At 33.0% G+C, this 72,089-nt stretch overlaps 1 protein-coding gene across 1 annotated transcript; it reads left to right on the top strand.

Moving 5' to 3' along the window:
- The first annotated feature begins 32,083 nt into the window (after positions 1–32,083).
- LOC141504845 (lipase member H-A-like) lies at positions 32,084–66,032 on the top strand. Its single transcript, XM_074210185.1, has 8 exons — positions 32,084–32,460; positions 38,990–39,098; positions 50,593–50,694; positions 52,067–52,156; positions 55,923–56,093; positions 56,848–56,943; positions 59,593–59,704; positions 65,972–66,032. Exons 1-8 carry the CDS (start codon positions 32,164–32,166, stop codon positions 66,030–66,032), a joined length of 1,038 nt encoding a protein of 345 aa, XP_074066286.1. The 5' UTR covers positions 32,084–32,163.
- The last annotated feature ends 6,057 nt before the right edge of the window (positions 66,033–72,089 follow it).

The following is a 72,089-nucleotide window of genomic DNA, read 5'->3' as shown; positions in this document are numbered from 1 at the left end:
AATTGGATTTGAGTTGACGGGGTGCTATGCTAAGTAACCAGCCTGACTTTCTCTTCCAGAGCCATCTGGATCCAGTGGTCAGAAATGAATCCATATGACTAGAGATGAACTTGGATGTGAGGCAATAAGGGTTAAATGACTTATCCAAGATCACACAGCACACAGCTAGTGAGTATCAGGCGTCTGAGTCTGGGATTCAAACTCCCATCCTCCTGACTCTAAGATCAGAGCTCTATCCACTGTGCCATCTAGTTGTTCTAGAGTCTACAGTAACTTTTATTAAAATATAGCTTACTTGATTATCTCTTTTAATTAGATCTATTTTTTTTTGCTTTGTCTGAGATCAGATTGCTACTCTTGCCATTTTACTTCAGCTGATGCAATAGTTTCTGCTTCATCTCCTTATTTTATCTATCTGTGTGTCCTTTTCTTTCAAGTGTGTCCCTAGTAAGCAATATATTGTTAGGTTCTAGTATCTACTCCATTCTTCTACCCAATTCCCTTTTATAGGTGAGTTCATGTCATTCACATTCATAGTTATGATTACTAACCAAGGGAATTTCCTTTCATCCTATTTTCTCCTGTCTACTTTTCTCTGTCTCTTTTTCTATTATATCCTTCCTTAAAAGTTGACTCACTTCTGACCACTGCCTCATTTTATCTACTCTCCCTCATCAATTACCGTCCCCTTTCTGTTATCCCCTTCCCCTCCTTTTAACCTATTAGGCAAGATAGATTTTAATAACTAACTGAAAATATATCTATGCAATACTTAAAGGCACATATACATAAATATTCATATCTACACATATGTATATATATATATATATATATTTGTATATACACACATATATGTGTTTGTGTGTGTGTATACAACTGCATAGAATAGTGAATAGAACTTCAGCCCCGGAATCAGAAGGGCCAGAACTAAAATATGTCCTCACACAATTACCAGCTGGGTGATCCTGAGAAAGTCACTCAGCCCTCTTTGCCTCATTGGTTCTAATTCACCTGAGTAGTTTTAGTTGATATTTTCTTAAAATAAGATGTCTCAGTTCTTTCTTAGATCATAGTTTACAGGCAGCCCAATAATTCTTATCATCTCACCTCAATATATTATCCAGGATACTTATTTTTCTAATGAGATATGTCATATTTTCTTTATTTTTGTATTCTGTTGATTTTGTTTTTATTGTTTATATCTCATGGAGTCTTTAACTTCTACTTATCCAAAAAATTATTTTCTTCAGTGAAATTTTATACTTCATTTTCAATTCAACTTCTGCTGCCTTTTAAGGAGTTGCTTTTTTACCCAAGTAAATCTGAATGCCTATTTTGCCAAGCTATTAGATCTCTTTTTATAACTCTCTTGTATCTCTTTTGTTTTATCCCCCCTCCCACTTTTTCCTCTACTATTCTTACATCTTTCTTTATATTTTCCAGGAATTTTGGCTGGGTTGTGACCAACTGACATTTTTTCTTTTAGGCTTTGATTGTAACTGTTTTCTTGTTATTGTCTTCTGAGTTTGTGTTTTGATATTTCTAGTCACTATAATAATACTTTATTATGATCAAATTATTTTTTGTTGCTGTTTATTCATTTTTTTCAGTCTATTTCTTATCTTTAAACTTCATGTTAAAATTGGACTCTAATTCCTTGAAGGTGGGAAGGTACTATACCAAACTTCAAGTTTTATCATGCTACTATTTTCAGAGTCAATTCTGGTGGGAGTATGCTTATTTTCACTTTTTTTTATATATTCTCTATCTTAAAATAGTGTCCAGCATATAGCAAGGAATAATAAATCTATAAGAATTGATTTCTTAATTATTAAACTTTGAACTAGAGATACTAATTGTTGATTGTGTTCTTAATAAAGGTAGTTGCTCCATAAATGGAGTTTTCTAAAACTGAGGTATTATTGTAATATTAGTTTCTTTTTCCCTATCCAAACCCAATAATATGACAAAGAGTACAACTTTGAGTTAAATCAGTGACTTAAAAGAAATAAAATTTTACTGAAGCAAAAAAAAAAAAAAAAAAGCCTTGAGGGAATAGAAGTTGCCTCACCTTTGTAAGAAAAAAAGGAGGAGCACTAGAGAACAAAAGGTCAAGGAGTTTTATTCTATCTTTATGTGCCTTCTCTCTACCAGTCAGAGAAGTGTGACTATTCTACAAAACAAAACAATAATCCATTAAGGGATTTTTTCTTTGTGAATTTGAATGTTTAAATTCCAAATGCAGAGATTATACATTTTCCTCTCCTTGATATTCTGGACAAGATCTGGTAAGACTCCTATTAATTATTTAGTCTATGCTTGTAAAAAGTATTCAATCTCTATTCAAATGTTCAACATGAGTTTGGATCTAAGGACAGTTTTTCTAATGGTATGAATGCGTTATATTTATGAGTGTTAAAATACTGAGCATAAGATTAGCTGATATTAAATATAATTCTTGTTGATATGAAAAAGAAATTAAAATATAATTCTGTATTGTATTTATTTTTGAACAGTTAATGGTGCATTTAGGGTAAATTAAAATAATTCACACTTTTCTCTGACTGAATTTATTGTTTCTTTCTTCACAATAAATTCATTTGCTTATTTAAGCCAAGTAAAATAGAAAACCCTATATTGATGGGATAATATCTTTTAGCTGACCCTGTGACTAAATATATTTTAATGAAAGAATATTAAATATTTATCTGATGGGAAAGATTTAAAAAAATTACTAAATCAATGTTATCCTGAAACTTTTAAGTAAGCATTTACTATAGTAGATCTCTATATCAGAAACAGAGAAGTTATATTTAAAGCATTCTTATTTTATGTCTTCCTGATGATATGGCCTATATAAATATTTAAATGCTTAAATTAAAATAAAAGTTTTCTTAAAATTTGGTGGACTTAATATGTATGAAATATTGGAAATTCTAGATACATTATACCTTATGCTTTAATTTAGATAGTTTTTGATAAGTAAATATTTATAGGGCCTATATAAGGTCTGTGGCATTTCAAAGGGGAAAAATTGGAATAATTTGATTTTCTTCATTACTTGTGATATAAAAGTAAAATCTTAGATTATGATTAATATAGAGTTTCCTGAGATTATTGGTATGAATCTATTTGTGCATTTCTTCACAAATTCTTTTTGCCATGTGTACACTAGAACATAGAAGAGACTTCAAAATGTAATCAATAAATTTCCATTTCAAGCAAGCCTATATAATAAATATTGCACATTGTGCTCAAGTTTGTCCTTCTTTGCTTTCCTTGTAGGTTTTCTTTTGCTCTCTGCTGTATATTTTTACTTTATTCTCTTCCCTTCCAAGAAGCTAAAAATTAAGCATATTAAATTCTATTATTTATCTTTGTGTCTCTCTCATTTTTATCACATTTTTTGAAAGCAGCAATTCCTCCTTATTTCAATGCTTTACCTCTCCCTTCTTGACCTATTCTTTAACACCTTTATCCTTACACCCCTTACCCTAGTACTTTACCCAGTAACTCAGTACCCACCCTATCCTTTTAGCTCCTTTTTCTTTCTGAATTTAGGCCTTTATATCCTTTGCATATGTATACACACACACACACACACACACACACACATATATATATATATATATATATATATATGTACATGTATATATATATATGTATGTATATATATAGTTCCCTCTTTAACTCATTTCTGATATGAGGTTTCCAAAACTACCAGACTTCCTTCCTCATATAATCCCTCTTTATCAGTTCTTCTTATACCTCATTTCTATACCATTTTATTTTTTAGAGACATCCTACTCAGCTCCACCCCAAATTTTCCTTCAAAGTACCTAATTACTAATAACAATCTTGGACATATAGTTTAAATTTCCAAATATAAATAGTAAATAATTTGTCATTATCGAGTCCCATAAATTCTTACTGACCTATTTTGTGACTGATAAAGCTCTTGCAGCTCCTATGTGAAACACAGATTACCCTCCTCCACCAGGAAGAAATTGTAGGAAGGATGTTTATGTTATCCAGCAGGTAGGCATAACCTAGAGCCCCTAAAATTCTGGGAATAAAAGTTCTGGAAGGACTTCTGTAATCAAGAATTGGACAAAAACAGAAAACAAAAGAAAATTATAGTTAAATAGAAGGTTGGCTCATATATTCTACTTGGAAAGGCAAATAAATTAATAAGGATATTTTATCATATAACCAAAATCAAATGAAACATCATGTCATTGCAAATTTAGTCATTTTGCATTTTGGTGCTGATTATAAACATTTTCAAAAAATCTTTCAGCCAAACAATTGTTAGGAATAATTTACATAAGATGGTGGCATGAAGGCAGGAATTCCTGGAAACTCATTCCCCCGCAAATTCCAAAATTCATCAAATTAGAACTCTAGCCAAAATTTAGAGGGGGAAAAAGTCACAGAAAGACTGTGATACAATTTCCCAGTCCAAGACAACTTAGAAGTCCTGCAGGAATGGTCTATTCCACTGGGACCGGGCCAGGCTCCTGGGTCAGTGGCAGAGGGGAGGTTTTCCAGACCTCTTGGCCCAGGGATCATCAGGGATAGCTGAAAGGGGTGATGAGAGAACTCTGCCACACCAGAGTGAGTGCAGAGCAGAACCAGCCTCAGAGCAGCCCTATGGTGAGAACCTGCAGTGGGAGTTGGCAGAGTCACCCAGCAAGTCCAGAGCTCCAAGCTCTGGTGAGGGGGTCAGGGGAAACTGCTTAGGTCTCTCTGCTCTCCCTGGGGCAAGACTCAAATGATATTTTAGTAGAAAAAAACTACTGATTGCTGACATGGGATTCATTCATGATTCAGACATCTGTATATATTGAAATTACTGTCTTATTAGAACAGAGATTAAAAATTATACTTAGAAGAAAGAATAAAAATGACTATGCATGCATGAAATTAAGGTTTCTTTAATTTGCTCCTTTTAAACATGCGATAAATGACAAAGAGAAGCAGCAATTTAAAGCAGATAAAATTCTAAAATTGGAATCAAGAATATAAGAGTTTAAATATATAGCCTTTTCTCAATCTTCATTGTCCTTGATTTCTCTGCAGTCTTTGACTCCTTGTTACTCTCTTCTCTCTAGGTTTTTGATGGGAGTCCTACCTGGATAGCGAATACATAAATATGAGAGAGAGAGAGAGAGAGAGAGAGAGAGAGAGAGAGAGAGAGAGGGCATCCCTTAACTGTTTCCTGTTTGTTTATTCCACAGTGACAGAAATCCTTTAATTAATACCTGTGCCAGAAATGAAAAAAAAAAAAAACTCATTTCTATGTGACTTTTTAGTGAAGAGTATTAAGGACTGCTTTTCTCCAAGAGTGGTATCAGCACTGGTTGCTTTTGTCATAGAGTTAATATTTCTTCTTTTTTGATTTTGTCTTTTCTTTCCTTTTCTTTTCTGAATGAGCCTTGTAAATAGGATAGATGAAGATAAGAACTTTTGAGTTTAGAAAGGTAGAAGCACCATAATTGTTTCAGTAATTGAAGTCCATAGGGTCTTCTAGTACACACAGCTGCCAAGTCATTTGAGGAGCTATCTTTCATGTATTACCTGCTTGACCTAGCCCACCAGTAAATTGACCAGTTAGCAAAATCAAAAGCTAGGGAATGATTTGTTCATCATCTAAGCTACATAGAATAGTAGAGTTGGTTAGCGTAATTTTTAGTAGCAAACATTTTAGGTTTGATTCCACTCTCCCTAAAGACCAATGTTGAGGGGAGGGGAAGTAGGTTTCATGTTTGGAGATTGTTATACTTTGTATCTTGTTATATGTTTTGAGTAATTATTTCCTTATGGAAGTTAATTCTTTTAGTTGAAAATATATTAAGATGTCACTGGGTTAATTTGTACTGGAGACACAGTAATAAGTGACTACTATTCGGGGAAGATACACAGAATGAGCCTCATGGCTTCACAGGTTAGGTATTGAACTTCTTTCAAAAGAACTTCAATAATGGTGAGAGACTTCAAAGTGGAGCTAAGATAGGGGCATAAAATTAGAATTCTCCTGGAGTTTTCCATATACAGTATTACATGAAGCCTCTACAATAGATATTAAAACTACAGATCCCACCAAAAAAAAAAACATTCAAAACAAGTTTTCTACCATAGCTATCTTAGAGAACATTTAGAGAAGGTTTGTCCTTTTGGGAAGAAAGGAAAACTAAAGCCCAGAGGGTGGGAGAGTGGGAAAGTCAGTTGGATGCTTCTAGACAGAGTGGAGCTCAGGTCCCAGCAGCTAGATAGCAGATGAGCAGGAAAGTTCATACCCAGACAAAAATCTGAACCCTGAGAACACTAGGGCAACAGATAGGACTGGATTGGACCCAAACCATTGCATAGCCAGATCCTGGACATAAAAGAGGAAATAAACCTCTGCATAGGCAACTTCTTGGCAAGTGATAAGCCAGGGATCAGACCCCAGCCCCAGCATAAAAGACTTGGGTTTCTACTCCCTATATACCTGGAGCAACTTATCTAAAAGTCAAATCAACCAACTGGAAAGGGAATGCAATTCCACAAAAATTAAAATTAATCAAATAGAAAAGGAAAACAATTCATTGAAAATATTCTTCACCTGAGAAATATCTGGACAAATTGTAGTATATTTATGTGATAGGACACAGTTGTTCTATTAGAAATCAGGAGGAATGAGATTTCAGGAAAACCTTCAAAGATTTGCATGAATTGATGCTGAGTGATATGAGCAGAACCAGAAGAACATTATATATCTTAATGATAACATGTTATGATGATCAACCTTGATGGACAGGGTCACTCCAACAGTACAATGATCAGGGACAATTTTAGGGGATCCATCTGTATTCAGAGAAGGAACTATGGAGTTTAAACAAAGACCAAAGAATATTATCTTCAATTTTTAAAAAGTTATTTTATGTATTATATAATTTTGCTATCTCAAATATTTTCTTCCTTCCTTGTGGATATGTTTTTCTCTCAACACATTCAATTTTGATCCATGCATATCATGGAAACAAATGCTAAAACTATATCAGATTGCCTTCTGTTGGGGGGAGGGGGCGGGATGAAAATTGTAAAGTTCAGAACTTTGCAAAAAAAAGATTGGTAGAAACTACTATTGTATGTAATGGGAAAATGAATTAAATATTTATATAATTTTTTAAAAAACAGAATAGGAGGGCCTGGAATATGATATTTCAGAGGGCAGAGGACTTTGGATTACATCCAAGAATTTGCTACCCTGCAAAATTCAATATATTCTGTCAGGGGGAAAAGATGGATTTTCAATGAAATAGAGGACTTCCATTATTTTTTTTTGGTCTTTTTGCAAGGCAGATGGGGGTTAAGTGGCTTGCCCAAGACCACACAGCTAGGTAATTATTAAGTGTCTGAGACCGGATTTGAACCCAGGTACTCCTGACTCTAGGGCCGGGGCTTTATCCACTACGCCACCTAGCCATCCCCCATTATTTTCTGATAAAAAGATCCAAATTAAACAGAAAATTCCATCTTCAAATAAAAGACTCAAGGGATACATGAAAAGGTAGAGGGAAAGGGGAAAAAAAACCAAAATGCTAGTTAAGAACATTAGACGGTATACATCCCTACAAGGAAAGATAATTTTTACCTTTTGAGAATTGTATTTCTCTTAGGATAGTTAAAAATTTGAATACATTTGAAGGTTTGTATTTAGAGGATATGAGTATGGTTGGTTCTTGTCCTTTGTTATAGAAGGAAACCAAAATGACATAACCATGTTTGAGACAAATTACAGTGTGTTCAACTATGACAGATCTGACCAATCAATACAAACTCTACCACAGACTGGGTACAAATTTTCCAGGTGAACACCTGGAGTGTTAACTCTAAATTTATGTGTCTCACATTTCCTTTGAGCTGCTTTAATTCTGCCTTGCTCATAGAGCTTAGCACTCTCTCTGATGAAGGCAGTTCTGTTCTGGTGTCTTCCATTCTTTATAATCAATTCTAAAGTTCTTAAGAGAGACCTTCAAGGTATCCCTATACTAAATCAGAGGTTCTATACATAAAATACAAGTGACTTTACCTTACTAGAAACCTTAATTAAGGATAGTTGTAATACTATAGGGGCAGAGGGAAGGAGCCTACTTAAAAGAGTTAGACATAGAGAGATTACAAAGGGACCTTGACTAAATTCATACTTCAGTTAATGAAGGCTTTAGTGCTAAAAGGGACAAAGGTGGAGAATGTACATGACACTTATAGGGCTTTAGAGTACATTTGGATTACTATACGGAAGTAGGAAAGGAGGATACTTCTGGATATGAAAACATTATGAAGAGATTTTGCTTTGCTTCACACTTTTGCTACAATTGGAGGGAGGGGGTTTGGGTGGGATATAAATGATTACTGAAATGATCTGGCTTTGACTCATGAGGATTTTGTGTGTGTCCATGGAGGGGACTTGAAAAGAGGGTAAGGTGTACAGTGATTTTAATTTAATATGATTTATGACTCTTCAGTAGTGTATTTCTAATGAAACAGAAGAGGGAAAGACACTTAGTCTCTTTGAGGCAGTGCTCCTTATCTGTCAATCAGTCAATCAATCAATCAACCTTTGAGAGTAGTACTTCTATCAGGACAGATAAAAGGGGTATGTTTTGAGAAAGGTTGGAAATACAAAAGAGGGTTAAAACAAAAATATAAAAAGGACTATAAAGGAGAGGGCTAGGTATTAGTAGATAAATAAGACCAAGTGAAGAGGCACTAAGACCTATTCTAGTAGAGGGAAAGAAGGTAGGGTGTGAACACTGAGGAAATCTACTCAACAGATTTACAGATTTGGCTTATAGAGAGAATAATACATACATATATATATATATATATATATATATATATATATATATATATACACATATTTCCATTTGAGTTTAGAAATCCATCCTATTCTACAGGGAATGGGGAAGGAAAAAAAGGGGAAGAAGGGATTAATAAATGGAAAGCAAAGGTAAAACTGAAAGTAAAGTCAAATTTTAAAGGAAAAGTTAAAAGGGGAAGAGAGCAAAACATTGGTGAGGAGGGAAAAGAGGAAAGGAAAGAGAAAAGTTATAAACATGGAAAGACAGCAGTGAGGGAAATATAGAATTAGTAATGTAAACATGAATGGGATCAACCCTCCTATAAAATGGAAGCAGAGAGCAGAACAGATTGAAAACTATAAACCTAGATTTTACAAGAAATACATTTGAAGTAGGGTAAAGGTAAAAAGGCTAGAGCAAAATATAATATGCTTCAGCAGAGTTAAAGAAATCGGGGGTAGCAAACCTGATCTTGGAAAAAATAAAAGCCAAAAAATAGATCTCATTAAATGGTATAAGGAAGGAAATTTCAGCTTCTTAAAAGGTAATTTAGACAATAAAGTTATATCATTATTAAGTGGTAAATCATCCAAATTCTTACAGGAGAAGCTGAATGAATTACCAGGTGACTTGACAGAAAAATTTTAATTATGGGGGACCTCAACCTCCCTCTCAGAATTAGATCAATCTAACAACAAAAATAAATAATAAGAAAATTAAGGTGATAAAATCTTAGAAAACTTAGATATAATAGACCTATGGAGAAAACTGAATGGATACAGAAAAGAATACACCTTATTCTCTGTAGGATTTGGCACCTATGCCAAAACTGGTCATGTACTAGAGCATTAAAAACCTTACAATCAAATGCAAATAGGCAGAACTAATGCATGTTTTTCAATCATGATACAATAAAAATTACCTGTAATCATAAACCAAAAACTGATAGGGAACAACTTAATTTAAAGAATGAATGGATACAACAATAAATCATAAAAATAATCGACCATTTCATCCAAGAAAATGATTACAATGAGACATCATACCAAAATTTATGGGATGCAGTCAAAGCAGTTTTTAAGGAAAATTCTTTTTATCTCTAAATGCTTATTTCAATAAAATAGAGAAAGAGGAGATTAATGACTGAGGTATGCAAATAAAAACATCTGGAAAAAGAACAAATAAAGATCCCCAATTAAATAACAAATTCAAAATTCTGAAAATCAAAGGAGAGATTAATAAAATTAAAAGCAAGAAAACCATTGATTAAATAAATAAAACCAAGAGTAGTTTTATGGAATAAACCCAACAAAAAAAGATAAAACTTTGGTTAATCTGATTTAAACAAATAAAGAAGAATACAAAATTATCAGTATCAAAAATGAAAAGAATGAACTCACTAACCATTAGGAGGAAATTAAAGTGATAATTCAGAGGTATTTTGTCTAACTGCATGCCAATAAATTTGACAACCTCAGTGAAATGGATGCATATTTACAAAAATATAAACTACCCAGATTAATTTAAGAGGAAATGAAATACTTAAATAATCCCATTTCAGGAAAAAAGAAATTGAATAATCCATCAAAAATTCCATTAGAAAAAGTTTCCGGGTCCAGATGGATTTAAAAGTGAATTCTCCCAAGCATTTACAGAAAAATTAATTCTAATTCTACATAAACTATTTTTAAAAATAGGAGGAGTTGTGCCAAATTCATGACACCAATATTATCCTGATACATAAACCAGTAAGAGTCAAAACAGACAAAGAAATGTATAAACCAATCTCCCTAATGAACATTGATGCACAAATTTTTAATAAAATTTTAGCAAAAGGATTACAAGAATAATAAACCATGATCAGATGGGATATATACCACATAGGCAGTGATGGTGCAATATTAGGAAAATACTCATTATAATTAAACATATCAAAAAATAAAACCAATAGATATTATCTCAATAGTTGCTGAAAAAGCCTTTGGTAATATTCTTATTAAAAACACTAGAGAGTATAAAAATAAATGGGGTTTTCCTTAAAAAAAATAAAACCATCAAAAATATTATATGTGATGGGGATAAACTAGGAGTATTTCCAATAATATCAGGGGTATCTAATATCTGATATCTATACTATTCTATGTAGTATTTGAAATGTTAATTTTACCAATAAGAAAGGAAAAAGGAATTTAAGGAATTATAATTAGTAATGAGAAAGCAAACCTTTTACTTTTTGCAGATGATATAATGATATACCTAGAGAACCCAAGAAAATCATCCAAAAATATTTGAAACAAATAACAATTTCAGCAAAGTAGCAAGATAAAAATAAACTCAAGGGCAAGAGATAGAAAGAGAAATTCCATTTAAAATAACTGCAGGCAACATAAAATACCTGGGAATCTACCTTCCAAGACAATTCCAGAAATTATATGAAAATAATTACAAAACACTTCACACAAACAAAATAAGATCTAAATAATTGGGAAATGTCAATTGCTCATGCTTAAGCTGAGTTAATATAAAAATGGCAATACTACCCAAATATAATAACTTATTCAGTGCCATACCAATCAAAACATGAAATAACTATTTTACTGAGCTAGAAAAAATGTAAGAAAATTCATCTGGAGCAACAAAAGTTTAAGAAAATCAAGGGAACTGTTGAAAAAAATAAAGGAAGGTGTTCTAACTGTACTGATCTAAAACTATACTATAAATCAGCAGTCATCAAAACTGCCTGGTACTGATTAAAAAATAAATTAATGGGGGCAGCTAGGTTGTGCAGTGGATAGAGCACCAACCCTGGAGTCAGGAGTACCTGACTTCAAATTTGGCCTCAGACACTTAATAATTACCTAGCTGTGTGGCCTTGGGCAAGCCGCTTAACCCTGTTTGCCTTGCAAAAACCTAAAAAAAAAAAAAAGAAAGTAATTTATCAGTGGATTAGGGTTGAAACAAATGAAAGAGTACTATTGTCTATTGTAATCTATTATTTGACAAAGCCAAGTACATTAACTTCTGGGATAAGAACTCACTATTCAACAAAAACTTCTTGGAAAACTAGAAAATCATATAGTAAAAAACTTGGCATAAACCTACATCTCACAACCTATACCAAAATAAGGTCAAAATCTGTACAGGATTTATACATAAAGGGTAATACCATGGACCAATTAAGAAATCAAAAAATACTCTGTCTATCTGATTTATGGGAATGGGAGAAGTTTATGAGCAAACAAGCAATAGAGTTCATTATAAAATGCAAAATGGGTGATTTTGGCTAAATTGAATTAAAAAGTTTGTGCACTAATAAAACCAGTGCTGTCAATGTTAGAAGGAAAACAGAACACTGGGAAACAATTTTCAAAGCTAGGAGTTCTGATAAAGGTCTCATTTTTAAAATATATAGAGAATTGAATCAAATTTCTAAGATTACAAATCATTACCCAATTGATAAATGGTTAAAAGATATGACCAGTTAGTTTACAAATGAAAAAATTAAAGCTATATATAATCATATGAAAAATGCTCAAATAGTTATATTTTTTTTTGCAAGGCAAATGCGGTTAAGTGGCTTGCCCAAGGCCACACAGCTAGGTAATTATTAAGTGTCTGAGACCCGATTTGAACCCAGGTGCTCCTGACTCCAGAGCCTGTGCTTTATCCACTGCACCACCTAGCCACCCCTCAAATAGTTATTAATAAGAGAAATGCAAATTAAAACAACTAGAAGATACCACCTCACTCCTAACAGATTGACTAAGGTTAACAAAAAAGGGAAAACCATCAATGCTGGAGAGATTGTGGGAGGATTGGGTCATTAATGTACTGTTGGTGGAATTGTGAACTAATCCAACCATTTTGGAGAACAGTTTGAAACTATGCACAAAGAGTAATAAAACTGATCATACCCTTTGATCCAGCAATATGTATACCAGGCCTATATGTAGAAAAAATCATAAAAAATGAGAAAATTATTAGATGCTCCAAAATATTTGTGGCAGCCTTTTTTTTGCAGTGGCAAAGAATTGGAAATTGAGGGGAAATCCATCAATTGGGAAAAGGCTGAACAAATTATGCTCTATGAATGGTTTTTAAAGTACTTTTGTTCTATAAGAAACAATGGATAGTCAGTCTTTTTGAAAGCATGTACATAATTACATGAACTGATGCTGAGAGAAGGGAGCAGAACCAAAATAACATTGAACATATTAAGAACAACATTATGAGTTAACTATAATGGATACAGTTCCTCTCAGGAGTTCAGAGATCTAGGATAATCTTGGGAAAATATTATGGACAATGCAATCCACATCCCCAGTAAAAACAAAAACAAAACCCTCCCCCCAAAAACCCCAAAGAATCTGAATGAACATTTTGTTCACTTTTTAAAATTTCTCTCATATTTTTCTTTCCTATAACATGGTTTTCTTTCCTCTTCCTTAGTCCTAATTCCTCATATTCAAAATGAATAATATCTTAAACACATGTTAAGTACAAATGTACATGTACAATGTTTACTAGATTATTCACCATTGAAGGGAGGGATAGGGAAGGGAAGGTGGAAGAAAATTGTGTAACATAAATATGAATGTGGTTGATTGTTGAAAAACTTTTACAACATGTAATTAGAAAAATAAATAAAATATCAATCAAAAAAGAATAAAAATACAAAAGAAATTTAATTTTTCACAGTTGTTATATTATGACAACTTGATATTTCATCAAATGTATTCAAACTAGAGCAGCTAGGTGGCACAATGGATAGAGCACCAGCCCTGGAGTCAGGAGTACTTGAGTTCAAATGTGGCCTCAGACACTTAATCATTACCTAGCTGTGTGGCCTTGGGCAAGCCACTTAACCCCATTGTCTTGAAAAAAACCTAATATATGTATGTATGTATGTTTGTATGTATACACACACACACACACACACACACACACATATATATATATCCTATAAATGTATTCAAACTACTCAAATATATAAAGCCTCTTAAGTGATATATATATATACATATGTTCATATTATTTCCCCTTTATAATGTAAGTTCATTTAAGATAGGTGTTTCATTGTTCTCTTTGTGTTCACAACATGCAGCTCAGAGATTCACACCTAATAGGTGATCATCAGATTATTGACTTAATCTTCCTGGTATGTTTCTTCCTTGGCAAACGGAAGATGTTTGGGGCAGGGAGTCACCTAGATGAATTCTGAGTTTGACTTTCCAGTTTTTGTCTATGATCCTATGTTCTTGCAATAAATAGAGATCTAGCAGTTAAGAACAGTACCAGTTTAGAATATAAATTTGTTTGTAAATCTTAAAGACAGTTGGTGAAAGATAATGAGCAGTATCACATGAAAAAACACAAATGAATATCATATTAGTTCAGCTTCGATGGATGGAAAAGCTAGTATTTTATCAGAATCATCTCTGGAATATTTATGGATGAATCTAAATAGAAGAGGATAAAAAATTTTTTCAAACTATTTTAAGATTTTTATACAAAAACTTTCACCAGCAAAGTTCGAGGAATCATTATTTTGAGGCTTTGACATCATGGTCTTAGCTATAAGTTGGAATAGATGGATAGAGGAAAAAAGGTCAAAAAAAGTTGGACAATGTTAATTCATCACTGGGATAATCCAATCCTGATGTGATGATGTGAGGTAGATATCAAAGACATCTTGTATGTTTTCATTATCCTACCCCCCAAAAGTGAGAAAATATTGTTAACTATCTGTAAGATTTTTAAAGAGATTAATTTACATATTCATATAATACACCAACAAAAAGTTTTGAGATGGGAAGAGAGATTGCAAGTGATGGTCTACAGTCAATCTCATCTTGTTAGACTCAATTAATACTGATTATGATTTGTTAACTATTAAATATATGTGATTAGATAGCACAATTTCTTCATATGTCTAATTCTAAATAATTAAGCCAAATGAAGGAAATAGGGAAAAATTACTTTAACTTAGCATGATGTTATAATTGAAATAAGAAAAATTTTTAGAGAGTAAATGCTTCCTCAAAATACTAGTAACAGGCATGGATTAAGATGTAATTCTTTGTGAGAGATGAATTCTGACAACCATAGAAGGTTGCATAGGTACCTAGTACTAGAAATAGTGTAGAATGGGATAAAGAGTAGGCACAAACCAAAGAAAAAAGAAAGTGTTGACAATTAGAAGCAGGAAGCTATGGTTTTTCCCATTTCAATGAACTCTACAATGAAAATTAATAATTATGATTGGTGTCAGTTAAGAAAGATCAAGACTGATATGATTCTTCTATTACATATTTTAAAAATACTGGATGAGAATTAAGATTGCCTAATCTAGGTGAAGAACAAATGCAAACAGAAGGAGTTTTTTTTTCTTTGAAAATAATACATATCAGGGGCTGCTAGGTGGTGCAGTGGATAGAGCACCAGCCCTGGAGTCAGGAGTACCTGAATTCAAATCCGGCCTCAGACACTTAATAATTACCTACTGTGTGGCCTTGGGTAAGCCACTTAACCCCATTTGCCTTGCAAAAACCTAAAAAAAATAATATAGATCCAGCAAGGAGCTGATTCATATTCTAAAGAAGGTATTTGAAGCTCAAGATAATAAAATGAACAATTAATAAAGTCTAGGAAGAATCAAAGGAGAAACAATCCTAAGGGAAGATTGAATTTCAAAATAAAAAACTTGAAAAAGAAAAAATAAAAACATCTTTTCAGTCACCAGAGAGGAATTACTATTTCCAAGAAATTGTTGAACTAAATAGATGTAATTTATGAGCATAGGAGTTCATAAAGTCTTTCCATTTCACCCTAGAGGATGTATATAAACTGAAATATAAAGGTACACTTCTTTCAAAGACAGTTACTTTACTTACTTCCTTTTTGTATGTAATTTTTGTCCCTCACTTTAAATGGAAAAAAAATTTCTTGCTAATTAAAATGCTATGTTTTATTTTTTTTAATTCTGGAATCATTCTTAGGTACCAAAATATCTTCCTGATGGTAGGTGAGAAATACATACAAAGCTCAGTGCAACAACCAGAGATAATTTTGGGCTATCTGCAATGGAGAATACCAGAGAAAGAATTGTGGAGTTTGAACAAAGTGTTAGGGACTGTTGTGTGTGTGTGAATACTGTAAATTATCATCACCTGGTGCCTTTGAGCATCAGAACCTTATTTTACTAAATGCCATGGGAGTGGGAGTGGATTAGAGTCTGGAAAAGATATTTAAGCACTTGTATTCTGATTAATAAAGGGAGCACTTGGAGATTTTGATGGAGTACTTGTCTCCTTTGTCATCCTTGTCTCCTGCCCCTCCATTGCTTGCCTGGAGAAGATTGAGGGAGTCCAAAAGTGGGACTCAACACATTGGTGACCAAACAGGGACAATAAAGGTAGAGTTACCTGAGTAAAATCTGGTATAAGGACATAGCAGATACAAGCAAGAGAACCAGGTGATATCCCAGAGCAGAGGATTTTGGAGAAGGGAACAAGTTTACCATGGGGCTAATGTTAAGGAAGTTGGAATAAGGAGGTGTGGAGGAAAGGGAAGATAAAGTGAAAGTGCATTTGTCTCCATGGCCTGAGGCAGATGAAATAAAGAAGTATTATCAAGAAAAACCTAAGATCAGCCCTACAGCACCTAGGGAAGAGTTTTCAGCAGTGCAAAAGGCCATGAAAAAAACGAGAGATCAGGGAGACAGTTTGATGGATCTAGGAACTGAGTTTCAGTCATATCCTGTTATTGAGGAGCCAGGAAACCTTTTAATCCAGGAAACGTTAGGTGAAGACATAAACCACTAGAGATAAAAACAGTCAGAGATTTAAAGAAGACAGTGGGGCAAGATCAACTTTTGTCTGGCTACAATTGGATCCTCTTGTATATTCCATATTAACACCTAATGATTGGAAGCAGGTAGTTAGAGCATGTTTGTCACCCCAACAATCTGTTTTTTAGATGATGGAGTTTATAGAACAGTGTAGACAGATGGCTTTGAGGCATGCACAAGGTCCCAATGCCACCACATATTATGAACAATTAAGTGACACAGGTCAATTTTTCAACAATGCAGACCAACTATATTATGGGTTAGAGACATATGAAAGAATTACTACCTGTGTAAAGAATGTTTGGGGATGTATTCCAATTAAAAATGATAAGAAAGAACCATTTGCACTTATTAGACATAGAAATGATGAGGCTTTTGTAGATTTCTTTGCCCAGTTACAGGAGGCAGTTGGAAGAACTTTAGGAGATGTAGCAGGAATAGATGTATTAATAAAACAATGAGCATGGGCTAATGCAAATGCTGATTGTCAGAAAGCAATGACTGGCTTAAGAAAGGATGCCATCATTGAGGAAATGATTCAAAGATGTGACAGAGTAGGGTCTCGGGTGTATCATACAGAATTAATGACAGAGGCATTTGCTAATACACACATTGAAAATAAAGAGAAACGGACTTGCTTTGTTTGTGGAAAAACTGGACATTTAAAGAAAGATTGTTGGAGTGCCCAAGGAGTTAAATCCAGAAACATTCAGGGCACATCATCCTAAGAATCTGTGCCAAAAGTTTTAAAAGGCAGGACACTGGGCATCAGAATGTAGACAAGGAAATTTAAACAGAGAAAGGAGCCCTCTCCCAGGGGCCCATCAAAAACAATCATGTGGCACAACAGTTCAGGACCAGCAGAAGATGGAATGGAAAAACCGGTATGCAGCTTTGGCAGCAAGTTGACCCATATCAAACTATTGACAGTCAAAAATGCTGGGAATTTTGGGTGCCTCCATATGCTTCTACTGAAGTATCTATTCACCCTTTAAAAGTAATGGATGAGGAGTTTGCATTCATTTTGGTTCCACCGAATCCAGAATATACTCCCACCATACCTTCAATAAAGCACATGAGTGGGGAAATTTTCTCTATTGCAATAATGAATGCTAATGATGATAATAGCTACATAAATGAGTACCAATATATAGCTCACTTACATGTTTTTTTTAAGATCTGGTATAAATAGGAAGGAAAGTGAGTTTAAAAAGGGGTAAAAACAGAGAAACCACAATGAAATTGTGTTTACAACTATGATTTCTTCAGAAAAGCCTCCTTGTGTTATCCAAGTAGAAGAAATTGCTTTCTTGGGCTTGATTGACACTGGGGCAGATGGGACTGTGTTCCCCACACAAAACTGGCCACAGGCTTGGCCTAAGCAGATTGCTTATATTAATCTAGTAGGCATTGGGGGTAGACAGGAAACAGAAATTTCTTGTCAACCCTTGAAATGGAGCCAAGAAGATAAAGCAAGGACTGTCACTCCTTTCATAGCTGAAGGACTCCCTACAATATTATGGGGAAGAGATATATATTATATCAATTAGGGGTTATAATTAGCACAGATGCTCTGATTGGGGCTACTGTTGAGTTGGGCAGTAGTCTCTGAGGCAGCGCTGCAGGGGATGAAGCTTCTTGCTCAGCAGGAGTCTGTACCAGTGCCATGAGCGGGATGTGGAGGTTCTGCTTGCTGCTCCTTTTAACCCCAGCTGCCAGCCTGATTGCACTAAGCACGATCCAAACCCCTAAACCTATGGACAACTTTAGAGACTTCTTGTTGCTGAAGACCCTGAGGTAGAACCTGACTTTGGCTCAGCCTTTGACTCAGACCCTGACTCCTAAGACGAATGCAGCTAGTTTCACTTTCTCAACCTACAGCTGGGGGCATCGAGATCTTTGCTCAGGCAGCAGAGGGCTGTGAATTGTGGGCTTCCTGTGTTGAGAGCGAAAGTGTCACATGTTGTTGGACAGTTTGTTATGGTGATGGCTACTGTTCACAAGGTACGGCAACTCCAGGTTATACTGGTGTTAATTGCTTAGCTGATTTCAAATGCTCTCTCTCATTCTCTGATGTTCCCAACCTCTGCAGAGGGAGGGCAGAGGGAGAAGGGAAATCTTTCTTTTTGGAACTTTGAAACTCAAGCTTATGTTTCAGATGGAATGTACACTTTGCTACAAGGACAAGACCCCTCCAAAAACTTATTTTAGAAAGCAAAGGATCCCTCTGCATTCTTCCTGGTTCCGGGAGGAAGGGGGTATTGGGCAATGATTATGTTTTTCAATAAGTTATTGATTGGGAAGTTTCATGGTTAATTGGTTAAGAAATAAGGGAAAGATTATTTTTCTGGGAATTGGGAATTTTGGATTTTGTCTTTCAAATGAAGTCTGTGCCTATGGCTTATATTTCTGCTGACCATTCTTGACTGGTTATGTGTATGTGTGTGTATTTGAACATCTATAGGGCATTTTATATCTTTCTACTGGCCTGGAGAGGTGGGAAAATATTTCTATATTCTGAGATCTGGTACTAGCCAGGGTATTAGTCTCAGCTTGGTAAATGTGATACAAGAGAATTGTTTTTGTGTTCATGTTAGTGCCTAAACTCCTCTGTGTGTGTGTGTGTGTGTGTGTGTGTGTGTGTATGTGTGTGTGTGTGTGCGTGTGTGTGTGTGTGTGTGTGTGTGTGTGTGTGTGTGTGTAATTCAGATCTGAAATAGTTAAATGTTACCTGAATTGATAGTTACTCCTTTTAGCTTTGGGTTTTGAATTTGATTGCTTTGAAAGGATTTTTGCTGGCAAAAGAAAAACTTTTAATCTTTGTCTGTAAGTTGGGGATAAAATGTGTTTCAAGGAATTTGGGAATATTGGTTTTGTTAAATTGACATTTGTGTATACTATTTTTGAACTTATGTGGCATTCATTATATAATAATTTTCTTTCAAAAACAAGGAGGGAACCCTTTGACCCAGCAATACCACTACTGGGTCTATACCCTGAAGAGATGAGGAAACAGGGTAAAAACATTACTTGTATAAAAATATTTATAGCAGCCCTGTTTGTGGTGACAAAGAATTGGAAATCCAGTAAATGTCCTTCAATTGGGGAATGGTTTAGCAAACTGTGGTATATGTATGTCATGGAACACTATTGTTCTATTAGAAACCAGGAGGGACGGGATTTCAGGGAAACCTGGAGGGATTTGCATGAACTGATGCTGAGTGAGATGAGCAGAACCAGAAAAACACTGTACACCCTAACAGAAACATGGGAGTGATGTTCAACCTTGAAGGACTTGCTCATTCTATCAGCGCAACAATTGCGAACAATTTTTGGCTGTCTGCAAAGGAGAGTACCATCTGTATCCAGATAAGGAGCTGTGGAGTTTGAACAAAGTACAAGGACTATTCCCTTTAATTCAGAAAAAAACAGATATCTTATTGTTTGATATGATTTCTCTCTCATCACACCCAATTTGGATCAAGGTACAACATGGAAACAAAGTAAAGACTGACAGAGTGCTATCTGTGGGGTGGGGGGGAAGCAAGATTGGGGGAAAATTGTAAAACTCAAATAATATCTTTAATAAAAATTAAAAAAATAAAAATAAAAAAAATAAAAAACTAAAAAAAAAACCCGGACAGACAAAAACAAGGAGGGAGATATGTTAAGGACTGTTGTGTGTGGGAATACTGTAAATTATCATCATCTGGTGCCTTTGAGCATCAGAACCTTGTTTGCTAAGTGCCATGAAAGTGGGAGTGGATTAGGTCTGGGAAGGATATTTAAGCACTTGAATTCTGGTGAATAAAGGGAGCACTTGGAGATCTTGATGGAGTACTTGTCTCCTTTGTGATCCTTGTCTCCTGCCCCTCCAATGCTTGCCTGGAGAAGATTGAGGGAGTCCAGAAGTGGAACTCAACAACAAAGACCAAAGACTATTACCTTCAATTTATGAAAAAACTCGTTATCTTATTATGTAATTTTGCTATTTCTTATACTTTATTTTTCTTCCTTAAGGATATGATTTCTCTCTTATCACATTCAACTGAGATCAATGTATACCATGGAAACAATGTAAAGACTAACAGAATGCCTTCTGTTGGGGGTGGGGGGGAAGGAAACAAGAATGGGGAAAAATTGTAAAACTCAAAATAAATGATTAAAATCTTTCTAAAAAAAGAAATACATACAAAGTCTACCCAGCTATAGCTTAGAATTATGACTTCATTATAATAAAATTGTTTATCATCACATCAGTGACAGTGAAAAATTGATATAAAGTGAGAAAGTTTCATGATAAAAATCTGTAATGAAGAGAAAAAGAGGCACAAAAATCTGAGCATGATCTATTTATTGACAAGGCCAGACATGTACAGTAATAGAAATCAATCATCCCTCAGTGATCAGAAATGTGATTTACGATTAGAACAGCTATTTATACAAATTGTTGGTAACATAAGTTCTAGCAATGCAAAATAAAGACTTCAATTGGTCGATAATCATGCTGACTTGAAGAAGGCCTGTCTTCGGAATATGTAAGAAAAAAGAAAACATAGTGTTTTCCTCTGGACAGTCCCGAACTAGATCCCACTCTTCTTTCCTTCTCCACGAAAGACACAGTTCTGGGAAAAATATTACCTCAAAAGATTGAATCATCCTCTATCCATTTTCTTTATTTCCCTCAAAAGGTAGGACTATTGTATGCAGTACATTGTATGGAGTAGGTTAAAAAAACAAGCTTCATGTTCTCTCATCTTCCCCAAACATAGGACAATGTGAATGTAGAGCAGCAGAAATAAACAAAAGCAGATGTACTTCTAAGAAAACTTACTAGGACTTCAGGAAATACTTGCTCTCCTGGGCAAAAGATTTGTCCTGAGTGAAGTGCAAATGCCTCCAGACCAAGTCCACTGAATTAAAAAACAATGAACCCTAAGGGCAGCTATATAGAGGGTCTCAACCTCAGTAACTTTCACTTCATAAACAGTATAGCGATCTGATAGCTGAGTAGAGGAAAAGCAAAATATTCTCCAGTCTTGAAACTTCAGGTCCAGCTGTGTCCTGGGTTGCTACTGAAGATGAATGGGAGCGAGCACACATATCATATGAGTACAGAAACAGGCAACCACAGACCTTGTTGGATGTGGGCAATTAAAGGAAAGTTGATGCCTTCTTTTTTTAGTGCCATGGCAGAGAGGAACATTGAAGTTTGCAGCCACCAGAAGGACAGCAGGAACCAAGAACATTTGTGAGCTATGGCTTAGTGATGAAGAAGAGTACCCAACAGGAAGAACTCAGAAAATAAAGGACCTGAGACCTGGGACATCATTACCCCATGCTGGGACTAGAACCTAATTATAACAATAAACTGATCAAAAATAAAAATGGGCATACAAATTAGAAAGAACCCAACCTTAGAAAGGTACTATGGGGATAGAGAAGATCTGGGTTCATATTTGGAGAAAGATAGTGGAGCTACAAAAAAAAAGAATTTCTTTTTCAAAAATTTTAAAGCCCAAAAAGAGTTCTTGCAAGAACTTCAAAAGGACTTCAAAGTCAAATAAGAGAGATCAAGGAAAATTTATGAGAAAATGAGCAATCCAAGAAAATTATGAAAAGAAAAATCAGACAACGTGAAAAAGAGATTGAAAGCCTTAATGAAGAAAATAACTCTTTAAAAAGTAGAAATGAGCAGGGGGAGTAAATGGTGCACCTAGACACCTAGAAATAATAAAAAGAAAATCGATAGAATAAAAATATAGAAGAGAATGTGAAACCTGTTATTAGAAAAACAATTGCTCTGGAGAACAGATCAAAAAGAAACAATGTAAGAATTGCTTTACTACTTGAAAGCTTCAATCAAAGAAAGATTCTTGATACAATATTACAAGGAATTATTAAGAAAAATTGTCCTGAAGTTCTAGAACAAGAAGATAAAGCAGAAATAGAAAAAAAATCCAACAATTGCCATCTGAAAGAGATCCCAATCAGTAAACTTACAGGAATATCATACTCAAGTTCCAAAGTTCCCAGGTTAGGAAAATTGTTTGCAAGCAACAAAAGTAAAAAAAATAAATAAATACTGAGGAACTAGAACCAGGATTACACAAGACTTATCAATTTCTATATTAAAGGACAGTAGGTCTTGGAACATTGTATTTAGAAGCACAAAAGAATTAGGGTTGTGTCCAAGGATAACACCAACAAAGTTAAATTTAATCCTAAATGAAAAAAAGTGGATAGTTAAATGAACTGAAAGACTTTTGGGTATTTGTGACAAAGATAGCAGAATTTAGTGTGAAATTCAACATAAAAGATTCAGTAAAAATATAAGGTAAAATATTAAAGACCAATTAGAAGAGACTCAAAAAGGTCAAGCTGCTTATTTCTTATATGTGAAAATGGGCATTAAAACTTTTTTGACTATCATCATTACTTGGCTGTTTGTAAGAAAGACATGTGCTGAGTTCTGTAAGATGGGGTTATTTTAAAGGAATAAAACTTGGTAGGGAGAGATTAAAAAGGGGGATGATTATCTCATAGTTTGACTTCAGCCTCCAGGGAAGAACTGATGCCAGTAATATCACAAGGACTATTTATGGGGTTCTGAGGAAAAATCAAAATCTTCCTTTGGTCTTCAAAATTTCTTAAGGTCTTCCTTTAGCTAAGGGAAATGGAAGGGAAAACCAAGATCTAGGACAAGATTCTGGCCAGAACCATGGCTTTTCTCTTCCTTGTCCTCCCATCTTTGAAAATAAGTCTTTCTCAAGAACTTGGCTGGAAGAGACTTACCTTAAGCTACTAACTTCTTACATCACTGTATCCTAAACTATTTTAGTATTTTATAATGACTAAAGGGTTCCTAAACTAACCAAAACACAAGTCTAGAGCAATAGTATTTAATTTGCTTTCTTTTACCATACCTCCTCTCCTTTTCAAAAGTCAAGGCTTTATTGTTTTTTACATTTTAAAATATTTGAATTTGTATGTCTTTTAAAAATTTGAGTTCCAAATTCTCTCCCTGCCTCTCATGCCCTCCCACACCCACTGAGAAGGCAAGCAATATAATATCAATTATGCATATGAAATTATACAAAATGTTTCAATATTAGCTATATTTTAAAAAGCAATATAAGTAAAACAAGAAAATTATATTTCAATTTCGTCTCAAAGTTAGTTCTATCTCTGGAGGTAAATGGCATGTTTTCATCATGAGTCCTTTGGAATTCTCTTGGATCATTTTATTGATCAGAGTAACCAAGTCTTTCTTGATGATATTCATTACAGCATTGCTGTTACTGTTCACAATGATATTCCACTTCTTCACTTTATCTCAGTTCACATAGGTCTTACCATGCTTTTCTAAACTAGTCGCCCCATCATTTTATAGTACAATAATATTTTTATCAAATCATATGCCACAACTTGTTCAGCCATTCCCCAAATGAGGAGCATCCCCTCAATTTCCAGTTCTTTGTCACCACAGAAAGAATTGTTATAAATATTTTTTATAAATATAGGTCTTTTCATTTTTCTTTGAGCTTTTTGAGTTACTGAATTCATAGTGAATTCATAGTAGTAGGTCAAAGGATGGGCACACTGTTTTAGTCCTTTGGGTATAGTTCCAAATTGTTCTTCAGAATAGTTGAACCAGTTCATTACCCCACTAGTACCTTTCAGAATGTCATTTCTGATAGACATGAGATGGTAACCCAGAACACATTTCTCTAATCAATTAAGATAGCTGTGATTTTTTTTTCTTTTGAAAACTGCCTGTTCATTTCCTTTGTTATTATTCATTTGTTTCTGATTCTTTGTTACCTTGTGGAGAACAGCATTGTTGTCCATGAGATTTTTATTGCAAAGATAATGAAATAGTTTGCCATTTCCTTCTTTAGTTGAATTAGGAAAAATGGAAGTTAATTGACTTCCCAGGGTCACACAACTAACAAATGTATAAGATATATTTGAATGCAAATGTTCCTGACTCTATGTCTAGCTCTTTATCCACTAAGCCACCTGACTGCCTCTTCTTATCCTATGACAATTTTTAAACTTGGAGAATGGTTTTTTAAAAATAAATTTTGACTCAGTTCTAAAATTAGTATATATACATATATATATATATATATATATATATATATATATATTAGAAATGAAACCCTTTATCAGAGAAACTTGCTGTGAATTTCTTTTTGATATTACTTCATTCCTGATGGTACCTTGTAGCACCTGATTATCTTTTTTTATTTTTGCTTTGGTTCTCTCTGAGATCATAACCTCTGCCCTTTTTTACTTTGGTTGAAGTATGTTAGATTCTGCTCCAACACTGTATTTTAACTCTATATGTGTCCTTTTGTTTCAAGTGTGTCTCTCAAAAACATTAAATTCTAGTTTTTGATCTTTGTTCTATCTTCCATTTTATGGGTAAGCTCAGCCTATATACATTTGTAGTTATGATTACTAACTGTATTTTTCTCCATTTTGTTTTCTTCTCTCTCCCTCCCTCCCTCCCTCCCTCTCTCATTTTAACTAGTACCTTCCCCAAAAGTTTATTTTGCTTCTAACCATTGCCTCCCTTAATCTGCCCTCCCCTTTATCATGCCTCCACTTTCTCTTATCCACTTCTCCTTCTATTTCCCTATTAGGTGAGTAGGTCTAATGAAGTACAATATTAATATTTGTGTAACCCCTGTGTAAAGGGGGTCCTTGACACTTTTCTGGGTCCTGGGAACTCCTCATAAATACAGTTTGGCTGGTGTTTTGGGGTCTGGGAACATCCTGAAAGGACTCAAACAGTTGACCCTGGGGGTCATGAGACACACCAAATGTTCTTGTTAACCTAATCCTTTTGCTGTATCTGCAAAATCTCTGCTTCCTCCCAAAACTGCCACCCCCCTTCCCAGATGCAGCTGGAAATATGAGATAGTAAACTTCTCTAGACCTAAACCCCCAGGTATGTGGCTACCCTATACCACAGGAAAAATCTTAGGCATAAGGCAGACCCTGACCTCCTATCTGTACTATGCCAAATGTGTGAAATAATCTGAGAAGTAAATATATCTAGCCACTATCTCTGCTTTTGTACCCTGCTTGCTCATGATACCCCCCCCAAAATACTGTAAAAACCTTATTCTCTGGACACTCTGGGTTGTTGAGATTTGAGCTTTAGTCCCTTAACATCTCCCAGGATAATAAATTCCACTTCTAAATTTTGTTTGGTCTCCATTTCGCTTTTTGGGGTACAACACTATTCACAACTGAATGCGTATGTATTCTTCCCTATTTGAGCCAATTAGGCTTCAAGCATTGCTTGAAACCTCCTTTATTGCTAAATCTGTTGTGGTCCTGACTGTGTTCCGTGATATTTGAAGTTATTTCTTGGCAGCTTGAAATATATTTTTCTTTTACTTGGCAGCTCTGGGATTTAGCTATAACATTCTTGGAGTTTTCATTGTGGGGTCTCTTTCTGGAGGTGTTAAGCAGATTTTTTTCAATTTCTATTTTACCCTCTGAAGCTAAGATATCATGGAGCTTTCCTTGATAATTTCTTGAAATATTCTGTCTAGGCGCTTTTTTTGGTCATAGGTTTCAGGTAGTCCAAAACTTTTGAAATGATCTCTTCTTGACTGTTTTCCAGGTCAATTGTTTTCTGTTGATATATTTAAAAACTTTTTCCTTCATTCTTTTGGCTTCATTTCATTGTTTGCCTAATGTCTCATAGAGTCATTAGCTTCCTACTTGCACAATTCTAATTTTTAATGTATTATTTTCTTCAATGAGAATTTGTACTTTTTTCCTATTTGGCCAATTTTTCTTTTTAAGGAACTGTCTTCAGTTGGTTCTTGTGTCTCTTTTACCATTTGGCTAATTCTGGGTTTTTAGATATTTTTTCAGTATTTTTGTATCTCCTTTACCAAGGTATTAATTCTCTTTTCAATTATTTTCCTAAATTTTCTTCTACTATTCATCTCTTTCTTTCAGAAACTGTTATCAGTTTTGGTTCCAATTAGTATTTTTATTTGAGGTTTTTTTTAGTAGCTGTTATTACATTATTGTTTTCTTCTGAATTCATCTCTTGGTCTTTTCTGACACTGCAGTGGGTTTTTTTATGCTCAAATTCTTTCCAGACTTTTTCTTGACTTTGAACTTTATGGTAAAGTTGGAGGCATTGTATCCAGCTTTAGGGAATTTTTTGATGCTGTTCTTTTTATAGCTAGTGCTGGAGCTATGCAAGTTTTCCTTGCTTCCAAAGTGTTATGATCCTGGGAAAATTATATGGTCACTGTTCTTTTGGTCTGCAATTTGGTCTTTACCAGAAAGGGCTTTTGATCCCCTGCATATGCAATGTTACCATTCCTCTCTGCTTTGGAATTCTTACCAGAGTCTCTGTTCCTTTGAGACTGACTCCCATAGCTCTTCTCTGCCCTACAACTCCAACCCAAAACTATGTATGGGTTATAGAATTGCCATTAACCTCTATCTGAACAGTGTCTGTGAAAAGTTTCTCTCTAATCTTTTTCTGATCAGTTGTCCAATTACTTTACCATTTCTGAGCTGAAACTCCTAAAGCTACTGTTCTTTCAAATATTGTTTCTGTGTTGCTGTGACCACACAATATGTATTGGTTCCAGGCAGGTCTCCACCCTGGTATTATAGACTTCTCTTGCTGACCTCTTAAATTTTCTTGGGCTAAAAAAAAAAAAAAGTTCTCACTTGAACCTTTCTTTGTCTATTTTAATCCAAAATTTGTTTTACAGAATGATTTTAAGTTGTTTTGAGCAGTTTGTTGGGAGAATTTAGTTGTCTTTGAAGAACATGTAAATTGATCAAGGCCTTTTTAAAACTGTTCTAAAGTCTTGATATATTGAGTCAACTGAGAAGTGCTCTTAGCTGCTAAAACTATCAGAGTTAAGTAAGGATATGGTGATTAATTAATAATTTAATAAATTTTCATCCTTTGAGTACCTAGGTTCATTCTTCTATTTTTTAGTGGAAGTCCTAGACCTGAGCTAAAAGTTAAAGTATCTCTTGGGATCTGGGGTCAGAGTTTAATGAGTTAATAAGAAAATAAGTCCATTTCCTCTAATTATAAGACTATTCTAGCACATGAGTTCAATGCCCAAAATATGGGTATAGTACCCAATTTTGTATTGCTAACTACTGTTGCCTCTATACTACATTCTGATGTACATACTTTTATTAGACTGAAAATATGATTAATCATGTTCCAAGATGTAACGTATTTTATGCTTTCAATTGATTCAGATACCTTTAAAAACATCATGTGAAAGCATATAAGTTAGGGTGAAAGACAATAGAATTTTATTATTCATTGTTCCTGGAGAAATAATTTATTTTAATGCTTATGGCATTCAAAAATACTTTGATAAAATAATCATGTCATTTAGAAGAGTATGAAATCATGAATACAAGATAAAATTCAATTTACTTTCCCCAGTGCTGAATGTTTATTTCTGAATATGCAGTTCACTAAAATGTTTTTAGAATGTCATGAAAGAAATCAAGAATGAAATATATCAATGCCCTATTCTATAGCAAAAAAATCTATTTTTATTAAGTTGGATGTGCAGAAAAGTACCTAATTTTTTCAGCCTTTTAAATGTTGTCATAAAAATGATAGCTATCAAAAATATAAAAGTATGTGATGTAATGTGAACAGTCTATATTTTATTGCTCTTCCATTAAATGCTTACTCAATTATATATATACATATATATATATCCAAGAATTATACATGTACTATGTACTTTTAAATTTAAAAGTAGTTGATGCTTCTAGAAGTATTCTGAGGAATTTTATACCTCCTTTATTGTCACTGTCTTGGAATTTCATTGATTGTTTTCTGTTATCACTGAGGGTCAAACAAATCCTTCCCATTCATACAGTCACAAGATTGAAAAAAATTTAAGAAAGATAAATTTACTATGAAGAACTAGCAATGACAAAAGCATAAAAAATTTTCCATTACTCCCAATGACTCAGGACATACTCTTTTTTTTTATCTCAGCTTAGGAGATTGGTCAGCACAGTTTCTAAGAAGCACTGATTCCATTGTTAACTTACAGATAAGTCATAATCATCAAATTAATTTTTATTTCAGCTACTACTGAACTGAATTCTAAAGGTCATTCCTTACCCTTCTGACCATTGATGTTCAGTTGACTGCAAAACTCATATGCTAGGATGCTGTAACAATGGTATGCTAAGATGGTAGTTTGCCCAGAATGACTAGAAACCAAGGAATCCACTTTCTGATCTTCTTAAAGTTCACAAGATCATAGACATCAATATCTCTACCTAGAGCAGAGAAGAACAAATACAGATCCCAAGGATTTCTATTCTCCCATTCCTGTATAGATTCTAACATATTAAATTAGGGCCCTTTTGTGAATGATGACCTATCTTTAACTCAGGTTAATAGACAAGGAACTCAGAGTTCTATCAGCTATAATAATATTTCATTTTAACTTTTGATGTTGAGTCTGCCTATTTTGCCTAGGCTGGGAGTGTAGCAGTCTCTCAGGTCTAGCTTACAATTTTTTTTCCAAACTGGGATGATTCACCTCTTTTTAGGTAGACTGATGACCCTTCCAGGAGTTCATCACATCTATGCCAGAGTTTAGCAAGAGACATACTTGAGCCAACTCAGACAGATGAAAACTGATAGTATAAATCTTTATACTTCAGACAATGGCAAATGCTACCATTCAGGGCTTGATTTATTTGTGATTGTTTAGACTTGAGAAAGAAAGGGAGAGAATGTTAATGATGCAATAATTTAAAAACATGTCATATATATGTATGTATGTGTATGTATATATATGTATATATAAAATTTAGAAACCTATTTGCTAAACATTTACCATCATGAATTTGATGTATCCTACAGCAGTTCAAAACCTCAGTCTTAGTATTCATCCTTTTGATTTTCTCCTACCTAACAAAAGGAATTACAGACTTGGGCCACCATGCCTAAATCAGATATAAAAATATACCTTTCTCACCCCAAGTACCCAGATATTTCTATTACTCTTAGTTTCTTGAGTATATTCTTCAAAATTCTAAAAATAATGGTATGTAAATGATTTAATGAAAACAATGACTTGTATTCATTTTCATCTTCATTTAGTTCTTGTGTCTTTGCGCTATTTCCAAATAGGTTCTCTCAGTACATTTATCTGAAGGAGAATTTCTCTTAGGTCTTCATAACTGTTTCAAGTTTCTTATCTTACAATGAATCCTTCATTGGCACATTTCAACAACTGAAAGGAACCCCTGTTAAAGTGATAGTATCTTCCATATGGATGGATTGGATTAGCCATCCAAGGAGGTTCCTACCAGCTCCCAAACTCTGTGATGTAGTGCAACATGGACCATAAAGTGTTTTCTTTGTTAAAATACACAAATTTTCAAATCTAAGGGGAAAAAATCTTATAAAAGAAGAGTAGCTGTTACTTGCATGTAAATTCATGGTTCTATTTTCAGAAGAAGTCATTTTATATGTTAATTTTTAGATCTTAAAATTATCATTCAATGATATTTGGAATACTCTATTTCATGGTATATCTCTTGACTATTTTGAAATATAAAATGTTTTCAGGTAGTAATAGCTTACTCTTGGCCAAAATTTTATTTAACATGTAAATAAAACCATTCAAATAGCCAATTATAATCAATACTCAACATTTTTGTGTTTAACTTTCAAGACTTCAAGCATTCCCATGATTTATTAGTAGCATCACTTTTATTTTCACATTGTGGCAACTATAAACATTCCTAGCTATGTGTAATAGAGAAAAAATGAAAGGCATGATGTCAAGTTTACAGAGTCTAGTACCTTACTAGGTACTTCATTGTTCTAATTTGCCCTACTGTTGTAAGAGCTTCCCATCCATTTGTTGCATATTTTAATTGTTTGCAAATCCTATCATTGATCCTAATCTTAAAGTTTAATGTTATTTAGCCTCTGTTATGGTATCGTACTCTGAGATCCTTAAAGATATTAATTAATGCATGAAGCAGACTGCTAACTGATCAAGTCAATCCATTCTTCACACTCTCCAATGTTATCCAGCTGCAGTGAATGACAGTGTCAGAAGTGATGTTGAGATCTTGCCTGTGTTGGCATCTTCTGATAGCAGTGGCTAAAGTTCTAGCAAATTCATTGTTATATTTTGTTGGTAATATAAAGGGAAAATGAATGATTTGTATAAGATTTTTTAATAAATGAAACTTCACTGAATTTGTCAATTGCTTCGATTAGAATTTTACTTTACTGTCTAGGGTTCTATAACTAAAACATCAGTAAGATGGCCAAGGTAGAGAAATTTAAAGCAACATATGCATATAGTACAACTCAGTACCATCTGACAGATTCAGAAAGTAAGATTCAGGTTTATTAAGTTTCAGTTTTAAGAATTCCATTTGTTGTACAGTATGTATGGCTTTATGTGTTATGAAAAGTGAATATTGTCTGAAAGCATTTTTATTCAAATAGATATTAGCACAAAGGGTCATAGATTTCTAGGTAATCACCAGAAAGAAAAAGAAAGGATTTTGTGTTACCAGTTTTATTTTGTATATTACATTTCTTGTTTATTTCATAGTTATTGTATTTGGAAAAGTTCAAATTATCAGAATTAATGCTTGTTATACAGAATTAGCTAGTGTATTTTCAGCAATCTCTAATGAAGAAATTTGGGGTTTTTAATTGTTGCAGAGATCTAATTCTCTTGTTTCCTATAGATTCCTATAGGTTCATTGTACTAACATTAGTGCTTTTTATTTTCCTGCCTTTTTTGAGGAACATGGCCTCCTGGATAGTTGAGAAATAACTATTTTGAAAAGAAATCATAATGTATTTGATGTTCAAATGCTGCTCCTTATAATTTGTGTGTATAGCAGAAAATATCAGGACTTATATTTAAATCAGTGATTCAAACAAAATTTAATGAAAAATATGTTATCTATAAGGTGTATTTAATACACAAACGGAAGTGAAATACTAGTATAACAAAGTGTTACATCTTAGGAAGTATTATATCAAGTTGTATATCAATTATTCAAATGTTACTTGCCTTTGATTTGGGTATTTACTATAGAAAAGAATATAAAAGTGTATTTTATCTAGTCTTTTGAAGAGAAAATAGGATCAATCTGAATAATGTAAATCACAAGATAATAGCTTTAGAGGATCTTCATTTTTTGCATATTTATAAAACAAAGGAACAAAATTGAATGAATAAAATCTATTTTTCCCAAAATCCTTTTTTCTTTATGAATTTCAAAAGAAATATTTGAAATAACCTATACTATCATGCTGTTTTAATTTTAATTCTTTGCTTTTCAGATACAGCAAATAACTGTCTACAGTTTAATAAACTGAATATTAAAGAAGCTTTTCTTGATATATTTAAACCAAGAATACATGTTACACTGATGTTTTACACAAAGAAAACTATAACTTGTGCTGAGCATCTTTTTTCAAGGAATTTAATTCTTAATAAGAAGTTCAATCGCATCAACAAAACAGTTTGGATTATTCATGGATATAGGCCATTAGGCTCATACCCAGTATGGCTTGAAAAACTTACAGAACTTTTGCTGTCTTTAGAAGATATGAATGTAATCATAGTTGATTGGAATCGGGGTGCTACAACTTTATTTTATCAAAGAGCTGTGAAGAGAACCTGGAAAGTTGCTCAAATATTGATAAAGTACATTACAAGGATGATGGTAAGTTGGATATTTCTTTACTTGAAACAATATAAATAAAAAAGATGAATTATTACAACAGTATAGTCAGCAATATCATAAAGTAAAATTTGAAAGAAGGAAAACTTAGGTGAACTAAACTATTGACAAATAAGGAAAATGATTTATTGATTTATCAAGAAAAAAGACAGTAGAATAACATTCAGTGACCTGAACAAAAATTTAAATGAAATATTGCCTTTGGATCTCTATTTACCAATGTTTTAGCTATAGGACTCTAGAGCATAAAGTAAAATACTAATTAAATAATTGACAAATTCAGTGAAGTTTTAATTACAAAAAATCTTATACATATCATCAGTTTTTCCTCTATATCACTAAAAAAAATATAGGAAGAAGAGACAAATTAAGAAATTTCATTTGAGGTGGCTAGGTGGTGCAGTGGATAGAGTACCAGCTCTGGAGTCAGGAGTACCTGAGTTCAAATCCAACCTCAGAACTTAATAATTACCTAGCTGTGTGGCCTTGGGAAAGTCACTTAACCCCATTGCCTTGCAAAAACCTAAAAAGAAGAAAAAAAGAAAAAAGAAATTTCATTTGAATTAACTACAGACAGTATCAAATACTTGGTAGACTAACTGTTAAGAACCAAATGGGTATTATATGAACTTAATTATGAAACATTCTTTCCTCAAATAAAGACAAATCTAAATATTTGGAAACATAATTATTGTTCATGTGTAGGTAGGTGACATATAATAGAAATGAACTGAAACTTCAATCCAACTATCAAAGGATTACATTATAGAATTAGAAAAAGAATAACAAAAATTTTTGGTGGAACAAAATTTCCCATAATATCAAGAATTGCTCATTCATTTAGTAATGCCTGACATTTAGTGACCCAAAGTAACATGGCACATCAGGGCATTCTATCCTATGTTATCTCATTATGTCTGTTCAAGATCATGACCCTATCTATCCACTTCATCTTCTTCCATCTTTCTTTTGTCTTCAATATTTCTAACATCAGGGTCTTTTCCAATCATATTCCTCCTCCCAATTCCTTTAGTGCTTGATGATCTAGAACTTCAGGTCCAGGTGATAGGAATTTATCAAATACATTTAAGTATCTATTTTAGTATCTCCTTATAGTGATTGACTATTAATTGTATTAGCCATTTTTGTTCTTGTGATATTAACAAAAACAGTTCTCAAGCCATTTAGGTCTAAGGGTACCTTTATTATATGAAATATCATTGAAGATTTCCTCAGTTTGTTATGTGTTATATTTTTGATATTTACTGTATTAGATATTCAGAAATTTTAATATTATTATGAAAATGGTATAGACTTCATGAGAACCTGCAAGAACCTAGTCAACAATTTGAGAATCACTAATAATATAGAATTCTAAGATTTATGAAGTACTGTATATATGTTATCTCATTTCATACTCCATACAAGCCTTTGAGGTGGGTCAACAAGGATTTATGGGAAAAGGGGAAAAGGAAGGGATCAAAGCAATACCAGATCTTGTACTCTTCTGTACAGCTATAGTTATTAGAACAATTTGATATCAATCAGAAATAGGGAGGTTTTTTCAGTGGAACAGATTATATACAGAAAAAAATGCAAATTGTTGATTTATAAATCCTAAGATTCTAGATAATAGGTTTAGAACTCCCTTTTGATAAAAAACCTGCTGGGGAAATAGAAAAACAGTTTTATGGAAACTAAGTTTACATGAACATCTGACACCGTATACCAATATAAGATTCAAATGCATGCATGATTTGGACAAAACATGTGATATCATAAATAAATTAGAGAGGATGAGGAAAATTACCTATCATATCTAGATGGGGAATAATTTATGAAGAAAAAAGAGATAAGCTCACAGGAGGTAAAATGTACATTTTTGATTATATATAATAAAAATGGTTTTACACAAGTGAAACAATACAGCTAAAATTAAAAGTGAAACAGGAATTGGGGGGAAATATATTTGTCTTGTTTTCTGCCAAAGATCTTATTTATGGAGGAGGCTTGGTGGTGCAGTGGATAGAGCATTGGCCCTGGAGTCAGGAGTACCTGAGTTCAAATCCAGCCTCAGACACTTTCTAATTACCTAGCTGTGTGGACTTGGGCAAGCCACTTAACCCCATTTCCTTGCAAAAAAAAAAGCCTAAAAAATCTTATTTATGATAAATATGGAATTGAATAAAACATAAGAATGAGATTTTCCTCAATTGATAATAATCAAAGACTGTGAATAGGAAATTTTCTGAGGTAGAAAAACAAGGTATCAATAGCCATGTGAAAAATTTACCTTACTAATAAAATTAGAGAAAAACAACTTAAAATAACCTTGAGGTATCACCTTTTATCCACCAAATTGACTAAATTGACAAAAAAGAGAAATGTCAAATGCTGGCAAAGGTTCTGGCAAAAAAAACAAGTTTTTCAATAGACTGTTAATGGATCTGTGAATTTGTCCAACGATTCTGGAAAGCAATTTAGAACTATTGCATAATATTATATGTAAAAACTGTTCAATTATTCATACTCTTTGACCAGTTATATGTTAGGTTGTGCCTTAATGAAAGGCATGAAAGAGGAACATGATCCACCTATGCAAAAATGTTGTTAGTCATTTTTATTCTAGAAAATTGGAAACTTGTAGGTTGCCTGTCAATAAATTACAACATATGAATATAAAGATGGCAATGAATTCAGAAAAAATTAGAACTGGAAGACTTAGATGTATGGTATAAAGCTAAGTAAGCAGAATCAGGAAAACAATTTATTCAATTTACAATATTGTAAAGATAATCCACTTTGAAAGACTGAGGAATTCTGATGGACTCAATTGGCCTCTGATCAACAGATTCTGTTCTCTTCCTTTCTTTGAAAATCAGAAGAAACTTTGTACTTCTCTAGTCCTTCAATATTGCTCTCATTCTCTATTACCTTTTACATACATATTTTGTCTTGCCTATTTGCTCCTACCAGTTCCTTTAGTGCCTGATGATCTTGAATGTCAGGTCCAGGTGACAGTAATTCCTCAAATACATTTAAATATCTCTTTTATTATATCCTTATATTGATTGATCAATAATTGTATTAGCCATTTTTGTTCTAGTGTTCTAATGTTCCCTTAATGAAAACAGTTCTCAAACCTAATTTGGTCTTGGGGTACTTTTATTATATGAAATATCATTGAAGATTTCCTCAGTTTATGTGTTATATTTTTAATATTAACTATATTAGAAATTCAGAGATGTTAGTTTTATTATGAAAATGGCATAAACCTCATGGGAACCTGCAAGATCCTAGGCTTGAGAATTTGAGAATCACCAATACATAGAATATTAAGATTTATGAAATATTGTACATATATCATCTCATTTTATCGTCCATACAAGCCTTTGAGGTAGGTCAACAGTTATTGAATGTTTACTATGTGCCAGGGCAGCTAGGTGGTGCAGTGGATAGAGTAGCAGCCCTGGAGTCAGGAGGACCTGAGTTCAAATTCGATCTCAGACACTTACTAATTACCTAGCTGTGTGACCTTGGGCAAGTCACTTAACCCCATCACTTTACCAAAAGAATGTCAGAGTCTAATGGGTAAATGCTAATATAATTTTTATTTTTCAGGCAAAAAAACCCGAGTCTGCAAAAGAACATTTGTCTTACCCAAAGACTCCTAAACACTAAATGACTGGGTTAGGTTTTATAATCAGGTCTTCTTGACTCCAAGTCCAGGGGCTTGATGCACTGCACTCTTTAACCACTAATGAACCATCATACTGTTTCATGTATCACTTCTATATCTGTGACACAATTTTACATTCATTCTCCAAAATAATAACTCATAGTTCTAGCATCTTTCTGCATATTCTTTATATGTAGTTTTTAAAAATTCAAATTTAATTCACTTTTATTTTTAGCTCTGCATTCTTTCCCTCCTCCCATTCCTTTCCTAATGAAAACTCAAGAAAAGCAAAATCCTTTATAAAAATATATGGAGGGGGGCAGCTAGGTGGTGCAGTGGATAAAGCACCAGCTCTGGAGTCAGGAGTACCTGGGTTCAAATCCAGTCTCGGACTCTTAATAATAACCTAGCTGTGTGGCCTTGGGTAAGCCACTTAGCCCTATTTGCCTTGCAATATATATATATATATATATATATCACAAATCCCTACACTAATCATGTTTTATATATATATTATATATATTATTTTATATATATTATATATATATTAATATATATCTCACAAATCCCTACACTAATCATGTTTTAAAAAATCCAAATATATACCTATATCTGTATTAAGTTCATTATCAGTGTGGAGATTTGTAATTTGTTTTATAATGAGTCCTTTAAAGTTTTGGTAAGTCATTACTTTGATCAGAGTTCCTAAGTTGTTCAAAGCCTTTTTCTTTTTATAATAGTCTACAAATTGTCTCTTGGTTTTATTCACTTCATTTTTCACCAATTTATTCAAATTTTCTTAGGATATTATGAAATCATACCATTCAATATGCCTTGCAACACAAGAAATTGTATTCCTTTTAATTCACATGCTAAACCTTATCTGACTTCCCCCAAATGTTTCAAATAATTGTTACCAGTTAAACAGATTACATAATTATTTTTGTAACTTTGAGTCCTTTTCTTCTCTTTGGAACACTGACCTAGTAATGGCATCATTGGGTCAAAGGATATTTATAATTTAGAAGCCTTTATAGGCATAGATCTAAATTACTTCATAAAGTATTTGGGTAAGTTCATGTTGCTGTTTTCTCATAATCCTGTTGATTTATTTGGTTAATTTTTTTCAATTTGATAGTTTGAGGTTTATCTTAAAGTCATTTAAATGTGATTATCTCTAATTTTAGTAAATTACATCATTTTGTATGGTTATTGGTAGTTTTAATTTCTTCCTCTGAAAAGTCTCTTCATATCTTAAACATTGGGGAATGGTTTTTATTCTGGTAAATTTGATTTAGTTCCATATACATCTCTTAGAAATGAGAGCATTATCTAAGAAACTTTCTGTGAAGATTTTCCCCAATTTTCTTCTTCTTCTTTTATTTCAGTCTCATTGATTTTATATGTGCAAAAAAAATTAATTTTATGTAGCAATCTGTATTACTTCTTATGAACTTCTTTTGTTTAGTTATGAATTTTTATGGTATTCATAAATCTTACAGGAAATTTATTGTATGCTCTTATAATTTGTTTGTGATATCAGCCATTATGCAAAAATCACGAATCTTTCTGTTTACAGTGTGAGATGTTGGTCTTGATGTGGTTTCTGTCAGACTGTTTTCTATTTTTTGAATGGTATTTGTTAAATAGTGAATTCTTGACCCAATGACTAGAATTTTAGAAATATCAAACACTATGTTACCTTGCTTATTTACATCTATGTATTGTGTATCTAAATTATTTCATTGATCTATTTATGATCAAGTGCCAAATTATTTTGATAATGTGACTTTGTAGACATAGTTTGAGATCAAATATTACTAAGCTCCCTTCTTTTCCTTTTTTAAAATTTATTCCCTTGATAGTCTTAATCTTGTATTCATTAAGATAAATGTTTGTATTATTTTTTGATTTCTTTGAAGTAATCTTTTGATTGATTGATATGGCACTGAGCAAGTAAATAATTTTAAATACTATTGTCATTTTTATTATGTTGACTCACTCTCCCCATGAGTAATTAGTATTTCACCATTTATTTGGATCTGTCTTTGGGTGAAGAATACTTTGTAATTGTCTTCTGATATGGGTCTTGTCATATAGATTAGTCAGTATTTGATACTGGATGAAACTAATTCAAAAGAAATTGCTCTCTTGCTGTTAGATTTTTTTGATATATAGAAATACAAATTGACATAATTTCATTTTATATCCTGTATTTTGGCTGATCAATTCAATTACATTTTTAATGAAACTTCCAGGATTCTCTAAGTAAACTTTCCTATCATCAGCAAAAAGTGATAATTTTGATTTTTCTTTGCCTATACTTGCAACTTCCGTTTCCCTTTTTTCTTGTTTTATTGCTATAGTTAACTTATTTAGCTTAGTTGATAAATATGATATGACTGACAAGTTTGATAGAAGATCAAAGGCTGAGATAACCTAAACTAACAATGGGGTCAAGATTAAATAGAAAAGCAAGAATATTAGAAAATAGACTATTGAGAAGTAAAAGAGCACTTGATTTTGAAGAAAACCAAATTCAATAGGGTACAGTACAGTACAGTAGGTACTAGATGGACACATAAATGGGTTATAAGGGAATCTCAAAGATTTAGATCTGTGGCTGAGGTGGTATCCAATGAAGATGATAGGAAATTGAAAGAGTTACTATTGATAGATAGAAGTGACAAAAAAGTACTATTATTTTGTAAAGCTTAATTTGAAATTAAAATAGATTAGTGATGAGTATTTGAATGTTTTAGTTTGAGTTATTTTGATCAAATTATATATCTTACTATTAATATAAACCAACATATTACATTTTAATTATAGGGCCTTGGAATTTCTCTTCAATCTTTTCATTTTATAGGAGTGAGCCTTGGGGCTCATATATCAGGATATGTTGGACAATATTTTGGAGGTCAACTTGGGCGAATTTCTGGTAAGTAAACTTTAATAAAATTGCTAATCAAAGCACACCTTTAAAGATTGAGGATTATTTCATTTATTATTCAACAGGTACATTTTAAAATAAGAATGTAAATATTGTAATTTTTTTCTCATTTGTTTTCCTTGAAAGGGTTTTTTGAAAATTAAAAGTTGCTCATATTTTAAATGAACTTTGCTATATGATGAGAAAATTCTCCCTGTTTTAAAAGCAAAAAGCAGAAAACAAATGAGTATTATATTTGTGAAATACTATGACCAAATTTTCAGGTTACTACTATTTAAATAATAAGAAAAATGGGCCTTTAAACAAATGAACACATGGGGTAGCCCATCATTACCAAAGCAAGCTAATGTAGCTAATTCTTATATACTTTATTTTGAAAAATATTAAAACATTAATAAATGCTAATTGACTGAATAACCCCGTATGTATCCTACTCCCACCCCACACCCACCACCATAATGGATTGTTTTCCTAAGCTTCTGGTATCAAAAAAATGGTCATCATTTAGTATCAACATTTACTCAGACATTCTCTCAACTGAATTAGATGACTGGAATAGCCTATAGTGAAGCTTCTACTCAAAATTCTTTTGAGCTTGGTAGGACTTTACAAAGTTTGCAATCAACTAGACATAATTTGAGAATGCAGAACTATATTCATGTCATAATCAGACATCAAAGCAGGATCTTCAAAGATCAGACCAATTACTAAATTTACAGAATCATAATTTTAAAGTTGAAAGGACCCTTTGATGTTTATCAAATTCATCGACTTCATTTTCCAAAAGAACATTTAAAGAAGTAAAGCATTTACTATGTGCAAAACCTTAGAGACAAATAGTAAAATAAGACATTCCCCACTCTCAAAGAACAAATATTCTAATGGCAGTGACAACACATTAAGAAGCTAAGTGACACCGTGGATAAAGTCTTGGATAAGAAAACCCTACTTCAAATTGGATGACATTGGCAAGTCATCTAATCTATTTGCCTCAGTTTTCTCAGCTGAAAATGGGGATAATAATGGCACCTCCCTCCAAGTGTTATATTGAGGATTAAATAGCATTTGTCCTTTTCTTAGGACATTTTATGGTATATAAAAACTATTGTAGTTGTTAGCTATTATTTTAATTTAAAATCAGGGAGAAAAATCTGATGGTCCTTAGGATGCAGTAGCAAATCAGATGTTAATATCTCTTGTTTGAAGGATTTTCATTGATCAAATGACACTAGTTTCTGATTTTAAATGATTAGACAGAGTCTAGGACTTTGTGAAAAGAAGGTTATTTTCTGGATCTTCAGGAACTTTAACTTCAGACCCTAAAGGAGTACCTGCCAGGCTGCCTGACCCCGGGACTGAGGGCACTGGATTTAGAACTCTGTTACTCCCAAGGCTCTTAGTCTCAGAGGGGCTGGGTTGTCTCCATCACGGTCTGTTGAGGGAGAGGGAAAGAGAAAGAACAATGTACATCTAGTGGACAGGGGATTTCTGTTACCTATAGGGAAGGGGATTTGGGGGCCACCAGTCTTAGCCCTGGACCATTGACTACCAGAAGGGTAAGGTTTTCTGCTCCTCCATATCAGGCCATCCTGGGGAAATTAAGGCCTAAAGTCTCTAGTATGAATTCCTTCTCCATTCACAGCAAACAGGGAAAGAGTGGCAACTCTTACATTTACATATAATCATTCTATTAAAAATTCTGAGTAACTTTGGTCTTGAAACAAATAGTGTCCAAAATGTGAGTTATAGGAATTCTGTATTCAATTTCTATTTATTTGAAAATTAACAGCAGTCAAGAAGGTGGAGTAAAGACAGGAATTCCCACAAACTCTCCCCAAGACCACTTTAAATATCTTTCATAATGACTCTAACCAAATTGTAGAGTTGTAGAACCCAGAGAAGGACTGAATGAAACAATTTTCCAGTCCAAGACAATTTGGAAGATCTGGGGGAAGGATCTTTTACACCTGCAGCAAAAGCCTGAGCCATGCGAGAGTGAACTAGATCTGTTATCAAGGAACAGCCCGTGGATCACCTGGGTCTCTTGGGGCACCTGTGTCTGGTGATGGGAATGGTTTCCAGAATTCTCAGCCCAGGGTTTGCCAAGAACATCTTGGAATGTCAGCAGAAAAATTCTGCCTACCAGAGTGAGGGTGGAACCCAGTCCAGCACAGGCCTAAGCACATAACTGCCCCCCCCCACTCCAGGGGACCATGAGCAGACCTAAGGAGCCACCTATCAGGGAACCATCCAACAGATGCTTTCAGAGTGCTCAGCCCACAGATCTTAAGGTTGTTGGAGTAGATTACAAGGATCTCTTTGCTGTCCCTGAGGCAAGACTCTTGTTTTGCCCATACTCACATCCAGGATACAGTCTGGGTTCCAGTTTCAGGAAAAGGAGCTTTACTGCCATAGCAGAGCAGGGACTCTCTTCATGGTTCCAGTACAGAATGGAGTACTGCATCTCCAGACCAGACCCCAGGTTAGGAGAGCAGTCAGAGCCTTTCATAAGATCATTGAGAATCGCAGATTCATGGGAAGTATCCTGAAAACAGCTGCAAAAACTCTCAAAAGATTGGGACAGTGTGTCTTCACCCTGGAAGCAGAGCCCCACTTAAAGAGTTAAAATCAAGTCATAGGCTAGGAAAATGGACAAACAACAGAAGAAAAAAAATCAATTGTAAAAAATTACTTTGGTGCTATTAAAGATCAAAATACACACTCAAAAGATAACAAAGTCAAAGCTTTTGTATCCAAAGCTTGCAAGAAAAATATGAATTGGTCTCAAGCTATGGAAGAGCTTAAAAAGATTTTGAAAAGCAAGTGAGGGAGGAAAAATTGGGAAGAGAAATGAGAGTGATACAGGATAATCATGAAAGCCAAGTCAATGACTTGGTGGAGATACAAAAATAAATACTGAAGAAATAATATCTTAAAAACTAGTTTGAGTCAAATGGAAAAAAAGCAGTCCAAAAGGCCAATGAGTAGAATGCCTTAAAAACCAGAACTGCTCAGATGAAAAAAGGAGATATCAAAGCTCTCTAAAGAAAATAATTCCTTTGAGTATAGAATGGAGATAAGGGCAGTTTATGACTGTGAGAAATCAAGAAACAATAAAAACAAAGCCAAAAGAATAAAAAAGTAGAAGAAAATGTGAAATATCTCATTGAAAGAACAACTGACCTAAAAAACAGATCCAGAAGAGATAATTTTTAAATTATTGATATTGGGGCAGCTAGATGGCACAGTGGATAGAACACAGTCCTGGAGTCAGGATGACCTGAGTTCAAATCTTACCTCAGACACTTAATAATTACCTAGCTGTGTGGCCTTGGGAAAGCCACTTAACCCCATTGCCTTGAAAAAAATCTAAAGGAAAAAAAGAAATAATCCAGTAAAACTGATATCCTAGAAACAGAGGGTAAAATAGAAATAAAAGAATCCACTGATCACTTCCTGGAAGAGAATCCAAAATGAAAACTTCTAGGAATATTATAGTCAAATTTCAGAACTCCCAAGTCAAGGAGAAAATATTGCTAGCAGGCAGAGAGAAACAATTCAAATTACATGGAGCTACAGTGAAGATAACACAAGATTTAGCAGCATTTACATTAAGAGCTCATAGGGCTTGAAATAGGATTTTCTGGAAGGCAAAAAGTTTGGTTTACAACCAAGAATCAACTACCTAGAAAAACTGTATATACTCATTCAAGGGAAAAGATAAACATTAAATGAAATGGGGAATTTTAAAATTTTCCTGATGAAACAACCAGAACTGAACAGAAAGTCTGATCTTTAAATACAGGACTCAGGTGAAGCATAGGTCAAATATAAGAAATTTAATGATATTGAACTGTTTGTATTCCTGCATGGGAAGATGATACTGATAAGTCATATGGACCATCTCATTTGCTGTTTGCTACTTGTCCTCTGTTATCAGAGAAGACCCTAATGAAATTACTATGCTTGACACAAATTATAATGTGTCCTACTGTGAGCTTGAAATGATCTATATCAGGTCCAGCACAAATAGTCCCTGTGAACACCTGGGGTGGATATTCTAAACTTACATGTCACATTTCTTTTGAGTTGCTTCAATTCTACCTTTCTCATGGAAAACAGCCCCCACAGTGATGAGGCCATGCCATGCTGGGTCAGTGTCTCCCAAGCTGTACAATCAATTCTCAAGTTCTTCAATGAGACCCCTCAGGGTGTCTTGGCATCACTTCTTCTGACCCTCTTGTAAGTACTACCCTGTATGAATTCTCCATAAAATAGCTTTTTCCCCAAGTATACATCTGGAATTCTAACATCATGCCCAGTCCATCATAGTTGCACTCTCTGTAGTAGTGTTGGAATGTGAGGTAGTTTAGTTCAAGAAAGGACCTCAGAGTCTGCTCTCTTCTCCTGCCAGGTGATTTTCAAAATCTTCACAAGACAATTTAAATGGAAGCAATTAAGTTTCCTGACATGGTGCTGGTAGACTGTCCAAGTTTCAGAGGCATAAAACATTGAGGTCAGCACAATGGCTCTATAGACCTTCAGTTTGGTAGCTATCACATTTTCTTTTGGAGTCTCCCAAATACTGAGCTAGCTCCGGCAATGTATGTATCAACCTCGTTGTCAATGTGTACCTCCTTGGAAAGGACATTGCCAAGGTAAGTGAACTTGTCCACAGTACTCAAAATTTCTCCATTTGCTTTCATTGATGGTTTCACATTTGGATGATGTGTACTGATGGAGTACTTGAATTTTCTTGGTTAATTGTTAGATGAAAATTAGCACAAGCAGCAGAGAACAGATCCATACTTTGCTGCATTTTAGCTTCAGAGGCTGCAAACAGAAGATCATGCACTAACTCTTCTTCCACTTTGATCTTGGCTTGTAGCTTTTTCAAGTTGAAGAATTTGCCATCACTACAGTATCTGACCTTAAGGCCATGTTCATCCTTAGTGAAGGCATTTGATAATATGACTTAAAACATCATGCTAAAAAGTATGCAGGCAAGGACACATTCTTGTTTCTCTCCATTGGTGACTGAGAAATCTTGAGAACATCATCCACTCTCCAGAACCGGCATGCATGCTGTCATGGAACAGACATACCATACTGATGAATTTCCCCAGGCAACCAAATTTTCACATAATTTTCCATAACCCTTATGACTGACAGTATCAAAGGTCTTGGTCAGATCTACAACTGTTGTATACAGACTTCTGTGTGTTTCTGGTATTTTTCCTGGAATTGTCAGGCAGCAAACACCATATCATCTGTTCCTCTAGCCTTTCTGAAACCACACTGGCTCTCAGGGAGGTGACCATGTTCCAGGTGAAGGATCAGCTTATTGAAAAGGACTCTGGCAAGAATCTTACCAGCAATGATTAAAAGAGAAATCATCCTACATAGACAAGGGATAGGAGGAAGTTGAATTTGAAGGTATAATATATTAAAAAGATAGAGTAAGGGGAGAAAGGAAGGTCCTTTGAGAACATGTTTGTAGCCCCCCACCTTTTAATTTCAACTAAGGCATAATAGAATCTGCTTCAGTCCCTTACTTTTAATTTATGTATGTGTAGGGGGCAGCTAGGTGGTATAGTGGATAAAGTACCGGCCCTGGAGTCAAGAGTACCTGGGTTCAAATCAGGTCTCAGACACTTAATAATTACCTAGCTGTGTGGCCTTGGGAAAGCCACTTAACCCCATTTGCCTTGCAAAAACCTAAAAAAAATGTATGTATGTGTCTTTGCTTCAAGCATTGTTCTTGTAAACAACATATTGTAGGATTATGTTTTTTAATTTACTCTATTATCCACTTCCATTTTATGGGCAAGTTCATTCCATTCACAATCACAGCTTTATAACTGTGTATTTCCCTCTCCCTGTTTATACTCTTTCTCGTTTTATCCTGGGCCTCCTCAAAAATGCTTTGCTTCTAAACACTGCCTCCCCAATCCACCTCTTTTCTCCCAGTCTCTCTTCTCATATACCATTCTCCTTCTCATTCCTTAAAGAGATTGGATAGAAAACTGCAGCAATCACAAGCCAATTTTTCATATAATTCAATGATGCCCATTTAAAATTGAAACAATATATAATAGAAAATGTCACAGTTTTATCCAAGGATTTAAAAACTATAAAATAATAATAAAAAGATTTAACCACCAAATATTTTATCTCTGTGCAAAGAAGAGTTAGATGTTAAGAGAGACAATCTATGACCTCAATATATTAGAAAACAAATTCTTTTATAAAATACTATTAGTTAGAAAATTATTAGATTTGATTCCTTTTGCAAAAGAAAAAATCAATGGAAAAAATAAAAAAAATTGAATAAAAAGAAAATTATGTTTGAGAAATTTCAAACTATAAATCACTCATTGAACCAAAATTTTATGAGACATTTCTTGGATAACAAATGTTTTAATATTGTACTGTATCTACAATCTATGCAACACATGTAATCATTTTAATGTGTCCTATAACATTCATATATGTGTTTGTGTATGCATATGTGTAGACATATATATATATATATATATATATATATATGTATGTATATATCAGTCTTTCTCTGGATGCAGATATATCTTTCCTCATAAGTCTTAAGTCTTTTATTTTTAATTTCTGTATATATAGCTGTCAAAATGTCTTAGTCTTTCAAAGTGTTTCTTAAAACAGTATTGTTCTTACCTGTATACAGTGTTCTTTTGATTCTTCTTCTTACTTAGTTTTTCATCATTTTGAGAAAATTTTTCCATGACTTTCTAGGATCATTGAGGCAATCATTTCTGTTAGCACAGTAATATTCCATCACTATCATACACTACAGTTTGTTCAGTCCTTCTCCAATTGATAGAGATCCCTGCAATTTCTATCCCTTTACCACCACAAAGAGAGCTGTTATAAACATCCCATTCATATACAAAGCTATAATTATTATTTGTGAATTTCCCTCCATCTTATTTATTTTCTTTTTCAACCTCTCTTTTTATCTTATGCCTGTTATCTTATAGAAATTACATTTTAAGAAACAATTATCAAGAGAACTTGCCATGATATCCTAGACCAACCACTGATCACCACCTGAGAGATATACCAAAATGAAAGCTCCTAGATATATCATAGCAAATTCTAGGGCTCCTAGATAAAAGGGAAAACACTTCAAAAAACAATGAAGAATTATTCAAATGTCTTGGAGCTACAGTCAGGATCACACAAATTTTAGTATCTACCACATTAAAAGAATGGAGAGCTTTGAAGAGAATATTCCAAAGATGAAAAGAGCTGAATAATCTATCTCTTAAAAATGAGTATAATTCTTTTTAAAAATGAATACTTAATGAAAAAGAAGACCGATGACCTGAAATTTAAAGGTTTTTTTTTTATATTAACAAAAGTGATGTAGTCTATGCAGATTGAAATAAAGAAGAAAGTTTTACAGTCTTTTTTCATAATAAACGTCTCATTTCTCAAATTAAGTGAACTGCATTTATAAAAGAGACATTTTACTATTTTAAAATGGTCAAAGGCTATGAACAGGTAATTTTCAAAAGAAATCACAGTTCTTAATAATCACATAAAGTGATCTAAATTACCATTACATTGAGAGATATACATTAAAACTGATTTGAAATATTTCTTCATACCTAACAGGTTGGAAAATATGACAGAAAAAAAGAAATGGCAAATACTAGAGGAACATGTTTAAAAAAATGGGAGACTAATGTACTTTTGATGGAGTTGTGAACTAGTATAATTATTGTGAAGAATAATTTGGAACTGTGCCTAAAGTGCTATCAAATTGTACCTTTGACCATCAATTACCATTACTAGGTTTATATCCCAAAGAGATCAAAGAAAAAAAAATCTATTTGTACAAAAATATTTATAGTAACTAATTTTGTAAAAGAATTGATAATCAAGGTAATGATTGGGAGTGGCTGAACAAGTTGTTTTATAATGATTATAATGGTATATTATTGTGCTATAGGAAACAAAAAGTAATATGGTTTTAGAAAAATCTGAGAAAACCTATATGAACTTACTTATGCCAAGTGAAGTGAGAAGAACCAGAAAATTGGGTGCAGTAATAGCAGTATTTTAAGGATGATCAATCATAATAGAATTATCTACTCTGATTAAGATGATGATGCAAGACATTTCCAAAGGTTGCCTGATTAACTCCATGGCATTTGAATAATTCTTCCTTGTTTTTTGAAGTGTTTTCCCTTTGATGCATTCTGAATGCACTTAAACTTTATTTTTCTTCCTTTTAAGTCTGTTTTCTATTTCAATATGTCTAATATAGAAATGTTTTAGATGACTTCACATGTATAATTAATATCAAATTGCTTGTCTTCTCAAGTACAGGAAAGCTTTGTTAGGGAGGGAGGTAATTTGGAACCCAACATTTTAAAAAGTGATGTTTTTACATATAATTAGAAAAATCTTTAACAAAATAAATATATATATATATATAAAGAATAAAATACATATAATTCAAGAAATGCATTATTGAAAAACTACTATGCTGAGAGTCAGACTAAGAGACAATAGATGAATGGCCCAAATTCAGCTAAGCTATATCAAAATTAGGGTTGTCCTTTTAGAAGTACATGTGAAGTCATTCCCCAGTAGATAAATGAACAAAGGATAAGAATAGACAGTTTTCAAATTAAGAAATTAAAACTATATATGATCATATGAAAAATGTTCCAAATCATTATTGATTAGAGAAATACAAATTAAAGCAACTATGAGGTTTCACCTCAAACTTTGGCTAAGATGAGAAAAAGGCGAAATGATCAATGCTGGAGAAGTTGTGGGAGGATTGGGATATTGATACTTTACTGGTGGAGTTGTGAATGATCCAACCATTCTGGAGAGCAATATGGAACCATGCCCAAAGAGCAATAAAAATGTTCATTCCCTTTGACTCAGAAATTCTAGTTCTAGGCCTATATACAGAAGAAATAATAAAAACTGAGAAAAGTTCCACATGTTCCAAAATATTCACAGCAGCTCTTTTTTTTAGTGTTAAAGAATTGGAAATTAAAGAGATGGCTATCAATTGGGAATTAGCTAAACAAGTTCTGGTACATGAATACTATGGAATAATATTGTTTTAAAGAAACCATAAGTGGTCAGACTCTAGAGAAGCATGGAATGAGTTATGGGATCTGATGCTGAACAAAGGGAGCAAAACCAAGCAAACAATGTACACATTAACAACAACATTGTGAGATAATCAACCTTGATAGAAACACTTCCTCTCAGCAGTTCAGAGAGCTGGGATAATCTTATTAGATTGTCTGTGAACAATGTTATCCCCATCCAGAGGAAGAAATATAAAACAAAACAAAAAGGAAACAAAATATCCTTCAGAATCTGATGAATATGTTATAAAAATGATCTCATGTATCTCTTTCCCTTAATCCTAATTCCTCATACTGAAAACAACTAATTTATAAACGTTTATCAAAAATATGTATGTACAATGCTAACCTTGTTCACTGTTGAGGAGAGAGGGTGGGAAGGGAAGGAGGAAGGGAATTTTGTAACAAATTATACATATGTATTATGAAGGAATGTTAAAAAATAATATAGATGAAATTTAAAAGAAGTACTATGTAAGAACAGAGACAAATCATCTATAGGATAAGAAGTAGAGGGATGATAATCTATAAATTAGCAAAAAAACAAGATCATAGAAGCACAGCACTACTGCTTACTGTATTTGAAACAATGATAATCAAAGGGAACAAAGGAATATTTACATAATTCTTATTTTTATTTTGGTTTTCTGTCAAGAAAAAATGGGTTTTTTACTGGAATGAACAGAATAAAAATAGTTTATAGGAATTTGATATTTTAATAAGAAAATAAGAGAATGTCTCAGCTTCCCTTCATGAGTTCGACATACCCAGGTATCAATGTGGTTCTTGAAATACTGAAAGATAATTCAAAATAGGAGTAATACTATAAGACTGGAGATAAGCAAATGTTGCTTCAGTTTTCAAAGAAAAGAAAAACTATGGCAATGAGTCTGATTTCACTTCTTGGAAAAATTCTAGAATGGATCATTTAAAGGATAGTTCTTAGGTATTTAAGAAGGAAATGGTACTAATAAAACCAGACAACTCTAGAAGAATAAACAATCCTAAACTAGCCTCATTTCTTTTCTTTTTCTTTTTTTTAAATGATGACTATACTAGTAAATCTTGTAAAATGCTATAGAAGCACTTTAGCCAGAGTACAGCAAAATATCTAACAATTTTTCATAATTCTTGTGTAAAACATGGAGATATATAGGCTTAGTTGAAATCATTACAGTTAGATTTTTAAGCTAATTAAATTGCCAGGCCTCCAGAATAGCTGATAATGGTTAGATATTGGTTTGGAAGAAGAACACCAGAGTATTGCCCAAAACAGTTATGCTAGTCTTTGTGCTTTTTAATATTTTAATTCATTAATTTTGATAAAAGCATAGATGCTTATAAAATTGAAGATGATAGAGATACATATATACTAGAAAGCATTCAGAATTCAAAAGAAATCATTGGGTAGAATCTAATTTTCAAAATTAGTAAAGGATATAGTTGAATGGTTATAATTGATTTCAAAATGTTGAACTTTTCTTTTATAAGATAAAGGATGCAAGGTTGGGCAGCAATTTGTCTGAAAGAATATGATCTAAATTGGTAAAGTGAAAAGATTTTTGTATTGGAGTCCTAAGACTAGGGATGAAGCCCTCTTTCCCTTAGTTCATCAGAGACAGATTAGGTATTGCAAAAGGAATTTCCTCTCAAGTAAAGGAAATAAAATAAAACAAAATAATCAATCAAGAGATGTTTATTAAGTGCCTAGGGCACATTTCTAAGGCTTTACAGAATATATGCAAATTTCCACTTAGCTTTCCTGGATTAGACTAAGACAGTAAGTGAAATAACTCATACTCTCAAGTGCTTCTTTAGGAAAATCACTTATTTATCCAACTACAAAATGTTTTTGTGTCTAATGGTAGCCATCTCTAGGACAGGGGAGTGGGAGGGAAGTAAAAAAAAAGAAAAAAGTTGCATACTTTTGTTGTTTACTTGAAAGGAATAGCAAATTGTATATAGTAGATATGCAGTTTCATGGGCAATCATCTTTTTTTAATTGTACTATGTTATGGAAATGTTTTATTCCATAAATTAAAATTAAATTTTAAAAAAAGCAATAGAAAGTTAAAATCTCAGTGCAATTTTTGGTGATCAAGTAAAGAAGATGATTTAAAAAATTAAATTTACTAAGAGCTAATAATAAAATCCTTTACAGAATGAAGCTATTTACTCATTCTGGATTTTATTTTTCCTTTAAAGATATCAGTAGGTCTTAATCTCATAGTGAAAAGTAGTGTGACATCAATATTCAACTACCCATTCTCATGAATACTGAAGTTAAACTTGATTTTTAGAAAAATAAATTCTTTCTTGCTTTTCAGGAATTGATCCAGCAGGGCCAGCTTTCAATTATCTGCCAGCAAAAATGAGATTAGATCATACAGGTGCACAATTTGTTGATGTCATCCATTCTGATGCTGGTGGTAAAAAATAGTTTCAATATTTATTTCATTTCCTTTGAATGTGAATAGATAGAGGCAGCTAGGTGGCACAATGGATAGAATACCAACCCCAGAGTCAAGAGGATCTGAAAGTAAATAGAAAAACTGTTGAATATTTGAAAAATGGAAAGAGGTAAAAAAGAGACTTAATGGACAGAATGAAATTTAATCTATTATTCTGGAGTTAAATTAGCATACCATATCACACAATCCCTTCTGAGGCCAAGGACCATTTCACTTTTGATTTTTATATTGCCAATACCTAAAATACTTATTTGAATCGAATTTTAGCTTTCTTAGGAGCTCCTCTCATTTATTTTAGAAAATATTTAGTTTTATCTCTAAACATCTATAAATCTTGTGCACTTCCCATTCTGAATTGTAAATAAACATATTAAATAAGGCTAGATCTAACATCAATTCCTGAGAGGGTTCACTCTGTACACTACTATATATACGGAGAAGTTCTTACACATTCTTATTCTTTGTTTGCTATGTTCAACTTAGCTAGATATCTATGCAAATATACTGTCCTCTTGCCTAAATTTCATGATTCAAATTTTCAATAGTCTGTATGTGTAACTCTATGAAAGGTTTTTGCATATGTAAGTAGATTTTAAGCACATGTACACTTATATGTATATTTGGATACATATTTATCAGCTATATTCATATATATATAGATATTTAGATATCCAGATAGATAAATATATGGATACCAGTTTACTATCTCCATGACTGATGACTCCATAAACCATATTGAACATGAACAAAAACAATTTTCAATTACCAGATTATAGCTAAAATGCAACAAGTGAATATTTGCACTTCTTTTGAGAAATTATGTGGGTTTTTTTTCAGTTTTTGCTGATTCTATCGTGGATAATAATTCTCTTTCTCTGTACACATTCATGCATAGACACATACACCCTCACTTATATAAATACATACACACATATGCATACAAAATATGTATATATATATGTAGTATTTTATAGGTTCTTTAGCATGAAAGAGAGATGTATGTCTTGACATCTTTGTCAATATTAACTCAATTTTCAAAGAAAATAAGTGAGAGTTTCTTGTCTTTGTACAAATTCCTTCAGTAAGGATCTTTATTAAATAGGTTCAATTTCAATGAGGTAAGAACTTATTTTATAATAGAAAGGAAATATGTCATTCTTTTGTGTATATGTACATATGTATATAAATATGTATATGTATATAAAATTTCCATGAACTTTTTTAAGTTTTATCCAAATATCTGAAAAACCTAAAGTAATAATCTTTTCTGTATGCTGTACTAATGATTGCATCATGTATATCTTATAATTCCTGAATGATTCCTCTTTAGGTCTTGGTATTAGTCACTCTATTGGACATATAGATTTTTATCCTAATGGAGGAGAAAATCAACCTGGCTGCCCCAAAACAATATTTTCAGGTAGATCTTTTGCAATTTTAACTGAGAAAGTTTACCTACTTTTAGAAAGAAAAAATGTTCAAAAATAAAAAAGTAGCATAACTGTAAGAAGCTCAGTCTTACTCCATTTTGTAGAGATAAAAGGTTCAGTTACAAAGGTGGTAAGCAGTGAAACTAAGCTATGCATTTGTATCAACTAATTGTCATTCTATTGATTTCTCTGGTATATTGATATATTTTTCAATGAGGACAATGTTTTAAGTTTTAAATCCATTTATTGTCCAGCACAACTAAAAAAATCCCCAAAACATTTTGGGGATAGATATTTTAAAATAGATTAAACATAGCTAGATTAAAATGCTGAGTAGCTATCAGAGGCTAGTTTTGTTGTAGACTTCAATTAAACTAAGTTTTGTCAGTACATATTACCTTCCCACAATTTTCAGCACTCCAGTCTTTGTATTTTCTTGATGGGAAAAAGCAATTTTTCTTCATATTACTGTTTTTAACTCATCTTTTTTGCTGCTTTTCTACATTCGAGAAGCTTTTATTATATACTTAAAACTTTTGACCATAGCTATATGAGGTAACAAGGTTGTTATTTACACATCAATACACAAAATTAAAAGTATAAAAGAAGAAAAGAATGTAGTATTTGCATAAGAGTTGAAATAGTGTGCAACTAACAGATGACTTATTTAAGGAGGGATAAATTAGCTAAATGCAGTTTCATCTCATTAAAATCAGACATTCATGCCTGCCTGGTATATTTAGAATCTCATAATATGATCATTATCATAAAATTAACCATATCAGAATACTGTTTTTCTCAGATAATTTACACAATACTACAGAGTCTGGCACATAAAAAGAGCTTAATAAATGTGTGTCAATTTTTTGATTGGTAGTAATCTGTACTAAGGGGAAGTTAGGTGGTGTAGTTGAAAGGTGGCTGAGTTCAAATTCATTCAGCCTCAAATGCTTACAAACTGGGAGACCCTGGTCAGCAAACCACTCCTGTATCTCTACCAAGAAAATCCCAAAACATGTTCATGAAGGGTGAGACACAAATGAAAAATCTTAATAGTCTGTACTAAAGTAAAGTATGACAAAATTTGACTAATATTGTTATCACAATCATTATCATTCCAGTAACATTTACAGGGTTTCAGTCAATCATTTATTTTGAATAACTTTGGCATAAAGAAGTATTCTAGAACAATGGAAAGTAAAAATATTTTCTGAGCCTCCATATTGCATTGTTGTCCTATATTGAATGCTCAATGCTTGGAAAGCTTAGGGAGAGGCAAGACAGCAAGGTCAGAAAAGAAGAAATGAGGAAAGAAGTTCATGGTATTATGCTTTTTTTGTCTCAACAGTGAAATATATCCTTCTACAGAAACAAATTTGAAAATGGCAGTTAGGCTGTTTAAAATATAATATGACTGGAGAAGGTTAACATTTAGGGTAATATTATTAATTCAAATTCTCCCTGATTCCATTATTGCATTACCTCATATAGCAATGGTCAAAAGTTTTAAGTATATAATAAAAGCTTCTCAAATGTAGAAAAACAGCAAAAATGTCAGTTAAAAACGGTAATATGAAGAAAAATTGCTTGTGCCCATCAAGAAAATACAAAGAATGAGTGGCTAGGTGGTGCAGTGGATAGAATACCGGCCCTGAAGTCAAGAGTTCCTGAGTTCAAATCCAGCCTCAGACACTTAATAATTACCCAGTTGTGTAACCTTGGGCAAGTCACTTCCACATTGACTTGAAAAAGAAAAAAGAAAAGAAAATATAAAGACTGGAGTGCTGAAAATTGTGCAAAAGTAACATGTACTAACAAAACTCAGAGTTTAATTGAAGTGTATACCAAAGTCTATACCATTGCTCCTCCCTGCTCTAACCCCTGAAATACCTGCAAAAAAATCATAAAATTTTCCAGTCTGCAAAAATCACCTAGTAGGAGCCAATTTTATAATAATAATCTTCTTAAAGTTTGGATAAAGTCTTTGGATAAACTCTACTATTAAACCCATACTTGAAGCCTTTCCAACTTGGTTAGAAGTTGCCAGTTTTCCTCTCATGGGCTTTGGGAACCAGGTACATCTTTTGCTAAAGGGAGCTACTTTAAGTGAGTATTTCAGTAAGATTTGGACTGCTGAAAAAATTGACAGAACTTCCTTATGAGGGCTATATTTTGAAACATGCATGAAGCAGAGAATGAAGTTGGATAACAAACCCCTATTGAAATTGAATTGAAAAAAACCTCTTGAAATATTTCTAGAGGGCTAGAGCTCATATAAAAGGGTATTCAAAGAATAGCAAGGAAAAGTAAAAGAATCAGAAGAAAAATAAATCCTTAAGTGAAATCAAGAAGCAGCAAGCATAAGAGGAAGGGAGATATAAGTTTGACTTGATAACTGAAAGTACTTTTTTGTTCTAGGTTCAGCTTTTTTTATATTCTGGTAGGCATCAATCTCGTAGCATGAATAACTTTTGACTAAAGCCTGTAAGACTGAAGTGAAATTTAATTGCAAAGAGAATTATCTCTTATGTGAGGCAATTTCTGACATTCTTACAATTGTCTATATGTATTCTCACAGTTTGTTTATTTATAAGTTAGTTATTTGAGGAGAGACAAACCGAAAAATTGTTATACACTTACTACTGTGCTAATTAGCACTGTGCTACATTGTGTTAAGTGCTGCAGATTAAAATATAGACAAATAAGATACTTTCTGCCTTGAGTAGCTCCTTTCTAATTGGAGAAAAATATAACAGGAACTTAAATGGTTATATAGTGGAGATGAGAACAGTGTTTCAGCACTGGTATTGTGTCAAGATGACCAAGAAGTGATGTGGAGGATTAGTTCAAGTTGAGATAGGGAGAAAACCAGTTCAAGGTTGATTGATAGAGATGATAATGAATAGAGAAGTGTATTGCCTTGGAAATGCCTAGAACATCCTCCCAGGCTTGCTGACAATTTTTTTTAACTTGGCAACTGACCTTTGAACTCTTTTGTATAACTGACCCTTCCTGTTCTTTATTAATCTCAATATGCTAAAAAAAATATACCAGAGAAACCATGTTATAAAATGGTGGTTAAGTATCTTTCCTTAAAATGTATCTGAACTAAATTTTGACTACCTCAAGAGATAAATAATATTTGAAAGGTCAAATCTAAAACATATCTTCATCAAAAAAATGTCATTGAATAATGAAAAGGTACAATTTCTTTGAAGCAGCTAGGGGACTCAGTAGATAGAGTGGTGGATCTCAGGAATACCTAAGTTCAAATGTAGCTTCAGACACTTACAAGCTATGTGTCTGTCTAAAACTATTGGAGGAAGAAATGGCAAATCATTTTTGTAACTCGGCCAACAAAACCACATAGACAGTGTTACTATGCTATGGTCCATGGGGTCATGGTGAGTCAGACACAGCTGAATAACTAAACAACAACAGCAATAACAAATTCCTTTAGATTCCCACTAAAATTGTCTGGCAAGGATGAAATTTTCAATTGTTTGTTACAGTTGGAGAATAAAAACTTTAAATTGAGCCCTGACTCTTAATATGTATACATTTTTCTTAACAAATAGAAAATGATAGCTCTGTTAATATGTAGAAGTCTTTGACAGGGTTTCGGCAATATTATCATAAATAACATGTCAGCTAAATTTTAGGTAGATGATTATTGTGGTGGAATAAAAAAGTTTATATAAATTCAGCAAATAATTTATTTAAATACATTTCTATTTTTTTATTTTAATTGTTAAGGAGTTACCTCTTATGTAAAATGTTCCCACCAAAGAGCAATCTTTTTATTCATCTCATCTTTGTCAACAAAGTGCAATATGACTGCATTTCCTTGTCATTCATATGAATCATTTAGAAACGGTCATTGTACTGATTGTGAAGATTTTGGACTAAACTTATGCCCCATATCAGGTAAGAGCTATGCAGAATCAATATCATACTTTGTGATAGTGAAAATATTTGTGCTAAAACTTCTAAGTCTAAGTGAAGACTTGAATTTCCAGATTTTAATCTAGATATAAATGTCTTTCATAGAGTCAAAAAGACTCATAGATTAATTGTTTGAAATGCTCTGAGGCAACAGAATAGTTTTATCATTTTGCAGGCTTTGTTAAAGGTGATAAGATATTTCTTTTTTTGGTTTTTATTCTGTGTGTGTGTGTGTGTGTGTGTGTGTGTGTGTGTGTGTGTGTGTAGCAATGGGTTCAAATGACTTGCCCAAAGTCAAGCAGCTAGTAAGTATCAAGTGTGCAAGGCTGGATTTGAACTCAGGTCCTCCTGATTCCAAGGCAGGTGATCTATCCACTGTACCACCTAGCTGGACCAACACAATTCTTCCTCAAAATATAGAGTTGGACCTTGTATTCGGCAGGGGGTAGAGGAAATGAGGTAGGAACAGACCACAAAGTGCATTTGTTGAATGATTTGACTTATGACATAAAACACAAATGGATTGATTATCTGATTTATTGTCATTAGCACTCAGCATAGTATCAGATTTACAAAAGAATAACTAGTAAATACTTTGACATATAGATAATGTATGAGAAACTGTGAAAGTATTTCCCTCAGGAAGTTGAATAACTTTGTGAACTACGGTAAAATCCAAAGAGGATTTTTTCAAGAATTCTACCTTATGTATTCTACTTTTTAATTCAATTTGCAGGTTATTTTATCAATCTTTGGAAAAATGATATAGTGAAAAAGCATTCTACTGGGCTAAAGGCTTATTTTAATACTTCACCAAAGGAGCCATTCTGTTGTAAGTGGTTATATTAAGAGAAAAAAATAGTTTTTGCATTTTAATTTGCATTTAATTCTGAATGTTTAACATGCTGCCACCCTTTTATGTACTTTTATGAAAGACTGAAGTTTTGTTATTTGTTTTACTTTTATAAATATTGTATTATGCTAGTAAATGAGACTTCATTGTCTCTGGCCAAAATGAAGTCAACATGAATTTAAGTGTTTATTATGTGCCAGGGATTGTGCTAAGTCATGGAGAGACAAAGTTCATGCCCTCAAGGAACCTACAATGTATGGAGAAGATAATGTGCAAACAATTATATAAAAACAAAATATATATGGACTAAATTCGAGATAATATTAAGAGGAAAGCAGTAGCATGAATAAGAAACAGAAAATGATTATTACAAATGTGGGATTTTAACTGAGACTTGAAGGATGTCAGGAGGTAGATATGAGTGGAGAGAGAATATTGGTGCCAAGGAACATGAAAAAAGTTAGGTTATGGAATATCTTGTTCCAGGAGTATCAAGGAAGCCAGTGTCACTGGATTGTAGAATACTCTGGGTAAAAGTTTAAAAGACTAGAAAGGTAGGAGGCAACTATGTTATAAAGATTTTAAAATCAAGCTGAAGATTATATATTAACCCATGATATGATAATGAGATGCTTAAGTTTACTGAATAAAGGAGAAATGTGGTCAGGCTAGTTCTTCATGAAAATCAATCTAATAACTAAATAGACTATCAAAGGGAAACATCAAAGTAGGACTCCAATGAGCGATAATTAGCAATCATGAGCAATGAAATGGTGAGTGCCTATGCCAAGTTTATGGCAGTGTCAAGAGGAGACTTTGGGGCACATGTGAAAGTTGTGGTCAAAATAGAATTGATAAGCATCAAGAGTTTTTTGGAATTAGTCATATAAGTTCATTAGAGTCATTAAATTAAATTTTCATTCTGAGCACTTACATGTCAAAAATCAACAGACACAGTCAACTAGGATATGATTTATTATGTTGATGATCTTGACTTCAAAAAATAATGGGTAAAATAAGATTACAGATTAAACTTAATAGTTTAAATATTCATTATTTATTTATTATTAAACATGAATTTATTATTTATTAAACATTATTATCTATTAAACATTCATCAGCATATTCCTGCTTACATCTCAGGGTCCCTTATCCATCACATCTATTTCTTTCTCTTTCTGGACTTTTCTTCCCCTATGATCATTCACATAATAACAAAATGCCATCTGGGACCAACTGAAGAAATCAATGACAATACAGTGCTCCACAGCAAAAAAAAAAAAAAAATTAATCCTCCTATTTCCAGAACATGCAACCCTAATCTCTATCCTTCATGCCCTCTGTGCCTTGTGTATCTCAATCCATTGTGATGCACAAAGAAAACAGGGTTCAGAGACAAATGACCTGAGGTGGAATCATGGCTCATTCACTTATTATTAATATCCCCTTAAGTCATTTTCTAAAATAAGGTGGTGGGATGAGATGAAGTTTAAGGTTCTTTCTCTCAGTCTATGATCCTATTATTCCACATCTCTTCCTCTTTTTTTATCTTTTGTTTCTCCATGAGATCTGGAACAGAAAGGTTCATAACTCATCCCATACCAGTTCACATTTTAATTCTTTCTCATGTCATAGGTCCCCTTTAGTCAGTACTCGAAACAACTGATTTTCATCCTGAGTAGCAAGTTCCATCTCTAACATATGTATCTCATTGTCAGAGAAAACAATAGTAGGATAATTCAGGAATTCAGAGAAACAATGGAAAATTTATATAAACAGGGCAAATTGAAGTATAATTGGGAAAACAATAAACACAATGCATATAGAAACTATGCAAAAAAGAACAGTACAGTAAAACAAATCTGACTGCTTCACAATTAATTATGACTAATTTTAAGCCTGAAGAAGAGCTGAGAAAATGTACTAGCCAAGGGGGCAACAAGGTGGCATAGTGTATAGAGCACTGGCCCTGGAGTCAGGAGGAAATGCACTAGCCTATCTTACACAGATAAGGCACTATGAATATGGAATATTACATATAATAATATATGAAAAAATTAATGCATAGTTGGTTTCTTGTGAAGGGAAGAGAAATTTTTAATTTTATTAATAAAGGAAGCCTCACAGGGAGGTGGGGGAGATGTAGTGATGTCAAATGTGATATAAAAGCAAAAGATTAAAAAAAGCTAATATGCAATTGTAAAGATCAATATTATTTTTAGAGTAGAGGTAAGAAAATATATCTTCTTAATGGGAAGATTTGGTGAATAATTTCTTGTGTTTACTATTAATTATGGTTACTAAGTCTGTTGAGAATATCTAATTATTATTTTTGTTTCAAGGGAAGAGGGAGGGAAAAAAGGAGAAAAGTCTTGAATTGGAAATGAAAAGAATTTTTTTTAGGTTTTTTGCTAGGCAATGGGGTTAAGTGGCTTGCTCAAGGCCACACAGCTAGGTAATTATTAAATGTCCAAGGCCAGATTTGAACTCAGGTACTCCTGACTCCAGGGCCGGTGCTCTATCCACTGAGCCACCTAGCTGCCCCAGGAATTTTTAACAATATAAATGCACACTAACCAAAAGAATAGAAAACAATGCCATTCAAAATGTATATTTTTTATTTTACAGTATTTCATTATTCTCTTGATATTGTCACTATAAAGGGAATTGAGAAGAAAGGCAATATTGAAGTTAAGTTAAAAGACAAACATGGGACTATAGAAACATCAAAAATCAAAAGGTAAGTTATAATATAAATGTTTTCCATTAATATGAAAACATTCTTGTCTTTCAGAAGTACCCACTTGTTTAGTTTTCATTCATATAATTTTATAGCTAAAAGAAAGATTTGAGGATATCTACTTTAACTCTTTCAGTTTACAATTAAGAAAACTACTGTTTACAGACAAAGTAATGAGGCCTCGGTCACCTACTAAGACATCAATTTCAAATTAGAATTGGTGGTCTTAACCCTATATCAAGCAATATTTAATTATTAGTTGACTTTCATATTATTATTTTTTTTCCTTTATGATTAAATACTACTTTTTCTTCTTTGTGAAGGATGATCCTTTTATGCTCCTTGATTGTGGTTTTTCCTAAAAAGTGTGTCTTTGTCTCAATTTTCTTGTCTCTACACTTTCTCTCTTACTCTCTATTTCAATTGTTAACTGTCCACATTATGGATTTATTTCTAATCTTTCTCCTTAGCTTTAGTCATTTGCTTATAAATGTCTTCTAGTCTCCATGGGACTATTTCATTATAACCTCAAATGTTACATATTCTAAACCAGGCACAGGAAACATTTAGCCTGTGAAATCATTTGACCTGACTCCACCATGGCAACCACAGGAGAGACTGGAAATTCAATAAATCTAGGAGCTTTTTAGGGATGAATTAATTAAATGTTTGACCAAATATGGCAGGTGAATGAGATTATGAATATTCAAATAACCCTTGGCAGCAAAAAAGTTCCCCCCTCCCCTGTTCTAAACTAAACTCATCTTCCCGCTGGTCCTTCTCCCTATTCTTTTTTTTAATTTTCTCTTTCAAATTATTCTTCAGTTAAGTATATTCACATTTCCAGCCAGTTTTCTTTTCTTATGTTTCCTTGGTGAGACTTGCCATCGGGAATTAAGATTTTTCCATTCCACTAAATCATTTGTGAATGTTCATCCCTTTCATGCTCCTTGAATGTGATCTTCCCAAAAAAGTGTGACTCACTCACTTTTCTTGAATCTGTACTTTCTCTCCTATTCACTATTTCAATTGTTAACTGTATATATATATATATATATATATATATATATATATATATATATATATATGGATTATGGAAGCCTAAATTTTTTCATGATTCATAATTCTCTCTTGAATCATTTGAAAATATTTTGCTGTGGTTTTTTGCTTATTTAGAAATCCACAATTAACCTCTGCATCATCAGGTATTAAATCATTTTTTTATGTTTCACCACATTTATTCATGCAACTCTGAACTTATATATTATAATGGATGTCATATTTCTTTTTATCGTTATTGTCTTACCTGTTAATTTCTGTCAATGTCTTTGAGTTTTCTTTCTCAGATTTATGTCAGTCTTTCCCCACCCCTTACTTTTTTTTTCCTTCTGAAGATGGTTTACTAGGGGTAAATTCTCAAAACATATCAATTCCATCATGGGAAATTCATAATCTACCATCACTTGAGCCCCAAGTAATTAGGCTCCTTTCCAAAGGTTTTGTGAAATGTCACAAAGTTCACCACATATGAGATTGTATCCCATTACTTTTTTCTATTTTCTAGTCCAACAGTAGAATACTGCTCTATTTTTTAAAAATGATATAGGCTATCCTAGGAAGGTATGGCTCAAATAATGGATTTTTTTGAGGATGGGACAAGCAGGAAAATATTTTATTTTGTTTTGCAACAGAATCAGCTAGTAGTCAGAAAGATTAAAGTAAGTGAGAGAATGGTATCAATCAATATAGACCTCTACATAATGCTTGTAAAGCCTATAAAGTGACTCTTCATAATATCCTCTTTCTCCATCATAGCCTGGTCCTCCCTTAGATCCTTCAAGATGAGCTAGAAATACAAATATTTTTTATGTATATAATATTTTATTTTTTCAATTACATGAAAATACAATTTCAAAATTCATTTTTATAAAGTTTTAAGTTTCAAATTTCCTCCCTCCCTTTCCTGCTCCCTCCCAAAGCTAGCAGGCAATCTCTGATGTAGGTTATACATGTGAATACATATAAAACATATTTCCATTATAGTCATGTTATAAAAGAATAAAAAAACCAAAACACATACACACAAAAAAGTGAAAATAGTATGCTTTGAAATGCATTCAGACTCTACCAGTTCTTTCTCTAAACATGTTCCATCATGAGTCTTTTGAAATTTTCTTGGATCATTGTATTACTGAGAAGAAGAAAGTTAATCATAATTAATCAACATACAGTCTTACTAGATGCTTTGTACAATGTTCTGGCTTTATTCACTTCATTTAGCATCAGTTCATGTAAGTCTTTCCAAGTTTTTCTGAGTCCACCTCTTATATTATGTCTCTTCTAGCACAATACTTTTCCATTAAATCATATGCCACAGTTTGTTCAGACATACAATTGAGTATCCACTCAATATCCAATTCTTTGTCACTACCAAAAAAAGAGCTGTTATAAATATTTTTGTATATGTAGGCCCTTTCCCCCTTTTAAAAATCTCTTTAGTATACACACTTTTTAGTGATATTGCTGCAACACCAGGTTTGTAAAGTTTGATTGATCTTTGAGCATAGTACTAAATTGCTCTCCATAAAGGCTGGATCAATTCACAACTCTACCAACAGTGTCCCAACTTTCTCACATTCTCTCCAATATTGATCAATTTTCTTCTTTGTCACATTAGTGAATATGATAGGTGTAAGGTGATACAAAATTAGTGTAATTTGCATTTCTCAAGTCAAAACACTTCATATTACTATAGATAGCTTTCATTTCTTTATCTGAAAATTGTCTGTTTTTATCTTTTGTTCATTTAACAATTGGGCAATGACTTATATTCTTATAAATTTGACTTGATTATATATGTGAGAAATGAGGACTCTATCAGAAATATCTACTATAAAAATTGTTCCCCAATTTTCTGCTTTTCTTTTAATCTTGGTTCCATTGGTTTTGTTTGTGCAAAGACATTTAATTTAATATAATAAAAATTATCCATTTTTGAATTTCCATTTTGTTCTCTATCTCTTGTTTAGTCATAAATTCATTCCCTTCTCCATAGATCTGATAAGGTAAATATTGTCTTGCCCTCCTAATCTGCTTCTGACATTACCCTTTAATTCTAAATCTTGTATTCATTTTGATGTTATCCTGAATGCAAGAAGTTGTCTATACCCAGTTGCTCCCTTACTGTTTTCTATTTTTTTCAAGCAATTTTTTTCGTCAAATATTGAGGTCTTAACCCAGAAGATAGTGTTTGGGAACTTACCAAACAATAAATACTATAATCATTTATTACTGTGTCTTGTTAATCTATTCCACTGATCCACCATTCTTTTTCTTAGCACCAAATAGCACCAAAATGTGTCACTCTATAATATAGTTTGAAAAGGGTGGCTAGGTGGTACAGTAGATAGAGCACCGGCCCTGGAGTCAGAAGTACCTGAATTCAAATCCAGCCTCAGACACTTAATACTTACCTAGCTGTCTGACCCTTGGCAAATCACTTTATCTCATTGCCTAACCAAAATAATAAGAATAAGAATAAGAATAAGAATAAGAATAAGAATAAGAATAAGAATAAGAATAAGAATATAATTTAAAGATCTGGTACAGTTAGATCATTTTCTTTTGTATTTTTTCATTAATTCCCTTGGTATTCTTGATTGTTTTTTGTCCTGAATGAATTTTGTTTGTGTTTTTCCTAGCTCTGTAAAATAAATATTTGATAGTTTGATTAGTAGTGCACTGAATAAGTAAATTAATTTAGATAGAATTATCATTATCATTTTTGGTATATTCAGTTGGCCTATTTATGAGCAACTAATATTTTTCCAAATAATAGGACATTATTTGCATGAAAATTGTGTTTTATAATTGTGTTCATTCCTTTTTTTTAAAATATTGTCTATTAAATATTGTCTATTAAATATTGTGTTCATTCCTTTTTTAAAATATTGTCTACAGTAATTTTTAATGGAAATTCTCTTCTTATTTCTTTCTAATTGACATTTTGATAATATATATATATATATATATATATACACACACAAATGTTGAGGATTTCTCTAATTTATTTTATGTCCTGCAACTTTGCTAAAGTTATTAAATATTTCAAGAAATTTTTAGTTGGTTCTCTAAGTATATCTAAGTATATCACATCATCTGAAAAGAGTGATAGTTTTGTTTCTTCATTGCCTACTATAATTTCTTCAATTCTTTTTTCTTCTCTTGTTGATAACACTAACATTTCTAGTACAATATTAAAGAATAGCAGAGATAATAGTTGTCTTTGTTTCACTCTTCTAGTTTATCCCCATTATAAAGTTTCCTTATGCTCTTAAATAGAAGCTACTTAACATTTTAAGGAAATCTTTATGTATTCCTATGCTTCTGAATGTTTTTAGCTTAATAGGAATGCATTTTTCCAAAAAGTGATAATTAAATGATTTCTGTTGATTTTATTATTGATATGGTCAATTATATTGTTAATTTTCCCATCAGTGAACACTCTGAATTTCTGATACAAATCCCACTTAATTCTAGTGTGTCATCTTGGTGACAAATTACTGCTAGCTCTTGGCTAATATAATTTTCTTTCTTTATTTTGGCTCTTTCTAGTTTAGTAATCAGTAGCATATTTGTGTCGTAAAAGGAATTTGTGTAGGATTCTATTTCCCAAATAGTTTATATTTTATTGAAATAAATTGATCTTTAAAGTTTTGTTATAATTTACTTGTGAACCTATCTGGCTCTGGGGATTTTTTCTTAGTGAGTTATTTAATTATTTTAAATCCTCTTCTGTTATTCTGCATAATTTATATTTTTTGTTAATATTCATTCATTTCACTCAGATTGTCAGATATTTATTGGCAAACAGTTGGGCAAATCATTTCCTAATTATTACTTTAATTTACTCTCCATTGGTGTGAATTCACCCATTTAGTTTTTTGATATTAGAGATTCGTTTTTCTTCTTTAGTCAAATTAACAAAATTTAACCTATTTTATTGGGGTTTCATTTTCATAAAACTTGCTCCGTTTTATTTATTATAACATTTATTTTATTCAAGTTTATTAATGTCCTATGATTTTCAAGATTTCTTATTTGATGTTTAATTGGATATTTTAAAATTGTTTTTTCTGAATCTTTTCAGTTGGGTGCACATTTCATTGATCTCCTCCTTCTCTGATTTAATGATGTAAGCAGTTAGAGATATAAAAATTCCCCCAAGTACAATTTTCATTGCATCCCATAAATTTTGCTATATTATCTGATTATTGTCATTCTCTTTGATGAAAATATTGATTGTCCTGCTCAGTGCAGCGGCAGCCCTTCTTCCTCCATAGCAGTCACCTACAGACTTTGACCCCCCAATAACAATGTTGAAGAGACTCCCAGTTCTTATTGTTCTTGGCACTACATTCCTGTGAGGGAGTCTTCCAACATGGGAAAAAGGAGACTGTTGCTAGTAAAAAAAAACAGAAACACCACAAGCTATGTCACCTTCACCATCCCAGAATATTTAACTGGTGATGCTGCAAAGGATCAAGTTGCAATGAACCCCACCAACATAGCTTTTTATGCTAAACATCTGATTGGTCACAGATTTGATGATGAAATTGTACAGTCCTTTCATGGTGGTGAATGACACAGGTAGGCTAAAGGTCCAAGTGAGGTAAAAGGGGAGACCAAAAGTCTGTCTAGAAGTATCTTCAGTATTTTTCATCAGGATTAAAGAAATTGATGGAACTTCAGAAAGACTGTTATAAATGTTGTGGTCACAGTACCAATCTATTTCAATGATTCTCAAAATCAGGTCACTGAAGCTTCTAGAACCATCACTTGTCTTAATGTACTCTAAACCAATAATGAGTCAACTACTGCTGTTATTGCTCATGGCTTGGACAAAAAGGATGGTGCCAAGAAAAAAAATGCTAATCTTTGACTTTGGAGTTGGTACTTTCAATGTCTCCATCCTTACCATTGAAGATAGTATCTTTGAGGTCAAGTTCACAGCTGGGGGCATCCAATTTGGTGGGGAAGATTTTGACAATCTCATGGTAAACCATTTAATTAACAAGTTCAAGTGAAAATACCAGAAGGACATCAATGAAAACAAGTGGTATCTTCATATTATTTGTGAATATACAAAGCATATCCTCTCTTCTAGTACCAGCAGATTGAGACTGATTCTTTTTATGAAAGTAATGACTTCTATGCATCAATCACCTGAATTCATTTTGAATTGCTGAATGCTGATGTTTTCCATAGGAAACTGGGTCCTATTAAAAAGGCCTTAAAAGATGTCAAGCTTGATAAATCACAGAGGTAATTTAAATTTTGAGCTTCTCAAAAAGAAAAATTAGACAGAAATGAAAGAGATACAAGAAAATTACAAAAGAGATTATTCTTGATAAAAGGACCAAAGACGATGGGGTGGCTAGGTGGCACAGTGGATAGAGCACCAGTCCTGGAGTCAGGAGTACCTGAGTTTAAATATGACCTCAGACACTTAATAATTACCTAGCTGTGTGGCCTTGGGAAAGCCACTTAAGCCCATTGCCTTGTTAAAAAAAAAAAAAGTAAGTGAATGTGGAGGCAGGTGGGTGGTGCAGTGAATAAAGCACTGGCCCTGGAGTCAAGAGGACCTGAGTTCAAATCCGGTCTCAGATACTTAAAAACTACCCAGCTGTGTGATCTTGGGAAAGGTCATTTGGAGCAGAGAGACACATATAGAATAAAGGGAAAAGGTTGGAACAAAATAAATTTTGCTTCAAATGAGTTTCTTGTGAGCAGGTTGAGGTGAAAAATTCAGTGGTAGCAATCCTTATCTCAGCTAAAGCAGCTGCAAAAAAAGATATCATTAAAAGAGATAAGGAAGGAAATTATATCCTCCTAAAAGGTACCATAGATAATAAAGTAATTTCAATAGTAAATATATATGCACCCAATGATATAGCATCTAAATTCTTAGAGGAGAAGTTGAAGGAGTTACAGGAAGATATAGACTGCAAAATTCTACTGGTGGAAGACCTCAAACTCCTGCTCTCAGATTTAGATAAATCTAACCATAAAATAAACAAGATGGAAGTTAAGGAGGTAAATAGAATGTTAGAAAACCTAGACATGATAGAAGCATGGAGGAAATTGAATTGGGATAGAAAGGAGTATACTTTTTTTCCTGCAGTACATAGTACTTACACAAAAATTAAACATGTACTAGGGTATAAAAACCTACTAATTTCAGAAAGGCAAAAATAGTGAATACATCTTTCTCAGATCATAATGCAATTAAAATCACATACAGTATTGGACCAGGGAGATATAAACCCAAAGCTACTTGGAAACTAAATAACCTCATTTTAGAGAATGAGTGGATCAAACAACAAAATATAGAAAGAAGCAATGATTTCATCCTAGATAATGACAATAATGAAAGAACATACCAAAACTGCCTTGGCTGTCAGGGGATAACTAAATAATCATATCTCAGAAAAATAAATTCAACAAACAATTATTGAACTCCCTAAGAAAAAAATCTCCAGGGCCAGGTAGATTCACAAGTGAATTCTATCAAACATTTAAGGAACAATAGGTTTCAATTCTATACAAACTTTTTGAAAAATAGGTGAAGAAAGAATTCTGTCTAACTCTTTCTATGACACCAGTATGGTGCTGATACCTAAACCAGGAAGAGTTAAAACAGAGAAAGAAAATGATAGACCTATCTCCCTCATGAATACAGATGTAAAAACCTTAAATAAAATCTTACCAAAATGATTACAAGTTAGCATGAGGATAATACTTTAAGACCAAGTAGGATTTATTCTAGGAATGTAGGGTTGGCTCAATATCAGGAAAACTATTAATATAATTAATAATATCAATAACAAACCTAGCAGAAATCACATGATTATCTCAATAGATGCTGAAAAGGCTTTTGACAAAAAAATACAGCACCCATTCCTACTAAAACCACTGGAGAGCAAAGGAATAAATGTACTGTTCCTTAGAATAATAAATAGTATCTACCTGAAACCATCAGCAATGCAATGGGGATGGGCAAGAGGCATTCCCAGTAAGATCAGGGGTGAAACAAGGATGTGTATTATCACTACTACTATTCAATATTGTATCAGAAATGTTAGCTTCAGCAAAAAGAGAAGAAAAAGAAATTGAAGGAATTAGAACTGTGAAGGAAGAGATAAAACTCTCACTCTTTGCAGATGACATGATGATATACCTAGAGAATCCCAAGAAATCATCTAAAAAACTACTAGAAATAATTAGCAAATTTAGCACACTTGTAGAATATAAAACAAACCCTCATAAATCCTCAACATTTCTATATATGACTGACAAGATGCAGCAGAAAGACCTAGAAAGAGAAATCCCATTCAAAGTAACCTCAGACAATATAAAATCCTTGGGAGTCTACCTGCCAAGGCAGACTCAGAAATTTTATGAAAACAATGGCAAAACACTTCTCACATGAAGAAAATCAGATTTTTTTAAATTAATTTTTATTAAAGATATTATTTGAGTTTTACAATTTTCCCCCCAATCTTACTTCCCTCCCCTCACCCCTCCACAGAAAACAATCTATCAGTCTTTACTTTGTTTCTATGTTGTACCTTGATCCAAATTGGGTGTGATGAGAGAGAAATCATATCCTTAGAGAAGAGACAAGAAGTCTAAGAGGTAACAAGATCAGACAATAAGAAATCTGTGTTTTTCTAAATTGAAGGGAATAGTCCTTGCACTTTGTTCAAACTCCAAAGCTCCTTATCTGGATACAAATGGCACTCTCCTTTGCAGACAGCCCAAAATTGCTCCAGATTGTTGCACTGATGGAATGAGCAAGTCCTTCAAGGTTGAACATCACTCCCATGTTGCTGTTAGGGTGTACAGTGTTTTTCTGGTTCTGCTCATCTCACTCAGCATCAGTTCATACAAATACCTCCAGGCTTCCCTGAAATCCCATCCCTCCTGGTTTCTACTAGAACAATAGTGTTCCATGACACATATACCACAGTTTGCTAAGCCATTCCTCAATTGAAGGACATTTACTTGATTTCCAATTCTTTGCCACCACAAACAGGGCTGCTATAAATATTTTTGTACAAAAATGTTATTACCCTTTTTCATCATCTCTTCAGGATATAGACTCAGTAGTGATATTGCTGGGTCAAAGGGTATGCACATTTTTGTTGCCCTTTGGGCATAGTTCCAAATAGCTCTCCAGAAGGGTTGGATGAGTTCACAGCTCCACCAACAGTGTAATAGTGGCCCAGATTTCCCACAACCCTTCCAACGACGATCATTATCCTTTCTGGCCAATCTGAGAGGTGTGAGGTGGTGCCTCAGAGAAGCTTTAATTTGCATTTCTCTAACAATTAATGATTTAGAGCATTTTTTCATATGGCTACGAATTGCTTTGATTTCCTCATCTGTAAATTGCTTTTGCATATCCTTTGACCATTTGTCAATTGGGGGATGGCTTTTTGTTTTAAAAATATGACTCAGTTCTCTGTATATTTTAAAAATGAGTCCTTTGTCAGAATCATTAAATGTAAAGATTGTTTCCCAATTTACTACATTTCTTTTGATCTTGATTACAGTGGATTTATCTGTGCAAAAGCTTTTTAATGTAATTTAATCGAAATCATCTAATTGGATTTTGGTGATGTTCTCCAACTCTTCCTTAGTCATAAACTGCTCCCCTTTCCATAGATCTGACAGGTAAACTACTCCTTGATCTTCTAATTTGCTTATAGTATTGTTTTTTTATGTCTAAGTCCTGTAGCCATTTGGATCTTATCTTGGTAAAGGGTGTGAGGTGTTGATCTAATCTAAGTTTCTTCCCTACTAACTTCCAATTATCCCAGCAGTTTTTATCAAAGAGGGAGTTTTTATCCCAATGGCTGGACTCTTTGGGTTTATCAAACAGCAGATTACTATAATCATCTCCTGCTTTTACACCTAGTCTATTCCATTGGTCCACCACTCTATTTCTTAGCCAATACCAAACAGTTCTGATGACTGATGCTTTATAATATAATTTTAGATCAGGTGGGGCTAAGCCACCTTCTTTTATACTTTTTTTCATTAAGCTCCTGGCAATTATTGACTTTTTATTTCTCCACATGAATTTACTTACAATTTTTTCTAATTCCTTAAAGTAATTTTTTGGAATTTTGATTGGTAGGACACTAAACAGATAGTTTAGTTTTGGTAGAATTGTCATTTTTATTATATTAGCTCTACCTATCCATGAGCAGTTGGTGTTTGCCCAGTTATTTAAATCTCATTTCATTTGTATGAGAAGTATTTTAAAATTATTTTCAAAAAGATTTGGAGTGTGTCTTGGCAAATAGACTCCCAGGTATTTTATATTGTCTGAGGTCACTTTGAATGAGATTTCTCTTTCTAGCTCTTTCTGCTGTATCTTGCTAGACATATATAGAAAATTTGAGGATTTCTGAGGATTTATTTTATAACCTGCAATTTTGCTAAAATTGCTAATTGCTTCCAGTAGGTTTTTGGATGATTTCTTGGGATTTTCTAGGTAGACCATGATGCCATCTGCAAAGAGTGAGAGTTTTGTCTCTTCCTTCCAAATTCTAATTACTTCAATTTCTTTTTCTTCTCTAATTGCTGATGCTAACATTTCTAATACAATTTTGAATAATAGTGGTGATAATGGGTACTCTAGCCTCTCCCCATTGAATATAATGCTTGTTGATGGTTTCAGATAGGTACTGCTAATTATTTTAAGGAACGTCCATTTATTCCTACACTCTCTAGTGTTTTTTTAATAGGAATGGATGCTGTATTTTGTCAAAAGCTTTTTCAGCATCTATTGATATGATCATATGATTTCTGATAGGTTTGTTGTTGATATAATTGAGTATACTAACAGTTTTCCTAATATTGAACCAACCCTGCATCCCTGGAATAAATCCTACTTGATCATAATGTATTATCCTAGTGATAACTTGTTGTAATCATTTTGCATCTATATTCATCAGGGAAATAGGTCTATAATTTTCTTTCTCGCTTTTAACTCTTCCTGGTTTAGGTAACAGCACCATATTGGTTTCATAGAAAGAGTTAGGCAGAGTTCCATCTTTCCCTATTTTTCCAAAGAGTTTATATAGAATTGGAATCAATTGTTCCTTAAATGTTTGGTAGAATTCACTCATGAATCCATCAGGCCCTGGAGAATTTTTCTTGGGGAGTTCAATGATTGCTTGTTGAATTTTTTTTCTGAGATAGGGTTGTTTAGGAATTTAATTTCTTCTTCATTTAACCTGGGCAACTAATATTTTTGTAAATATTCATGCATTTCACTTAGATTATTAAATTTATTGGCATAGATTTGGGCAAAATAATTTTGAATTATTATTTTAATTTCCTCCTCATTGGTAGTGAGTTCACCTTTTTCATTTATGATACTAGCAATTTGGTTTTATTCTTTCTTTTTTTAATCAAATTGACCAGCGGTTTATCAATTTTATTGGTTTTTTTCATAATGCTAACTTTTGGTTTTATTTATTAATTCAATAGTTTTTTTGCTTTCAATTTTATTGATTTCTCCTTTAATTTTTAGAATTTATAATTTGGTATTTAATTGGGGATTTTTAATTTGTTCTTTCTCTAATTTTTTAGTTGCATATTTAGTTCATTGATTTCCTCTTTCTCCAATTTATTCATATAAGCATTTAGAGCTATAATATATCCCTTAGAGTCTCTTTGAATGAATCCCATAAGTTTTGGTATGTTGGTTCATTATTATCATTATCTAGGATAAAATGGTTAATTCTTTCTATAATTGGTTTTTTGGTCCACTCATTTTTTTTTTAAATGAGATTATTCTGTTTCCAATTTGTTCTGGGTCTATATCTCCTTGGCCCAGTATTGCATATGACTTTTATTGCATTGTGATCTGAGAAAGATGTATTCACTATTTCTGCCTTTCTGCAGTTGATCATTAGGTTTTTATGTCCTAGTACATGGTCAATTTTTGTATAGGTTCCATGTTCTTCAGAGAAAAAGGTATATTCCTTTCTATCCCTGTTCAGTTTCCTCCATAAGGCTACCATATCTAATTTTTCTAACAATCTGTTTACCTCCTTAACTTTCTTGTTTATTTTATTATTTAATTTATCTAGATCTGATAGCAGGAGGTTGAGGTCTCCCACTAGCAGAGTTTTGCTGTCTATGTCTTCCTGTAGTTCTTTCAGCTTCTCCTCTAAGAATTTTGGTGCTGTCCCACTGGGTGCATATATATTCAGTATTGAAATGACTTTATTGTCTATGGTACCTTTTAGGAAGATAAAGTTTTCTTCCTTATCTCTTTTAATGCTATCTATTTTTGCTGCTGCTT

Source organism: Macrotis lagotis, chromosome 1 (genome assembly GCF_037893015.1).
Source record: "Macrotis lagotis isolate mMagLag1 chromosome 1, bilby.v1.9.chrom.fasta, whole genome shotgun sequence".
NCBI lineage: Eukaryota > Metazoa > Chordata > Mammalia > Peramelemorphia > Peramelidae > Macrotis > Macrotis lagotis.
Note: the sequence above shows the minus strand (reverse complement) of the source record. Positions and strands in the feature narration are given on the sequence as shown.

Bases quoted from the DNA above. Each gene is read 5' to 3' on its own strand.
- LOC141504845 (XM_074210185.1), top strand. From the start codon at position 32,164: ATGTTTTACACAAAGAAAACTATAACTTGTGCTGAGCATCTTTTTTCA. The intron at 32,461-38,989 runs GTAAGTTGGATA...TTTTAATTATAG, and splicing joins AGTACATTACAAGGATGATG to GGCCTTGGAATTTCTCTTCA. The intron at 52,157-55,922 runs GTAGATCTTTTG...TTAATTGTTAAG, and splicing joins CCCCAAAACAATATTTTCAG to GAGTTACCTCTTATGTAAAA.